The sequence below is a fragment of the Python bivittatus genome, unplaced genomic scaffold (genome assembly GCF_059951505.1).
Source record: "Python bivittatus isolate LINGU-HERP-01145 unplaced genomic scaffold, Pbiv_v1 ctg000480_np1212, whole genome shotgun sequence".
Lineage (NCBI taxonomy): Eukaryota > Metazoa > Chordata > Lepidosauria > Squamata > Pythonidae > Python > Python bivittatus.
Genome location: NW_028277075.1, coordinates 77,821,356 through 77,893,444, shown reverse-complemented (window position 1 = coordinate 77,893,444; position 72,089 = coordinate 77,821,356). Strand labels below are relative to the sequence as shown.

The 72,089-nt window shown below is 38.0% G+C and overlaps 1 long non-coding RNA gene across 2 annotated transcripts; it reads left to right on the top strand.

Annotated features, from left to right (window-relative positions):
• The first annotated feature begins 12,687 nt into the window (after positions 1 to 12,687).
• LOC148215055 (uncharacterized) lies at positions 12,688 to 57,374 on the top strand. 2 transcript variants are annotated; one of them, XR_015797170.1, is made up of 6 exons: positions 12,688 to 12,947; positions 40,325 to 40,434; positions 40,541 to 40,736; positions 43,873 to 44,009; positions 44,144 to 44,458; positions 49,634 to 57,374. It is a non-coding gene; the product is annotated as an uncharacterized LOC148215055 (long non-coding RNA). The 2 variants fall into 2 exon arrangements; XR_015797169.1 differs by lacking the exon at positions 12,688 to 12,947 and having other exon boundaries at positions 37,976 to 40,434.
• Positions 57,375 to 72,089: the final 14,715 nt, after the last annotated feature.

The window sequence follows — 72,089 nt, the reverse complement described above, 5'->3', positions numbered from 1 at the left end:
ACTGAGAACAAACAAAGACCTATCATCACCTCTTTTTATGAGTCATCCAGGTGATATTTCATGCTTTGTTTCAATGCAGTGAACCACTAAGAATCAACACCCCAATCTAATAGCAGTCATACACAGGTAGAGAAATACTAACTGCATTAGAAAGTGCATGTTGAAGTGCCTGGGTTCATACAGTACACTAAGATATAACTGGTTTAGGCTTGACTTAACATGTTGTATGAACCAAACCAGTTGGGATTGATTTGGTAAACATGGTTAAACTGGCTTAGCACAATCTGTGAATTAGATTTTTGAAACTGGACAACTACCTGCTATTAGCTTGGGGTAAACTAAAAGACCTTGATTTGCCTTACCCATGAGATGTTTCAACGTCACCCTGATATTTATTTCCCTGGAAAAAAATGCTGAAAATTATGGGAGGTTCATTTCATGGGAGATGTGTATGAAAATGTTCATCAAATGTTCTCATGATTTGGCTTAGCATAAGTCCTGGCAAATGTGACTTCCAGCTAATTAAATTAATCAATATTCTGATCCCAGGGATTATTCTGAGTCTCTCAACAAACACAACAGTTTGCAACATTTTGACTAATGTATCTCAAGTATATGATTTGATTTCCACTTGAGAGTTTCGGAGTGCTAGCCATTGGTTTCTCTTAATAAGTTACAGCTCACTGCACTGGATATTTTTCCAAGAGCAGGAAGAAAGGACACTGTGGTTATGATATTATTGTAACCTGAATATGGGGTTGGGAACACATCTTCTACAAAGCAATCTTTTCATCTTCTGCTTCAGCCAAGGACACTGTCTTTATAAAGCACTTGTCAGTGCCACAGTCCCTTCAGTAACCAGCAATGCTGTCTCTGTAGGAGCCCACCACAAAACTTTTCAGAAGATGTCTGTTTCAAGCAAGGGTGGGGATTCTTCTACCTCTTTTTCTAAAAAAGTATTTCCTGTCCTTTTGAGGAGTCTCTGAACTGTACTGATAGTTTGCTTTTGGTGAATCCGCTCCTCGCAAATTCATTTCGGACCAGAACTTTACCAATATGGGGTGTGATTTTGATCCATAATATCTGGATCAGATTCCTGGGATCACTGATCTCCTGACTTCTTGGACAGTGGGAAGGTGGGAATTAAAGTCATGAGACCTCCCAGAGCATTTTGATTTCATCCCTTCTCAGTCCTAGCAAGTATGGTCAGTGGCAAGGGCTGGTGAAAACTGTAATCCCAAATACCTGAAGATACCAAGGCCTGTTCTAGCCCCAGCTTAAACTGGTGACCCAGCAACTAGTTCTGGATTTACTTTATTGTATGCATGCCCGCTTGGCCTTCTGGGACCTAAAGTTGGCACGCATTTTATCCTTACAGCAACAGGCAAGGAAAGTTAATGCAAGCAATATTAATTAGCTACAGATCATCCAGTGTGCTCAAGGGCTGTGTTGAGTCTCCTGGGCCCAGTCCAATCTCTTAATTTCAGGGTCATTTGTTGGCAAGGAAAGGGAAAAGACATAAGAATCTCTCATATGCAAAAACTGTGGCCTCCAAAACCAGCTGGGGGAGGTAAAAAAAAGTCAAGATAGCAGCTTTGACTGCATAATCAAAGCCCTGCCTCCTTTTTATATAGATCAGACATAAAAAAGGGGCAAGGCTTTGATTATGTGGTTGCAGCTGCCATCCTGACTTTTTCGACCTTCCTGGGTCACAGCAGGAATAATTTTCATACACTAGATAAGGTCTCAACTGCTTATTTCCAATACCCTTTAGCCTTAAAAAAACCAATTGGCTATGTTCTCAGGAAGAAATTGTGCTCCAAAAGTCCTAAACTGAAATCCACAAACATTTCCTTTCCTTTTCCTCTTTCAAAACCTTCTCTCTCAACCTCATCTCTCTTTCTTTAAGGAACCTGCTGTGCCTCTGTTCTTACTTTTTTCACTGCACAAGTTCCCAACTGGGAAAACAAGATAATTTCCACAATAGTTTAAATATTTGTTTTTCATATTGCTGAAGTGCACTTATCTATCTCCTACTTCCATGCCTTCAGAGACAGATGTCTTACAGAAGTTGGCAAAGGAAGAGTTTATGAGCATGGAAAAAAGTGATGCAAAAAAAAAAAAAAGTTCTTTGCTAACATACAAAATAGCATTATTCTGGATCAGGCTATGTACTGTATGTCTCAAACTGGGCGAGAGACCAGCAGGGACTTGGGAAGATACCCCACAATTTGCTTCTAGAACTTGAGGTGACCCTGACTGAACTCAAAGCATGAAAATCATATGAAGTGCTGCACCATTAAACTATGGACCCTTTTTTGTTAAATGTCTACACTATATATCTATTATTGAATAGGTTTAGTAGAAAACTTCCGTGTACATTCTATTGTTTATTCAATCTTCAGTTTTCTGATGACCAGCTTGAATTCTGAGATCTCCTCTGTATACAGAAGAAAAGCAGGATTGTCCCTACATGGCTCAGGGAGCCAATTTCAGGGAAAGAAAAGAGAGTACATGGTGAGGAGAGAGCATAGATATACTGTAGATGGTTATCATATGTGGGCCTTTCATGAGGAGGACCACAGCATGTTTCTTACCAGGAAGCAGAAGAGCAACTGTCTGCTCTAAAAGAATGTGGGGTGCTTGGACATGTGTCTGCAATTCGCTAGGTATCAAACAAATCGTATGTGGTATTTTCTTTTTTTTTAATGAATAATGTTTTATTAAAAGAAGATTTTATAAAGATTTAAAAATTACAGAAACAGAAGAAGAAATAGAAAAAGAAAAATATTATAAAAGGGTAAAAGAAAAAGCAAATAACCAAAAAGCAAGAAAAAGAGATATCTAAAGAAGTGACTTCCGATCTTTGCAGCAGTTACAAACATAGCAAACATCTCCACCCTCCCATATTGTTTCCTTCTTCTCATAAACAAACCTTTTAAATCAATAAATCCTGAAATCAACCGTTCATTTTTATCCATGTTCAGCAAAAAGTCGATAAAGGGTTTCTAGTCTTTTATAAAAGTAATTGTAGTTCCCTCCTTGATCAAACAAGTCAATTTAGCCATTCCTGCAAACTCAGCCATCTTCACAATCCATTCCTCCATTACTGGTGTTTCTATAACCTTCCATCTTTGTGTATATAATAGCCTTGCTGCAATTACCATATATAAAACCAATTGTCCATAAGCCTGTGGTATTTTCTATTAAGCTAGAGGAGAGGAGGTTCAGTGAAGATGTCATGCATCATAAAATGGAATGGGAAATGGTTCAAGGAAGTAAAGTCCAAAAGGGAGATGCAAGATGAAAACGCTATCTTAAAAATCCCTGCACAGGACAACTGAATGGCACGCATATGAGGGAGCCACTGTAAGGAAAGTTGCCAACTTCCCCTGGAAAAGAGTGGATGGAGGTGCTTCCCTTTTCCCTGTCAGCCCATCTCCTAAACCCCTGTCTGCAGGGAGGTAGTCAAAAAAGTCAAGATGGTGGCTCAAAGCCCTGCCCGTTTTTTCATGTGCATCGCAACACATATAAAAAGGGATGTGGCTTTGATGGTAGAGTTGTGTATGCCATTTTGACTTTTTTGACTCCTCCAACCCTTGCCCTCACCCCAATATGTTTTCCTCCTTGAAAAGTATCATCTTTGCTCAGAAATGTCAGTGAGCACATCTAGGCTCTATGCATGGCTCTGATCTGATTGCTTTCAACATTATTTAAACCTTAGTATGGTTATATATATTAATTAATATTATATTAATATTATTAATATTAAACATTAATATTTTATATTATTATATGATACAATGGCATTTCTTATTGGGAACCCAGTGAAATGAAGAGCTGGTACTAAGGATTTCAAATTTCATTTTTTTTCCCTTATAAATTCTACAATGAACTTATAATGCTCACAGAAAATAAGGACAGAAATATAGAAAAAGGAAGAGTGGTTGTTTCTCTATGTGTGAATTTTGGGTGGAGCTTTACTAGTGAGAATAGCAGGTTTTGTATATTCAATATCTTTTTGCCAACTATCTTTCTTTCTGATGCACAACGACTTAGTAAACTGTACTTGGAATTCATCTCCGAGTTAGACATGAATGCCTCCTAGCTTAATTTCAAGTCAGCAGAAAGAAACTGAACCGTGAGTGGAAATGTGAATTGCATCAATTTCAGTCCATAGTGCAAGGAGAATTTAGACAGAAATGCAGTATTTTCCCAGAAGGGCAGTGATTAAAACTCCTACAAAACCTATTGCTTCTCATGAAGCTTCTTGCTTTAATGAGGAGAAAGCAAAAAGGCCTTGATCTTGCATTACAAAAGACGCTTGTTTTACTAATACTGCCAACTTATGCACATTTCCTGGACATAAGTCTCATTGAACACAGCGAGGCTTCCTTCTTCTGAGTCAATGATGTGTGTAATGCTACACTGCAGATGTTTTCATGTGACAAGATTTTTCTCTCCGTTTAACCAAACTAACAACTTAAAAAAAGGGATACACTGTAGGGTAAGTTAGTCTTTATCATAGAAACATAGATGGTCCTGCTAATGATTATATTGGGTATGTTTTAAAAGATTGTATATGTGCCATTCTATATATTAGTGTAAATCTAACCTTTCCTTTTTATTTCTGCTTGTCTGTATATATATTCCTTGATGGGGAGTTATCTTACTTTACAAAATGTGCAAAATGGTTCTCTTGACTTTTTCTTTCTTTTCAAAGCAAAATATTCCTGCACTTGCATAAGCTTTCTTCAGAAGTTTTTTCTCCTTTACAAAACTTCCTGGTTTTGATGATGTTGCCACAATGGGGGCTGTATCATACATTCTCACATGACACCTTAAGCCAAAGTAATTGGCTAACAACTGTCCATCCAGTTTATGGAAACTCAAAGTGCTGGCTATTTCAGATATTGAACATTGTGGTGACCATGGACTACTGGATATTTTCATCATGTAAATACTATCTGCCACATGATCCTGTGAAAAGATTGCAGACAAGTACTACATTGATGCTCTACAGCACTTTTTTTGCCTTCAGATCTGAAGTGTGTCCCAGATACAGTGAAGCAGATGCTTTAACACCCATTTCACCTAATGAAGAGTTCTTATCAACTCAAAAGATACTTATTTATTTATTTAACTTTAAGTTGTCCTAAAACCAGTATTGCCTTAAAGGGGATTATAAATGTCCTTTTGCTTCTGTTTCTTTTACCATTATCTTTGCTTAAAATGTTTTGCAACTTGGTGAAACAATATAAAATTTGCAAAATGCTCTATCCAAGTTATAGTTATCAAAGATGAAGATGAGTGAAATCACCATCTTTCAAATTTCCTTTAACTCTAAAGGAAACTTTTTTCACACTAAGAATGTGAATTGATGGGACTTCCAGGGGAAGTATGCCAAACTCTGCGAAAGTGGAGCCAACAACTGTGGCAAAGACCAAGGAACCAGTGAAGAGACCGGTTCCTTGGAACATCTCCAGATAAGGAGAGGGTGGGAGATTGCCAACATGTTCTCTGGATGGCTGTTTCTCACAAGGAGAAAGCAGAACAGTGGTTTTCTGCAGGTCTGAGTGCTCGGAGATGACGAGTTCAGCCATCTTGTTTGCAGCTGTGGTGGAGACTTTTAAAGGACACTAAGTTTGCACAACTCATTTTCTAATTACTTTAGGAAATTGCTCATTAATTACTTCTAAGCTATTAGAAACCTTCATACTGACAAGTTTGAAAATGCCAGGTGAGTCTGCCTTCAATCCTGAATGAAAGAAAAACTTAATAATAAGCTTAAGAATTTAAAGAATCTGAAATAAACAGTAAAAAGCTAAATAAGATCTTGATCTTACAAAATTATAAATGGACTAAGGATCCAAATAAGATTGGAATATTGAAACTTTTACAAGAAGATTTTGGAATTAATTATAAAGAACAAATGGCTTCTTGTGGGAAATAGATTCTTTTTTTGGTTTTTATAAGATAAAACAATCTATTTCATGATTTTAAAAACTAGACACTAGACTAAATTTTTTAGGTAGAGGAAAGGTTTACAAGCATGTGAAATGTTGCAAAGCATTGTAACAATGAAAATACTGAAGGAGGCTTTTGAAAAATGGAATTATTAAATAGTAGCCACAATATCAACTATATCAGTAATTATGTTTGCTTTTATGGATAGACTATGTCCAAAATATGTTATTGAACAAATGACATATATAGAATTTTATCTGACAAGATAGAGATGGTATCAAAAGTGGATTTATAACTGACAGGCCAAGAGAATGACTTAGAAAAGGATGTTTCACTGGATCTACAAAAAAAAAAAAAAAGTGGCTGAGGCTTTAACATTTAAAAGGGAAATACAAATGACAAATCAAGAGAGTGATCTACCTATTTTTTTCTTACTGGATTTACCAAAGAGGCTTGTTAAAGCCTTGAAGAACTCTGTGAGATGGGACAAAGAAGAAATGAAGAGAAATCAAATCCTACAACAATATTTGAATGAACTAAAGATTAAGACTGTTAGAAGTAAAAGAAAGGAATATAAAGCTGGTTTATTTGATCAAGGTTAAAACAAGATATGTTGTTACTTCTAGCAACCCTTTATGAACTTTCTGACACTAGGACTGAAAAGATGATGTTTTATGGATTTGTTTATAGATAAGAGATGGGATATAGGATGAAGAGATAAATGTTTACAATCTTAGAGGGGGTAAAGAGTCACTAAATTTGTTTATACTGATTGTGATGAAGGATGGAAGTCACTTCTTTATACATGTCTTTTCTCTTTATTATATTCTTACTTTTTCTTCTCTCTTCCTTTTTTCTTGCACTTTTTATTCCTTCTTTCTATTCTCTTTTCTTTCTTTAAGTATACTTTGTATTAGATTTTATATTATAATCAAAATTCTTAATAAAAATTATATCTGCTCCCCCCTGGAAAAAAAAGACCAAGAGTATGCATTGACTCCAAGATTCAGATTAATTTCGCATTTGTACTGCTCACTTTGACATGAGGCCTGATCCATGGGAAAAACATTACTGGTTGCTACTTTTATTCCAACAGAAGTTAGTAAAAACACAATAATATTGTCAGGGGATGAAGACTGTCCAATTTCAGAGAAAAGAAACAGCTCTTTGTTGATAATCCCCTTTATATTCTGGTAATTTATGTATTTAGTGTTTGATTTTTAAGAAGAATTATTGTAACTGTGTTATATTGCATTGGCAGGCACTGTTTCCCCTTCAGTATCAACCCTTCCTATAAAATTAATTGGCTCACAGTTTGAGGAACATTGATGTAAAGGGAGTCTTTACAAATTTGTGGGAAAGGATTCATTCTGCTGTGCCCCATCTCTTAGAGCTGGAAGGGACTGGCAAGCATGGGAAGGCAGTAGCAGGAGGAGAAAAGAGGATGATGATGAGGGCATAATGGGCCAAAGGGCCAATCTATGTGGAGGACACAACTCTACCTTCTGAGTGCAAAGAATTAACTAATCCCTCTGATTGCAAGGGAGACCTGTCAGATACTAGAACCCACTTCTTCCCCATTCTACCAATCCTAGCTTTTAGGGAGAAATACTGTCAACAACTGATACACAATAGTTGTCTTTCTGCAGTGCTAGGAAGTGTAGAATCGCTTATGAAATATCCTGGTTAGTTACTGAACGCTTTGTAGGAATTCTGCTTTCCCTCTCATGGCCAGGAATTTGATCCAATCACCTTGGATCTCTGAAATTCAGGGTAATTCACTCTCTCAATTGAGTGCCAAGAGAAGCTTTGCTTGAAATCCAACTCCAGTGGAGAGTGGTGGTTAATTAGATTGCACAAAAAAGGAGATAGTTCAACTCTCTTCACTGTCCATCCTGATCCGTTCCCATCAGTAGCTATTTACGCTTCTTAAAAAATGATGTAAAATTCCATACCTGGCTCTACAATAGTTTTGCAGAGATTCTCTTTGGTGTTGCAATCTGTTCTCCCAGCTTTCTGGAAAGAACCGTGGGACATTTCCAAATGGCAAGATTTTAAAAACTCTTTGATTATAGTGGATAATCAAAGTATAGTAATAATTCTTGTGAAATGTTCCCATGTTGTAATCAATTAGTTAATAGTTTGGAGATGAACATAATCATCTCTTGCTTTTCCTACAGTTGCAACATATTGGATACGTTTAGCCAACATTTGGTACACTCCCACTCTTTGCAGTTCTTAATAGAGTTATGTTTTATAATCTTTCAAGGTTTACAGCTCTGATAAACCCTTCAAGGGTAACTCTGTGCTGCTCACTGATTGTTACTTCCTGCTTTATTTTCACAGGCTGCATTCCACTTTCATTCCATTTATTTTCCCTGAGATTTTCTCATTGTAATGAGAATGCAATCCAAATTCAAGTGTGAGAAAACGCTTAGTCTTTCAAGGTTGTTTCCAAGCTGAACTCCTGTCATGATCTGACTCTAGATTTCCTTTGGAAGCTAAAACAGTCTCCTTTGTCCACGGGCTGGATGCATCCATGTTGACTTCTTCATTCTGAATTACATCTGCCACCATCCTTCATTTGGCTGTGAACAATATTTGGACGGTCATAAGTTCCCAGCTCTGTCACTTATGGGCTTATTCTGATTAAATAGGTTTAGGATTGGGCTGTGAATCCATTTATCCAGTTAACCCTGCATTTTATTACAGCCATCTGAGAATCATTCAAGGAATTCAGTCAATTGCCATGACCCATTCAGTATGTTTTATATTTAGATATTGGTAAACTACCAAGCTGGGCTGATTTGAAAGGACAGTGCCTCAAGCTATTTTTTGGGGTAGGGAATGAGGGAGAAAGAAGAGATCAGCAGTGCATTCTATGCCTACTTATGAAAAATAATTCCCACTGAATTCAGTAGGAATGCCAAGTAAACATATTGAAAAATTAGAAAAATGAACCAGCAAAACAAAATGCTAGAAAGGAATATTTTTGTGAAATGTTTTCTTCTCAAACTACGGCATAACACCCCCCCCCCCCCCCCCGGAACACAACAAGAACACAAGAACAGAAACACTCTTGGCTGATTACAGGGAATATTTTGAAGCTGTTATTTCTGTAAAGGGAGGCCTTACAAAGTACTCTCTGAAAGGGTACCCAGATTTCTGCACCTACTGTATTCATTGTTTTCTTATTTTGATTGTGTAAACAATTGCACAGAAATAATAAGTAGGCATTCACATTTGCAGAAAGATGACATGTTAAACCATGAAGAGGTTGTGTCAGATTCTGGTCAGTTAGGGATTCATTGTAATACAAACTTTGACCAGGCGGGCCTAAACTTTTGTATTCAACTGGAGCAAAATGGAGGATCTGTTTACAGAGGCAGGACTATTTTTAACTCTGCCTTGGTGCTCTGCTTTTGAGGATCCAGAATCACCTGGACTTTTATCTCATGTACAGTCCTTTCCTCTGTCATAACCTGATCCCAGATGACAGTCTTGGGGCTGAGGGACAATTAATGAAGACTGTCTTTTGATTTGTTATTGACTTCAGAATGGAGCTTAGATAAGGCTGGGAGAGAAATCACGTTTGTATTTTGATGTGAATTTATTCAATTACCTTTTCAGAACTTCCACAAATTTTACAACATAGTTCATAATTCAAAACATGTACAGTATACTAGAAAACTATGTGCATGAAATGGAAAATATATTCTGTTTGAGACCTGGACAAACCATCATGTTTCAGAAGTTCTGTCAAAGTGCTTTGAACTGACTATAGCTCAGCAGAAACAAAATCAGGAAAGTTTTGGTTTTTCCAGGTTTCTGATGAAACAAAATTCAGAGGGATCCCTGAGTGATCCTGCAGTAATTTTATGAACTGAGTGGGGCAAGACTGATGGGCACTGCTCCTTTCTCCTGTACTCCCCTTAGCATCTTTTTCCAGCATGGTATGTTGAAGTCCACTGAAGTTAGGCAGCCAATAAATTTAAATAAAAGTTTAATGATAATAAAATTTAAATAAAATTATTATTAAATAATAGTAATAATATTCCACTCACCTGCCTATTCCCCCACCTCTCTGATCTTAGTGCCATCTCTTCCCTCTATCCTCTTAGCTCCTGCCACTTATGTATTGGCTTGTGCTTCTGTTCCTTATTGCAATAGTCTATTACTCTGCTTCTCAACTTCAGGATGTGTGGACTTCAACAACCAGAATGCTGGCTTGGGAATTCTGGGAGTTGAAGTCCACACATCTTGAAGTAGCTATGGCTGAAAAATATTGATCTATTGGTATGGAACAGGCTACTGGCCTATTTGACGTCTCCCCCACCCCCAAATCTTCCAAGCACCTTCCCTTGTTCCCTTCCTTCCCCAGCCTCACCTCAGCCTTCACCACCACCAACTTTTTTTCTAACTTTCCCCCTCCTCCTCCCCACTGCTGCCTGAAACAACTATGTTTCTCTTGATATCCAGAACAAAACACATCCAAACCAACTTTTCAGTGCCTGAAATGGTGACAGTAGTGATAATGGTGCCACTAAAATAAAGCCCAGTGGAAGGAGTTCCTTCATAATACATTTCATGGGACTTAGGCTTCTTCAGGTATTCCAAAGCAAAACATGGCTGCTTGAAGTGACATCGTTCGGAGTTTTCTGTTGGTCCAAGCTCTGTGATTGGGCTGTTGTTTCTTGGCTTGTGATTGGTTTGCTTTAACCTCTCCCAGCCTTTCTAGTAACAATGGAGGGAGCAGTCTGGTTGATTTGTGGAGAGTTGGCATGCATGTGTATTGTAACTTGTCCCTGTATTGTTATTTATGCAATGAAGAAGAACCAAAACACAAAACACACACGTCAGTTTGAATGTTCTTCCATCAGAACACAGACAACTTGAAATGTTTGAGTGGGGTGTTTCCATTTTATGCACCCCGATGCTTAGCAGTAATGTGTATATAAATGTGGGGAAATATGCAAAAATAGAGACAGTAGGTAAAGCCCACTGTATGTTAGGGAAAAATACATCTAAAAATACATTACCTTTGGTGAAAAAACGTACATTAAGGGGAAAAAAAAATTAGTATGTTAGAAAAAAGGTGTTATAAAATGTATATATAAGAGGACTGTAGACTAAAATACACACAATATTTGTTTTAAAAAATTGATTGCAACAATATTTTGTGCCTTTAAAAAAACAACAACAACCCTAAAATGAGAAAACTGAGTGATACCACAACTGGCAGATTCACCCATCCTTGAGCATACATCTTCCATGCTTACATTCAACTTTGTATCCACAGGTCTCAAAGTTTTTATGAACCAAAAGCATAAAACCAATTGTTCCATGTGAATCTCAATCTCAGTTACATATTTACGTTTCTTTTCTCTCCTGTAAGAGTCCCATTTCTTAATGCTTTATTTTCTCCATATTCTTTTTAGAAACACCATGATCAAATGCTGAGACAGGCAAAATGAAGCCCCGTCAGAGGATTCTGATATTGAAATCTTCAAGATTTGCTACATCTGGCCAGCAGCAGGAAGGCAGGGAGACATTTGCATATTTGTCTCCTTTCTGGGAACTGCTTTTACAATAGTTCTTTTTCTGCCATTGCAGACAGCGCTGTGGAGGATGATTTAGAAATTATTCTATGGGTTTTAAGGAGGAAACTTGGGAGGGGGGGGGTCGGATTTTTGGACCTTCCCAGGCTGCCCCTTGCCATATCCTTGTAATTCCCCGCTTTTGGCCTTTCCAGAGCTGGAAAGAGTTAAACTTGAATGAAGCAGGCAGGCAAGCAAATCTCATGTTGGATTGTCCCTTCTGAGGATGGCATTTTTCCTTGCAGCTTGGAGGGGAAAATCTGACTAACCTTACACTCCTCGGATGCTCTTCTTGGGTGTCTTTAACATGCAGATTCTTTAAAATGCAAGTAGCCTTTGAACGCAATGGATCTTTTCTGATTATTAAAAGTGCCTACAGAGTGGAAGGGATGGAACATCAACTTTGGAAGAGAGATTTTTCTTAGCGCTGCAACAAGGAGGATAAAGTTAAATTATCTTTTTTAATACCTATTTGTTTATCGTATTTATATAGCTGCCCATCTCACACAAAGTGACTCTGGGCGGCATACAACAATTAAAAAGAATAAATACATTAAAAGAATTACAAATAAAAAACTGTAAAAGCACACAAAACAGGAGGGGATAAACTTAATAAGGGAGTCAAATGTCTATACTGGCTCTGTTAAGTTTCTCTCTCTTTTACATACACAAAGTGCCCAGTTGATGCTGTTTCCATTTGAAAAGATACCCTTTCAATGAAAGAGCCATTTATTGTCCTGCCCACTGGACCGTTAGGTACCTCTCTTAAATAGACACAGGAAGTGCTTTTCTTGCAAATGTGTATGTGCCCAGAAATACACATTTTATAGTTTACCCACTTCCAGTTAAATGAATAATATTATAGCTTCTCCTTTCCTCAGATACATGCAATGCCATTAACAATCAACTCATTTGTTCAGCCAAATTTAATGTCCTTGACTGAACAAATACTTCATTGGCTTCATCATCTAAAGTAGTATCCATAAAAGTCTTGGCAAGAGCTCTCTCTCTTTCTCTGTCCATGTTAGTGTGTGTGTGTGTGTGTGTGTGTGTGTGTGTATCACACTTCATAAACTCTTGTGGAATGAAATTTCTAAAATTAGAGACTGCAGGAGAACTTCATTTCATTGCAGGAAGAGAAGAGCAGAAGGCAGAGGATTTCAGCTTAATGGCAGGGCTTTTTAATTTCAGAACTGTCAGCTGAAGTTGATGGTACTAGACAGAGCTTGGTGTTTTATGCTCCTGAGAAAAGAACAGTACTTTGCCATCCTGGAGTATTCAGAATGTCACGTCTTGGAAGGTGAACTAACTTGTGTCTAAGAAAATTAAAACTGTTATTATTTTGCTGGCAATGCTTAGCAGATAATGGCTGATTTTGAAAAGGTAAGCAAAGTTTGAGTTTGTTAGGATGTGGATGGGAGACCAGCTGGAAATCTCAGAGCAGTAGACTAAATTGGAAAATTGAAAAAAATGTAGGAAATCACTTCCACATTGTTGCCATGAAAATCACATGCACAAGTCCACAAAGTGACCAGGAACTGAGTTCAAGCTAAAGAAGATTAAAAGTCCTTGTGAACTTTTAATTTTAAAAAAGTCAGGGGCAGATTTCTATACGCTACATATGAAGCAACAGAAGAAAAGAATGTTTTAAATAGTCCCCTCTGGAGCAGGTTGGGAACAGGTGAGTCCGGATCCATGGAATTTGCAAAACATTAATTCCTTCTGAATATAAAAAAGGGAAAGTATTCAGAGACTGACCATCTGGGTAAAATATAGTAATCTTTAAGCCTTTTTCTGGGAACCAGTGAGTAGAAAATTGGCTGCATTTCAGCAACAGGAAAGAAATGTTAAAGTCTTGAATCACTATGACACACAGAGACACAAAGACAGAGACATGCAGTGAGAGGGGAGAATTACTATCACACCGATTCATCTTTAAATTCCACGTTCTCTTATGCTGAGTTTTTTTTAAAAAAATAATTTCTCATTTCTTCTCTTAGTCTTAGGCAGTGCATTCATCTTTTATGGTAGCGTAGGCATCCTGTGCTCGCTACCTGGTTTGGGGCTTCACTTTCCACAATCCATTTTCTTGGCTTTATTGGCTTGGGGCCGTGGAAATTGTAGGTCCAGGTTGCCCCTCCTCCCTCTGAGGCTTCATAATTTTGGGGTGGGTGGGTTCTAGAACCACTTTTATACTGTTGATGTTCTAAAACAAGAAGGTGCAATGATAGGGCCAACTCCCCTTGTTCAATTTCATGTCAGTGCCAGCCCCATCAGAAAGGGAAAAGGCATTGTCAAGCTTGGTTTCAGATTGTAGAGAAGAGTGACAAGCCCTGGTTGTACTCAAGACCATCATTGAGCAAGGCACTGGAAAAGCTAACAGGGGCACCGATCCAGCAAAGTTTATACTGACAAACGAATCCCAGTATTTTCTCATTTGGCAACTGAGTGCACCATTTAGTATCTTTGAGCATTACCATCCCCAAAACTAGATTCTACGCTGCCTCTGCAGGAAACCCTTGAAACATCAAAATATCTGCATATGCACATGTGCACACACATTCCCCCCTCCTCCCTCTATACTTAGGTTGCAACCGTGACTCTTTCAGAGATTCCCCCAACAGATAAGTAGTTGTTGATGCAGACAAGGCATTTGCTGGCTGGTCGAATCCTCTCGGTCACTGAGTCTGTGTATGAGATAAGGCAGAAATGATTCCACAGGAAGAGGTGAGAGCCAGCATCCTGGAGCCCTGCAACAGAAACATTGACATTTATGAACTCAGGCATTCATAAACAAAGAGGCTTGCAACTTTGGCAGAGAAAGACAGAGAGAAAGAGAAAGAAGGAGAAAGAACAATTAAGGCCTCTCTGTGGCAGTCCTATATCAGATATTGGAATCTTAAGGCGTCCATTAAATCAAAGATGCTCTCAATTCTCTGCATCCTTATGCTGGGCTGGAGTTACACTTGGAATCAACACAGAGCCATCAAAGTAAAATGATAGTTCTTGCACTTGACCTTTAGTCCACGCACTCTGTCACCATTTTATAATATAATCCCACATGGGGGAATGAGCTCGTGGCATGAATGGAGTTTAGCAATCAACGTTTTGACTCAGACACCATTTTCTCAGCAGAGGTTTTGTGCCTTTGACAAATGAAAGTCGTCCTCCCTTGAATGTTAAAAGTTGATGAGTGTTATGTAACTATTAGAGAAAAGCAGACCAACCAGAAAGGCAAGGGGGAAGAGGGGGAAAAAGCACCAGGATTTATTTTACTTTTAGCTGTCATGGTGCCTCAGCCTCAGATTTTCAATCTATAAAAATAGGTTTACAGAATGGAGTGAAAATGTGGGAATGAGCATTATAAGAAATATCTTGGTCAAATGCTTGAAAAGACCAGAGGGAAAGCTAGGATCCTGTCCTTCTTACCTTCACCTCATCATTGCTTTCCAATCCACTTTCCATGGCAGCTGAGAATCTCTGAATCTACACTAGCAAAAAAGCATCTTTCCAGTCACACCAAATAAAAATTTATAAGGCATAGGACAAGCATCCGTTCCAATCTAAACCCAAGGATAAAGTATGGATCTTAACAAAGACTGCCAAGAAATGCATTCTCTCTCCCTCTCCAATGGTTTCTACTCTTCAATCACTAGAAAATGTTGAACAGAAGTCCAGGACAAATTAATCAAGTTAACATCCCTTTGAAATCTGTAGGAAGACCTACGGACCTACTAGCTAAATAAGAATGCAACACTTAGAGGCAAAACCAGATACCTTGGGACAAATGGCCCTGAGCGTCTCTTGTTTGTATGTCTTCCTCATACGGGAATTAGCCAGTGCTGGAAACAAAATATTAGACAAAATCACCTTTCCTTAATCCCATCAGGTTCTTCTAAGGTATTTCTAGTGACCATGGGTAGCTTGAATCATTGTTGGCAACAGGATCTAGGTGCAGTTAGTACAATGCTGAATATTTCTTCTACATTTTTTATAACTTTTTCCTTATCTTGGATAGAAGATGACCAAAGGTTGTGTGGAGTGTCTTATCCTTTACTGTATGCAATCATTTTTCTCACAATTTGCAGACTCTCTGGCTTCCCACTGTTCAATTTAAATCCCAAGGGAAGACATGATGTGGAAAATCTTTCCATAGAGTTTCTTAAATTGGGAAATTGTCCAGTAATGTTGCAGAATCATAGATGTGCAACAGAAAGCAACAACAAGACCTCCAATCAAGTCACAAGATTAAACAAAACTCAAAATCAGCACCAAAATCATCCTCCTGCTCCCCACTCCTCCTCCAGCATCTGAGAATATGATAGAAAACTAGAAGCTTCTTTCACTGTGGAAGGATACTTCTGAGAAATTTGCAAGGCAAATTTCAGCATTTTTTTTTTGTTTATGTCTAGCTTAGTGTTTCCCAACCTTGGCAACTTTCAGATGTATGGAATTGTCAGCAATAGCCATGCTGGCTGGGGAATTCTGGATACTGAAGGCTACACGTTAGGAAATTACCAACGGGAAACACTGGTCTAGCTGAGGACAGCAATAGAGAAATTCTGCAAGTCAATCTAGGACTCAGTGGAAAGATTTCTGGTTTGGGATTCAAAAAGCAGGGGACGAGGTGAGTGTCAGCCTTACCAGGTAGACCAAACAGGAAACACAGCCAGATAAGCTAATTCTACTTTATTGTAAAGCTACATTAACAGAATCTTGCAAGTCCGAAAGTACCATTCTCCTGCCTTCCCCTTTACAGTCCGAGAAATTAGGGAGGGTCCCTTCTAATGTTATTGCTTTGAATGGAGTATGAAAGGGGGTGGGGCCTTTTGTTTTGCTTTTTGACTTCCCGAATCTCAAAGTTGACTTGAGTAGGCAATCTAACCTTAAAAGTGTTCGCACTACATTAAATTAGGTCAAAGGAAAGATTCTGCATCATCTTGTTGGACTTTCACTAACAACAAAGAAATTGATTCATGGGTGTGAACTGGCCACAGCTCAAATAGCTCTGATATGTTAACAGAATCTAGGTTCCATTTTATTCTCTGTAAACGACAGAAGAAATAAAATTAATATTAGATAAAAGATATGGCAGTGTTTTTTTTCTGGAAAGGCTTTTTAAGGATGTTTGGGCCTTTGTATGAGTGACCAGTTCTTAAATGCATTTCCAAACAAAAATCCAATAAAAACTTTATAGAAAAGATGGTTGCTACGTGCAATTTGCAGCTCACTCAGCATGAATGATTATGTACAAACTCCTAATCAAGGACGATTCTGGGTGTATTTTTGTGATTCTTGCAAAATCTATCTCCATGTGTTTTCTGAACATTGTGAAGTCTACGTAGGAATCTAGAAATAGCAATGTACATTTTTAGTCAACAGTACAGGCTGCATGTATATCCAATAGAAAAGTAGTTAACTTTAAAATTCTTGGCCAGATACACATAAATCAAAGATTTGTATTGTTTCTGTGCCACTGCTTATCAGAAAGATTGTAGGGAGGTGGAAGAACGGGGAAAAGAATCCAGCTTATTTAGCTGTTTTAGTGAAATGGTGCTTAAATTACTTTACATGCCTGAAAAGAAATTAAGAATTTGCCTTGTTTTGCTAATAAAAAAGAAATCACAAGAAGATATTTTGTGCAGTCTGTTGGATCAATTTCTGTGAACTCATGAAGCCTTTGTGAGAAAAAGATTTATTAACGCCACATCTTTGTTCCCCTCCTTTGTAAGTCAGTGAGAGGGGATGAAAAGTACAATCAAGAATGAGTCTGTGTTCCAAGAGCAGCCATCATTTTTGCGGGCTGCTCTAAGACTTCATCCTTCTGCCTGCAGCATGAAGAAAGTGTTAATCCTCACTTTTATATTTGCATGATGTGGCTGACCAGTAATGGGGATTGGTTTCACCAGTGACTGGATTGTAATGTTCTCACAACCCAGTAATTCCTTACAATGCCCACTGAAGTATTTCGTGAGAGCACAGATCTTTTCAAGTGTTTTCTAAATTACTTATTTTATCATGGAGATGGAAATATGCCATATTAATCATATGTCATGGATATTACATATCCCTTCTCTTGATGGTCTCACATTCAGCACAAATACCTGCAGAGAGACATCTTTGTGCATTTAGCTGTGCATGCAAATGTTTACACTATGATCAGGATAACTGCTACTGGGATTCTGCTCCATGGAAGCCACTGCATGTACCACTATTTGCACAAAGACCTCCTTTCTGAAGATGTCCGTGCTTTACACCTAGACATCAGGGGCAGAAGCAACATGACATGAGATACAGATGGATATATTGTTTGGGACTTCCCACAGCAAGGCAAGAGGGCCATGGCTAGGAAATAGATCAATGTTGAGATCAAGGTCCAGTAGTGAAATAATTGAAGGTTGAGCACAGACAACCCACAGAAAACTCAGTAGGCGAAGACACAGTCAAAGTCTGGTTTAAAAGTGTAGACCAATAGTTCCAATATTTGAACAAAGGTTCAAAATGTCAGGCAATAAGACATTATCAGCAGTCAGCAGTGACCAAAATTTCCAGGTCGCTAGACCACAGTACAAGCACTGCATAGGCAAACTGTTGGAGATACTGTCCTAGCTTCTGAATGAGCCCAAACTTAGGCCTTTATCTCAGAAGTGTTTGGTCTCCATTCCCGGTTTACTGGGGAGCCTGTTCAGTTCTTCAAAACCAATGCATAATTCCAATAACCTAGGGAGGTCTCTAAAGGACCTACTAGTCTTTCTACCACTCCCAAACTGTTTATTCATTTTTAAATTCTTCTGCTGTTCGGCTCTATTTGTCTCTCTATATGAGGTAATATGACTGAGTGAAATGGGGGGAAAGTACAGAACTGCACAATCACTTTCTATCTGAACCAGGAATCCAATTATTTTTATTGTATAACCTAAGAACAGCTGTAAACAGATCCCCTTAAGATTGCAATATAGTTAACTTCTGTAGAAATTTTAACTCTCACAAGATGGCTCCTAATAACTTATAGTGAACAAAGTAGCTATGACTAAACTTTGCCTCCCCCCCCCAAAGTAATAAATTCCAAAGATTGCCATTCTGGGAGACTTCCTTGGCTAGGACTCTGAGCTTCCCTCAGATCTATCATCCTCCGCCCCAAAGCACTCTCTTTTACTTCAGCCCCTCTCCAGAATTTAAACTGGGAGGTGGCATCCTAAATTACCATTTTCTGAATGACAGATCTAATATCTAGTAGCCACCACCTACTTCCAAGCAGGCCACTACTCCCAATGGCAGAAATCCATACTTGGAGGCTTTTGCCCTTAATGTCTGCAACTTTACAAGCTGGAACAAAACTTCCCCTTTCAATCTTTAACAAAATGTGTGTGATCATCCTGACAATTTCTCCCCTTCCCCCATTGTTGGGTGGGCACTTAGTCATTATGCGTTTGTCCCATATACCTCATCTATTATGCCAAAACTATCCAACCTCCTCTTATAATCACTTGCATATCGTATTACTATTATGCTGGTCTATGACCATAATAAAGATTTGATTTGATCCAGTATTACTACAATGCCGTGAAGTCCAATAGAGAAAGTCAGTCTGTTAGGCTCCAGCCAATAAATATTATTCCCCCCAAAGAATCTGGCAACTAATTTGGACTAAAATGTTTCCTAGTATTTGATCAGCAGGATCAATTTCTAACACTGCTTCAGTTTCTAATTCTTTTATTTAAATTGCTCTGGCGGTAAGGAAGAATGAGAAAAAATGTTATTAAGGGCAAGGGCATTTATTGAAAGGACAAGAAAAGGCTGCATTTAGAAAAAACATCATACAAACACAAAAATATGAAAACCACAAAGATGATTCATGGTAGAGAGGATATTTGGGTTCCATTATTTTTACCAAAAAGTGTCTAAATGTGCCACTGTTTTAACCTATTTAACCTAGTAATGCAACCGACAACAATTCTAGTTTTGATCGCTGACTAGGCAGTTGCCTTTCTTCACCTCGCTCCGACCCTCTGGATGAAATTGCTCAGATACATAGCTGAATGGTGAGTGATTACTGTCCAAACCCTCACGGTCTGCTTTAATAACTTAGATACAACATCATTTCGAAGATATGCCTTGTAAAATGAAGAAGATAGCTCCCTTTGGTCATCATGAGCGAAGTGCTCGGCTCCAGAGGAGGGAGAGAGAGGAAAGCTGGATGAGTTTATGCACTCTATTGAAATCCTGGAGAGACAGGAGGGGGTTATGGCTGCCTCCTTGGATCCTGGATAGAGCAATATTAACCCCAGATGCATCACTATCTCAGCAACAAGGAATAATGAGCTGTGAATTAATGGTAAAGCTTCAGTCAGAGTCCAAACAGATGGACTGCAGATTTACAAGGCTGGAAAAGGGCATATCTAGGATCCACGAACAACTGAAAACTATGAAAGCCCAAGCTAAATTTGATAAAGGTTTGGAAGCGTCGAAGAGAGTAATTGTTATTTCCCATGAGATCAGAATTAAGACTTCAGAACACTCTCATGATAAACTCATGACAGACCTGCAAGCTGAACTACTTAAAGCTGAAGGGCAGCTCACCCCAAACAACTTCACAATAACAAATCTACCTGTGGCTGAAGAGCAGCAGAAGCCTTTGTTAATTTACCTAGAAAATGTATTCAGGAAATCTCATTGCCAACTGATTTTAAATTGGAGATACTGATGCTTACAGATTGAGAGTAAGAGGCAATCCCTCACAAAGATCTGCCCCTCTAATTGTCACATTTCTGATGTTCGGCACCAGAAACCATCTTCTACAACTTTCAGAACAAATGACTGAATTGAAACATCATGGAAGTAAAATAATGATTTATCCAGGCCTTCCTTAGCAAGTGTTAAGTTTAAGAAGAGGCTTTGATTCGCTGTGCGCTGGGTATCAGCAAGGAACAAGAATGTCAAATATTTCTTTTTGTATCCAGCAATCTTCTGCCTTTCTCTTGGAGATGCAAAGATTTAGTATTCCATCCACTGCTATGAATTTTTTAGATACTGTACTATCTGATGAGTAAGGAGCTTGCTTTTTGCTTTTTGCTTTTTTTCCACCTTTCCTTCAACACCCATTACTACTATAAGAGTATAGAAGTTTATTTTTCTATGGCTTTTATTTCGGGAGGGTGGGAGTGGGCAGTAATCCAAGACACACTGGAGGTCTAAAATTGAATTTTTTTTTGTTCCCCCTCCCCTCCCCCCCCCAAATGTTAGTAAAGTTGGGATGGGTATTTTCTTTTTCTATCACCTTTTTGTATTAGGTTTATTTTATTTATTTATTTAAGTTTAGATCCATATTCATTGTTTAAATGTTCTTAAATGTTCTTTTTGTGTATTTGCTACTTATTAAACTTATTACAGTATGAGATGTCTGCGATGTTCAGAAATCAACCTTGAGGCATATTTTATCTGCCTCAAGGCATGGTACTTAAAGTAATCAGCTGGAATGCAAATAGACTCAGATCAAAAAAAAAGAAAGGACAAATTTGTAACAAGCTGGAAGAATTAAAGCCACATATAATTATATATGCAAGAAATCCATTCAAGAAAACATTTCACTTTTCTTGAGTCCTAGAACTGGATTGGAACAGCCTAGGTTAGTAGATGCAAAGCACATGGGGTAGCTATTATGTAAAATAACAACTCTAAAATTGGAATATGAGCACTGTCACACTGAATGATACTTTATTATTATTATTTTACTGTTAAGATAGTGAATGTCACTATTGCTCTGATTAACTTCTGGCCTCACTAAGCACTCTCCTGAAATATTCCATAGATTTTTTTTTTCCCAAAACAACATTTTGCAAACCGTGTGTCAATAGTTCTTGCTCATGCTTTCAACCTAAACCAAGATCCTCAGCTAGACAGAACTGCCTCATACTTCCATGAATGTATATTGGAATTTAATAAATATTTGGCATTTTCTAAATCTAAAATGAGAGAATACATTTTATTTTCCCATGCACATCAAAACTGATTTAGATTAGATTATTATTATTTTATTTTTCCTGCTTTGATAGATCAAGTTGTGAATTCCTCAATTGACTCAATTTCAGTCACAAACCATGTTTTAGTGACTCTCATTTTGGAATTTAAAAATTGTAAATTAGCTAATCCCACATGGTATCTGAATACTTCCCTCAGAGGGGACTTTTCATTTGTGGAATATAATAAGAAGCAACTTGCTTTTTTTTGTAAAAATTAAAAAAAAAGTGTGTGTGTGTGTGTGTGGGGTTTCTACCAAAACCATAAACTTTTATTAAAGCATTTATTCATGGATCTGCTATTCCCACTGCTTCAGTAGAAAAAAAGACTTTGAGATTTTAATCTTGTGCAGCTGGAAAAGATGGTTAAAGACTCACTTTTGCCATATGCTGAAAACCCCACAGATGAATTGCTGCAAGTATTTTTAGCAGCTAAAGTTAAATTGGGGCTACTACCTGAATATTCTTTGAAATGTAGTAATCAAAACTACTGGGAATCAGGAAAGAAAGCTGCAACTTATTGACTGAATGGGTGGTCAAAAACAACAACAACAAAAAAGGAAATTCAAGGAAATATCTGGAACTCAGGCTAATAATGGTCAGTTATACTTAGAATTAATATTAATATATTAATTATGAAATATTTTATTTCTATACACAGTTATACAAATTGAAGACATTTGTAACTGAACAACAAATCATTAATGCGGGGGAAATACTGAAATCAAACATTTCTCTCAATAAGATAAAGAACCAGATTATTATTATTACCAGAAATTACAGAGATAATTCACTTTATGATATTGGGGAAAGCCCGATGGATTTCTAGCTGAATGTTATAGAACATTTATAGACTTACTGGGTTATAAGAAATTATCTAATCTTCCTATAGTCCCTCCATTTTTTAATGAAGCCTTTTTTACAGAAATATTAAAGCCTGAGAAAGATGCTACTAGATGTGCAAGTTACAGACTACTAACTTTGCTTAATGTGGATATTAAAATATTAACTGCAGCGTTATCCAGGAGGTTACAGAATGTAACCATCCATAACTCATCCATCTCAGCCTGGTTAAAAAAAAATAGACACGCATCTGAAAATAATTGATACCACAACTGACATTTTGAACATCATTGCAGATAAAGTAGAACCAGCTGATATAATCTCATTAGACATTGAAAGGGCTTTTGATGTTTCAGACTGAATTTGTCGAAGTATGCTGTAAGAAATATGGGTTTCCATCATCTTTTGTTTATTGGAGTACAAGTTGGTATTTTTACCAATGGCAGTGTTTCAGCATGCTGGCAGGGGAATTCTGGGAGTTGGAGTCCACCCATCTTAAAGTTGCCAAGGTTGAGAAACACTGCCCTATGGCCAGCGTCATTATGAATCCATTCTCAATCCATTAAGTCATACTGAGGCACGCACCAAGGATTCTGCTTGTCTCCTTTAATTTTTAATCTGGCTCTTGACCTTTTAGCTTCACTCATTAGATAATTCCAAGATATTAAGGGAGTGGTGGCAGTTGATATTGAAAACAAATTGTTTTTATATGCTGACGATATTATGGCTCTTTTGGATAATTATTCAGTATGGATTATTTAGTATCATTACCAAAGCTCATTAATGTTGTACCACAATATAGTTTATACTGTGGTTGGAATTCAATTTCAGTTGGAAAAAAATCTAATTTGCTATCTTTGCAATCTATAATATCTGATGACTACTGCAAGACACTGGGATTTACAGACTCTATAAAATACTTGAGTTTATATTTTCTTAAAATATATCACAATGTGTTGAACTAAATATTTCTAAATCTATAGTTTTGATTTTGGTAGATATAACTTAATGATTAAAACTTCCACTGAATCTCAGGCAAGTTTAATGCAATTAAAATGAATGTTACATTGAGACTAATGTATATTTTAAAAGGAATTTCAGTATTATTCCCTATTAGATACTTTACACAGTTAGACAAACTACAGGTTAGTCCTTGCTTAGTGACCGTAATTGGGACCAGCAACTCTGGTGCTAAGCACTGTGGTCGTTAAGGAGAAAATCACATGCCATGATGCACTTACGATGTCACTTCCCATTTGATCGTTAAATGAGTCACCATGGTCATTAAGTGAAACATCACATGACCATGACTTATGATTTTACTTCCACATTCTCCATTAACTCTGCTTGTCTCAAGCCGGTTGGGAAGCACGCAAATGGCGATCATGTGACTGTGGGTTGCTGTGATGGTCATAAATACAAGGATTGGTCATAAAGCTGTTTTTTTTACACCATTGTAACTTTGAATGGTCACTAAATGAGGCAGTCAATAAACAAGAACTACCTGTAATGAGAATTTTTTTATGGCAGGAAAACTGCTTGAATATCTTTGGCCAAGGAGGCTGCCTTATGATTGAAGGTGGCGTTAACCTACCAGATTTACTATGTTATCACTGGGGTTTTATTTTAACATCTATATTCTTATGGAATGAGAACTTTCAGGGCGTTTATTTATTTATGAACTAAATTTATAAAGCCACCCAACTCAAACAACAAACAACCCCCCCCGTAACATTAAAGCATATACAATATATCCATATAAAATACAAAGTATAAAAATGGCAACCAAGCACCATACACAAAACAATCAAAAAGGGAATCAATCCAACTAGCTCCTCATGCCAAAGGGAAGAGCCCAGTCTTAAGGGCTTTCCTAAAGGCAACCCGAGTTGGGGCCTGTTGTATATTGGGGATGTGGGGGGAGATTGTTCCAGAGTAACAGGTGTAATCACAGAAAAGGCATACTTCTGAGGTCCCATAAAGTGGCAGGATTTAAAAGAAGGAAGGTGGAGCATGCCCTCCCTGAGGGAACATGTGGGGTAGGCAGATGTTCTTGGGAGAAGGCAGTCCCTCAAGGAACCTGGCCCTATGCCATGTAGAGCTTTAAAGGTGATAACTAGCACCTTGGATTGCACCTGGAAGCCTACTGGAAGCCAGTGGAGCTTGCTGAGGAGCAGTGCTAGAGCGGCCTAGTGAGATGTACCCATAACTACCCACACTGCTAATTCTGGACCAATTAAAGTTTCCAGGTGGTCTCCAAGAGCAGCCCCATATAGGGCGTGTTGCGGTAGTCTAATTGGGAGGTGACTAAGGTGTGAGTGACCACGAACAAGTGTGTATTATGTTACTTAGGGTGCCAATGTATAACCCTTTCTGAAACTTTTAGGGTCCAAATATAGTAAATAGGAATCTTTGTTTCCAGCCTTTCACCACCTATCTATTAAGCAGTTAAGAATCACATGAGAAATTGATGGTGTAGAATAATCCAAATGTGAAGACAGGGATAGGTGGGGAAAGATGTTCCACTGGACTGCCTGGGTCAACCAAGGGATAAATACCTTAAATCAGCTGATTTATAATGGTTGAGAGATTATGTCCTACAACATCTGCTGGTCATATATACAACTGAAACATGTACTGACAAAACAGTATGGCCCAGATATTTTAGCAGCCTCAGAGCTACCTGGATCCTTAAGAAATGCAGCACTTGAAGTGAAATCAACAATTCAATTTTATATTGAATTAAAACATAGAATAAAAATTGGCATTAATTTCATACCTGAAGTGCAGAACAAAAAAGGGGAATATCCAGTCTTGAAAAATCAACAGATTCAAGTTTTTAAGAAACGTAAAACATACTTCTTATGATTTAAAAATGAAATTAATTCATCAGAAAATATTATTTTGTGTCTATTGGACCCCTCAAAGAATGTTTTAAAAAGTTCGACATCAGATTTTTGTGCTGCCGTTGTAAGAAATTTGAGGACTCTAACTCATATGATTTGGTCTTGTTCAGCCAGAGCTGAAGAACCACCTCCTTCAGGGGAAGGGGGAAGGTGTAACCTCATCCAGATGATTACTAGAACAGATGTCATTTTTGCCACAATGTCTATTGATGATAAGCAATTCTATCTTGGTAGAATTTTAATCTGAGCTTGTTTTGCCTCGTCCAGATCCTCACAGTCCAGACTGAGACCAAGATGTCTGACAGTCCCACCTCCTGGGTCCAGGCCAGTGGCAACTGATATAGAAGAAGGGACCTGCAGGTTCCTCCTGAAATGGCTGCCCAATGTTCCTTGCTATACCTTCCCCTGCCCATCATAATCTCAATGTGGAACCCATTATATCATCCTTGGGGATCAATCCTATCTACATACTCATGTATTTTCCAGCATGTTTCAGTTCAGCATTCATTAGACCAGCATTAGTGGCCACATGCAGAGAGAGCCTTTCTGTGGATTCAGCCAATGACATTCACTCACAGCACTTGATTACGCTAACTATCTGATCTTTCCTAGCTAAGCTCTGAATTAGTTGCCTCCCTCCTGCAAGGACTCTGGTGGGTGATGGCACCTGCATGACTTATCTTGGCTTCTGATCCCCTCGTGCTCCAAGGACAGGAATCTTTCTCAAACAGCTCCCAGACATAAGGGAGGGCAGGTCTCCAACAGGTTCTTCAGGGCTCCAACATGCAAATCATTCCAATCACCACTTTTCTTTGATACCAATCTCAAGAACAATGCCCTCTAAACAATCTCTCTGTTGTGGCTGTCATCTCTACCACATTTAGCTACACTGACCTCTCACTTTCTCTTTCCTATCCTTCCTTTTCATTTTCTTGAACATTTTATTTGGCAACTTCTTCCACACTAATTAACACTTGCTCTTCTGTCAGTCACACTAACAATCCCCTAACCTCCAAAGCAAAATCGGCTCTACCATTTTATAAACTAATCCTGGAGCTAACAAATTTACAATCAAACCTAGGTGCCATCTTCATATAGAGGCTTTTAATTTTAAAAGAATTAAAAAGACTGTATACATATTTGTGTTCTGATCTTCCACTTACATTGATTGGATATTAAGGCATTGTACCTGCCTGAGAAATTCTCCGTGTTCATGTTCTAATAATCCCAGGATAATTAATTTTTCTACTGAAGATACTTCTAAGAGTGAACAACTATAATAATTTCAAATAAAATGCTGTGTATGTGCGAAGGCCCCTTCTGTAGTTCTTCTTTGGTTCAGAGGCAGATGGTAAATTTAGGCAGAGCCTTTTCATAGGCAAAATCACACTTTAGAATGATTTCCCAAGGAAGGCTCATCTTGTGCCAGTGTTGATGTATTTCTGGTGCCAGATGAAAATTTGTATTTGCTGTCTTTGCATTATACGTTGTAGGGAAGAGGTGGACAACAGCTTAATGTTAAAAGGGCTGTAGCACACCTTATCAGTGTTCTTCTCAACTTTGTGGAGAAGGGATTCCATAGCCAAGACAGATTCCTGGTGCATAATTCATTCAGTGACCCAAGGAGAGTATCTGTGAGAAAGACTCTCTTTGTGTTCACGAGGTCTAGAGGTTGAAATAATTTTCATAGTTATCCACTGCTGCTAATTCTGAAGGTCAGACTGAGTAACAGCTATGCATAATGTTGTTTTGAAAATAACGTTTTCTAAACTTTAGATACATTCAGTATATTACTTCTGAGAATTAAAGAAAGGAGGATTTGGTTTGTTTTGCAAAGTGATTAATGAGAAACTGTATTTTTTTCCTGAGCTAATCGGTCATGGTGGCCAATTTGGAATTTGCTTATTATTATTTCTTTCAAAAACCTTTAAAATCCCCTCTGCTTTAATGGATCACAGGGTACAAGCCAGGAAAACAAACTGAAAACAATAATAAAATATTTAAAAGGGAAAGCCACCTAAACACAAGGCTCTACAATCAAGTATAAACAGAAGATGAATTAAGACCAAACTATGGATACTAAGATTCCCAAACTTAGAACTGAAATGTTGGTACTAGTCTGGTTTCTATGGGGAGGAATTCCAGAACTGGGGATGCTATTTAACTAAGTAGTTTAATTATTTAGATATGGCCCCTAAGGGACTAAGTAATTCCTTGAGTTTATTTCAGTTTCCATTTTGTTTGTTAGTAATTGTTAGTTATGTCTAGGAAGAGGCCCAATGAAGCTTGTCTTGCATCTCATAAACTTTCACCTCCCTTTCTACTAGATGTTTGTTGAACTATTCCAGAGAAGATTGTGGTAATGTGAAGCACCAGACCACACAAGATTTAAAACCAGGTCTCTGAAACCACTAGGGGATTGAGTCTCTGCAGACTCTGCTGGCTGTGTACCCACTTAATGCCCTATCTACAGCTGGATGCACTGACCAGTTAGGAGTTTGGTTAGCTAAGAAGACGGAGCCCAGTTATATACAGATATATAGATCTGATAGCTGTAGATCTTGGTTACTTGGAGTGTTGGAAAGAAGCTAAGGGAAGACACTACTCTGTCTGGAAGTCCTGCTCAAGGGCGTTATTGTTTTGGTGATGCTATTTTATAGGAAATAAGAGATTTATTGGAAACATGAGATTTTATTTTCCTTTTCAGTTCTTCCCCACTCCTTTGGGACTCCATCTAGGTTCGGATTTGACTCTTTAGAAGTTGATGAGACAATTGTCTCACTCTGAGTATTTTGTTTTGAAGGTCCTAGCCCTGAGTGTTAAAATCAACTTGTGTAAATCATTGTTGTAATAAATTGAGGCCTTCCACAGCTCAAATTCTATTGGAACTGAACACACATAGATGATTAAAAACATGTACTGTATGCATTCAGGAAGTCTAATCTGAAATTATAGTTCTCAAATACATTTTTTAAAATAATATATGAGGCTGATGGCATGCAAACAATAAATTTCTTAGCATTCAATAATTACAATCAGCAGGTTGCATACTAACATAGAGATCTTAAGCAGTTAACAGTCTATGGGAAATTTAATAATTCAGATCAATGAAAGAAAGATGAAGAGTGAGGTCAGAGAAAGGCAAGGGAAATGGGGATTTAACATCAAGGCTTCTTGCTGCAGCAAATAAGGCCAGAAGTTTAAAGATATAACACATATAAAGGTGTGAATACATGGACTTGAGGCTGTCACCTCTTCTACTTCTCCAGCCTGTTTTGATATAAATGTAACCAAAATGGGTAGGATGAGGATATAAACTATTATCTGCCTATGTTTGAATGAATGACTATTACATGTAAGTGGCCTGAGTGGGTGATGAGAAAGCAAGAAGGATTTGAGAATGTATTTCCAGTCAACACCCCCTGGAAGCCCTTTTTAATTTTTTTATTTTTAATCTGCTCAATTGTGTCCAGTTCTTGAAGACTGCCTGGCCAAGTCCCTGCCATTTTCTTGGCAAGGTTTTTCAGAAGTGGTTTGCCATTGCCTCCTTCCTAGGGCTGAGAGAGAGTGACTGGCCCAAGGTAACCAACTGACTCGTGCCTAAGACAGGACTAGAACTCATGGTCTTCTGGTTTCTAGCCTGACACCTTAACCATTACACCAAGCTGACTCTCCTGCAAGCTCTACTATCACAAAATTCCCTGGATGTGGAGAAGAGAAACCTGGTTGACAGCTTTTTTTCCCTACTGAGAAAAAGAGCTCTTATGGAAGAGTTCTCCCAACCCCATTTCCCAGGATAGCTGAGCAAAAATCCAGATTTTCCATTCTGAGGAGAAGGTGACCTAGAGTTGTTAATATAAGAAGCAAGGGCCACTTTGAACATTCCAAGGTCTGATGGTTATACTTTTTTTGTCCTAAGAGGATGTTTACCACATCAGTTTTATGTGAGGAAGCTTTAATTTGAATAGGGCCTGGCTGTATTCACCTTAAATATTTTCCATATGACTGTTCTGGCAAAACCACATGCTGTTTTTCTCACAGTAAAAATATTACTGTCATTCAGCCTAATTCTTCTGTGGTACTGTACATGCAGAATTTTTAACTGAAATTTGGAGTGGGAGAGAAACCTTCTGTTATTTCCTGTTATTAAGATGTTAGGGTCTCCAGGAAAAGTCCTCAGGTTCATCTGTCTTTAGCCTGATTCCCTTTTCTTCTAAGTCTTGTGCCCTAGGACTTCATGGTAGTGCCCTCAAAAAAATCTGTAGGGCCACAGCAGGGGGCAACTTGCTCCAAGGTCATCCTTGAGGAGCCTTTACTGAAGATAAAGAGCAATTGTGGGAACAGAATTGCTGTTACACTACTAGAAAGGAAGGATAATGGGCCCCAAACACCCATCAAAGTCTTCAAGTGATTGGTTGAGGAGAGTGTGATCAGTTAAACTGCTGTTGCTACTAAAAAGGAATCCTAGTGAGGTTCCCATACTTCTAGGGAAAAGTGTACAGGCTCTAAGCTAGTCTTTACATTGCTCAGCGATAGATCATGAAGCCAACAAAGATTTTTAGCTACTTATAATAAGGTAGAGACTCTACCATTTGTTTCTGCAACCAGCCTACAGATAGTGGCTAAGGTCAGAAAACTGCTAGAGTCTCCACTGGACATAGGATGCTCACTCAGTTTGATTAAAGAATGTCATGCTTCTGGTTGTATGTTTCCTGATGAAACAGTTAAGGTACTGGGGATTGAAGGAAGTTCCAGGCCACATAGATCAGTGAAGGTGCCTTTAGAGATTAGAGGTAAAGGGCACACCTTTATGGGAGAGGTGAACACCACTTTTCTCTACAACCTCATTTTGGGTCTAGACATTCTGATTCTTGCAGAACTCCTGGCAGATAACCTTGCGATGCAGTACTTTAAATGTTAAAGCCAGCATTTTGAATTGGGTCCAGAAGCTAATTGGTAACCAATATGATGACATCAACATTGTTGTAATGTTGTTGAACTGCCTCCTCCCATAGCAATTAGGCTGCTGAATTTTAAACCAACTACAACTTCCAAGTCATCTTCAAGACTAGCTCTACATAAAACACTTGGTGTAGTCTAACTGCAAGGTGATGAGGACATAGGTCACCATTACAAGGTTGTTCTGATCCCCCAAAGCCCACAACTAGCACAGCAGTCAACACTAGGTAAAGGCTGTCCTGGACACTCTTGTTATTTCAGTAGGAGCTGGAAGTCTAGGAGAAGCACTAGGTGTCATAGACCTCTCAGAAGGAGTAAAACCTATCTAGAACCAATTTAGGGATCAGGGTCAAGCCAGATTAATTATCTACAAATAGCAAATTTATCTTGTGAGATTCAGACTGAGCTTGTTTGAACTGCCCAACTCTTTACAGCCTCCACATACAGGATCAGAACCTCTATAGCATTTTCTGGCCTCACTTGGGTGCTGTTGTATAATTTACTACAAATTGGCAGATGACCTCTTCCAGCAGTTTCATGGAAATATTAAAAAACCTGAGCAAAACAACCAAGCACTGTGGCACCTCACACTGGACAAGAAAAGGACTCAACTGTTCTACTTCCATGCATACTGACTGTACTTGATAGGATATGCAGCACCACAGAACGGTGCCATCTATCCCTAACTCTCACAGACAGTCCAACAGAATACCATAGTTGATGGTATCAAATGCTGCTGAGTGGTCCAAGAGGAGTGGTGTGTGTGTGTGTGTACTTTCCATCCAGATCTTAACATAATTCATCAACCAGGAAAACCAATTCTATTTCCAACCTATATCCACACCTAAATCCTGATTTAAATAGGTTTAGATAATCCATTTCCTCTAGGATTTTCTGTAAATCAAATCTTCTTCAAAATGGAAGATTGGAGATTGGGAAGAAGTTGTCCAATAAGTCTGGACCCCCTCTTCCTGCAATGGCCAGCCCAACACTGCCCATCATACCTGACACCTCCCATTGCCCACTACTGTAGAAATATGCTCCCCCACATCCTCATGTTCCATAATTCCTCCACTACAACAATTTGAATGGAGCAATCTTCAATAATCAAATGACTCACTCATGTCATTAGCAAGGGGCAGTGCCAGTATGGAATCTCTTGCAATAACAGAGACTCTAGCACTTTCTTTGTTGGCACACTGTTTTTGTTGCAGCCCAAAACAATCCAGCCATAGACTCTCTTTCAATGTTGTCTGATCAGTCTGATATTTTTCCTGTTCTTTCTGTCATTTTACTAGTCTTCAAATATTGTCTCACACCATTCATCTTTTTCTTATGGCATCCCACTTCAGTCTACTTCATCCTCCCTTTGAAAACTAAGTCTCTTTCAACCTCTCTCCCATGCAGATAATTCACCATCATCTCAAAACCATACACAATCTTTTCACTCCAGAAAAATAATTTCTCCAATACAAAATCTCATATGACATACTTCAGGTGGATCTTCCAGATACGCCAGAAAACCTTGTATGACAAGTGCACCAAACTATGGGAGCTTCAACCTGGGCAAAGAGATACTACTAATTCCCTCATCCTATTCCTTCATCCTAGCTCAGTGCAGGGACCATTTAATCTCCTGCACTGCACTGGGCCAGTTAACTATGAGCAAACATCAGAACAATAACAGCCCAGACAGATATGGCACAAAAATCTTCTCAAGGAATGGAAGAAGCCAAAATATAATCCACAATCTGATATGATGGTCCACCAAGTACTTGTATCACAAGATGAGGAAGCTGAGATGTGGCCTATCCCTAGGTTTTGATACTATAGAAAACTCACAGCAGCAACAGTAGCTGGGTGCTAAAATTCTGATAATGTTTATCAATAAACTTGGAAATGTTTGTCACCCACAGAATCAATTTAAGGATTGCACCCCAATCCAGTCACCTCAATACCAAATCCCTGCAAATTCATGGAAGGTGGTGGAGGAAGATACAACACGTACAGTAGTCCAGGAGGGAATCACTGAGACTTCAAGCAGAAAATAATCCAACTGCTTTGTATTAGTGAGTAAGAAGATGATGGGGTAAGAGTCTGTGTAGCTGTACAGAGTAAGGAAGATAACCTCAGCATGAATGATATGCTTTATTTCCCTCTTGGCCAGAAGGCAGGGGATGTATGGCACACCCTAATTGTAGTGAGCGACCTTTGTTGTGGTTGTTCTCCAGAACTGAAGTGTAATCCCAATAATCTAGGGATATTTCTAAGGGTCGTATTGGTTTTGCTGCCATCATAGTTAGTCTGGCACAAAATGTTTGTGACAAATCCATGCCAGTTCCTGTTAAGTGAAAGCGTACCCTTCATTTCACAGAATGTGCACCAGTTAAAAATAGAACGTTTTTCTGTTTTGTATTTCATATACTGTAATTAAGAAGGTGACAATACAAAATCCCAGGGACTAAAAACAATAATTTAACAGCAGATTGGTTCTCCATTTGCTAATTTTACCTGATTTTGCATGTCTGATCTGCAACGTTAAAGGAAGCTACTATTAAGCTACAAAGCCTTCTTCCAGGATGTAATTGACGGGCTATCATATATTAGAGATCAGTAGTGCAAGCTTACATCTAAAATCATCTACATAATTTTAACTAGGCTTGTACACCCACCCACAAGAATTTGAGAATATATTCTTGTTCTTAGGGGAAACAATTCAAAAGCAATTTCTTTTCTATTAAACTGAAGAACTACGTATAAGGAAAAAAGTGCAGAAAAAAAAAGTCAGCATACGGCTATTTCTGAAAGCATCCTGATGCCTGTTAAATACACCAGGCCATCAGAAGGATTAAGAGCTTTTCCTCCTTTATTCTAACTGCAACAGATTCGGTCACTAACAGGGCGTATGTACAATGGTTTCTATTTTATTTGGGCTCTGAATAAAATTGAGATTATACAAGCTCAGATTGTGTGAGTTCAGAAGGTTGCTACTTTGCAAACAAACTATTGACCCAATGGAAGATATTATTTCATCAATTGTGCAGTTGCTCTTTCACAGCAGGTTAAGCACTGAGACATGCTTTATCTTCTCTGTTACAGTGTTACTTTTGGTCACAGTCCATAAAAAGGGAGGGTGGTTTGCCATATCAGCAGGCTGGCATTTTGAACACAGCCCAAAGTTCTGCTGGAACGGAATGTTTGTGTCTTAATGTGAAGATATTGGTTCATTTATGAAACCAAAAGGGTTCTAGAGTTTTCCTTCTAAAATATTTTATTTTATTTTATCTGGTTATTTATTTATGTCTACTGTAGTATCTGTGTTCAGGCTAAAATGATAATAGTGAGAGAAGGAGAATTGCTGCCTGGAATCACACCATATTAATAAGCCAGCCCAAGATGTGTCATTACCTGAGGCAGATAAACCCATGATGATATAAATATTGTTATAAGATTAGCATTTGTGGAGCTAGAAGGAGAGTGCCTTAATGGCCCTACAAGATGGACAAATATTGACTTTGGAAATGACAGATTAATAGTCCAGTGAGATAAGTGCAACAATAGAATACTAATAAATTGTTAATGATTGGCAAATGGATGCTTTTGTCATCTCATGCTTGTACCTGAATCATGCTGTTCACCTCTCAAATGGTAGGGCTGACTTTGGGCTCCACAATAGGTGCAATCTTTAGATATTATCTTTTTATTCTGCCTTTTAAGAATTGTATAAATCGGTATAAATCTTTAGAAAAGCTGAAAAAGCAGCAGATAGCTCATTATGTCTCATAAAGAAATGGGACCTCTTTGGTGAATAATAGTGGAATTGGTCTCCTGGGTGCCATGCGCTTTCAAATCTAAATGTCCATGTTTAGAACAGCTTTCCTCATCCGGATGTCCTCTAAATGTATTGGGTAGCCATTCCCAAAATTTAGAGTCACCATTGGTTGAGAATTCTAGGAGTTGAAGTCCAACACATTCAGAAGTTACCAGGTTTGGAGAGGATATTTTAGTTGTTTTTTAAAAAGCAGCTGGTATTAGTTGAGTAATAGTCATGTTCTATTTTTTAAAATCTTTATAATTGGATTTGTGGGTTTGTTTTGCAAATGAGAAAGTTCTGTGCTTGCTAGGAAACAGATACCAATGTGTGTGGGCTCATCTGGACAGCGTATGATTTGCACGAAACATAATGAAATTCACGTAGAAAATATCAACCAGTCACCTTGTATAGAAGTAAATTTGTACTGGCCCCTCTCAAGAAATTTTAGAAAGTGTTCAACCACAATCTGCAAGGCAGTTATGAAGCATGGTGGTGAAGCAATTCATTGTTCGTTGAATTAAAACAAAAACAACCAAATGACTGGATAACTGTATATGAAATTCCAGAATGACTTCAAAATAGCTACTCCATACTTATCCTTTTGAAGCTGGCTTTTTTAGAATACTGTTTAGAACGCTGAATTCTTTAATGATACAGAATACATTTTAAAATGTAAAATTAATTAACTCGGAACCTGGTATAGTACAAAATTAGGCACCAGGTTCCAATATTAAATTCCAAGAGTGTCTCTGGTCCTATATGGACCCTAGATGTATTTTTAGAAAATAACAGTGGTGTGGTATGTTCAGCTTAGTTTGGAAGATGAGGTGGGAAATAGAAGGCTTGCCCTGAAGGTTTGCAGGATGTCCTCATCACTTTGCCTGCTGGGAGTGAATATTTGGTGCCCGTGGTATGTGAAAATGCTAATGACATGTTCTGCCCATCTGGTAAGAACATTTCAAGAAGTCTACTAAGAATTCTGTATCACTACCACCACCCATCAGAGGTCAGGGAACACAGGCCAAGCAGCAGGCTTTTTCTGTTGTGTCCTTCACAGTTTGGACCTCCCTACCACCAGAGGTTTTCATAGCCCCCATTCTCATGGCATTTCAAAAAGCCACCAAAACAGTCTTATTTTGCCTATTTTAATTTTAGTCAATTGCTAGAGGCATCCATCTTGTGGGAAGTATGTAAAATTCATGTACTGTTTTGTGTGAGTGTGTATGTACTATATGTGTGTGTCTATCAAAATCAAACCAACCAAAACAGATTTGAACTGTAACTAGAGGGAAGATGTCAAGACAATGTCATTGTTTCTTAAACCATTGACATGACTCCAGTATAAACATCTAGCCAGGTCTGGTGGAAATTGCTGAAAGTGTTTCTCAAGTCTTATCAAAGGCAGCTGCAGGACCAGCCCAAAACATTTTTCTGCCAAAAACAAGCAATATGATGTCTTCCTCCTATCCCACATGTAGCAACTAACTGAACCTTTCTTTGACATGACATGGTGACAGGACAGCTTTTTCACTGCAGCTAAGGGCAACAGGCTAACCCAGGAGACTCTGGATAAATGGACAGGATTTGCTATCCTTCCCCAAGCACCTGACACCTGACACAGCTGCTTCATTTGACTTAGAGGATGGCCTTTGGCATCTCTAGGGGATAAATCAGAAGCCAGAAGAGGAGCCATACAATTAGGAATGAGTCTAAGATGAAGTTGATCTAGTATCACCCTCAGGGACCCTACATAAAAACAAAGGTTCCTAGTTCTTCCCACAGAAACTTTGACAGCCATCACAAATGCAATCCGTAGCATCAATCAGAGTCTATATAAAATCAATAATTCATAGTCTCTGGTTGTGAGAGACTGTAGGAAAAAGTGTTTCAAAGAGAAGATTCTGTTTTTACCCTAGACTAGCATTAACAATACCTTCCTGAAATCTGTTTGATTTTTGCTTCCTTGGTTTTTCAGATGCATGGGATTTGACACTATTTCAAGGTAGTGTGAGCTTAAGACTCCACTTTAAAACTCACTGCTTTCACAACCTACATATCAAAATATGGTATAAAGTTGATCCCTTTTAGAAAGTTGTAACTTCACACCCAGACTTTGCTTTATCAAATCCCACTCAAGTAAATCAGCAGGAGATATATTATAGTCCACTACCATTTTTAGTAGAGCTTGGGTTTGGGCTATCTACGGGCTACAAAAATCTGAAAAACCACTAGGCTACATGGCAGTAAAGAGTTAATGCTTTTCTATTTGCTACTATCTAGTGGTCATCCAGATTTTTGCAGCTCAGGGTATGGACAGCTGTAATTTTTAGGCATCTAAAATTTATACACACCATTCAATTTTTGTACAGTGAAGTTATATGGGATCCTACAACTTCAAATCAAGAAATCAACAAATTAATACTATATATTTTATTAGTGCTGGAATTCATAAAAACAATGAACTCTTAACTCCTAAATCTTTGGAGAAAAAAACCCCAATTCATTGCAAAGATGCATGGCTGAGGGATTCTGTATTATGCCGTATGAGTTCAGGATCCTCTTTATTTCTTCTCTTATATATTCCACAGCCATCAGCAGGATGGATTTCTTTGTGATAAGAATGATAAGAAAAACGCTGGCTGCATTGGCTTGTAGAGGTCATCTTGATAACTTGGCCAACATGAGGAAGTAGTAAAGTTAGCTCTCCCAGATAAAAATAGGACTGAACTCCTTATCCTCATTTATTGCTGATGTCTTTCCTTTTCCTCTGATGTAATCTAGTCAATATTGCATGAACTGTCTAAAAATAAAATTCCTATTTATCTAAAATCAAGTGTGATGCTCATGGTCCCTTAGCAACCTGGAAGAGGCTGCCAGAAACTCAGATTAACAACTCTGCTTCAATGAAATAGGAATTTCAAGCTATAAACAACTCAGCAAATGAAGATGTAATTAATTAGTATGACTGTGTGGGAGCTCTGAATGGGTAATTTAAATCAAAGTTCAAACTAAATGTTGAAATGGATTTGATACCCTGAATCACAAGCCTTCAAATTTTGTAGAGTTTTGTAGGTAATGTCGATGGTTTGTTAAATTCTAAGCAATGTTTCGGTTACATATGTGGACAAAGCTGGAAGGGGGCAAGTTGAGTGTGTAAGTGCCCTCTGATACTGACATAATGATATTGACAAATCCATAGTCAATGGATTTTATCACCTTTGTAAGCCCTGCCCATCAGAATAGTTGGAGGAGTATTGCTCTGCTGTCTGTGTATCTCATTCTGCTTAAATGTGTTCAGGCAGGTTTGTTTGTGGAGGGGAGGGAGAAAGAGGGACTCAGATCAATATATTGAATAAGTGGATCTGCAGTAGTGTACATTATACAAACTACTTATTTCTGTCATAGTGTATTATAAATACAATGGTGATGAGCAATTTGGGGGAAGAAATGACAGAGCCGATGACCGTGGTAGAATGAAGAGCTGGTGAGTAGACTGGCTCTTTGTAATTTCTATCTGGACAAGAAGAGGACTTGAGATCACCTACAAGTGCTCCAGACAGTTGCTCCTTGCAAGGAGACTGCAAGACAGTGGTCGACTGCAGGTTTGGAGATGAGGGAATAGCCATCTTGCTCAAACCATGGTTGGCACCTTCGAAAGGACACTGGGTTTGTATACTTTCTTTTCTAATCATTTTTGGAAATGGTTTGTTAAGTGCTTTTCAGCTATTTGGAACCTTTGGATTGACAAGTCTGAAAACACTGGGTGAGTTTCCTTCAATCCTTAGTGAAAAAAGTTTTAAATGCAAGTTTAAGGACTTACATTTTGGGGGGAGAGGGTGGGAATAAACAGCAAAAGGGTGATTAGAACTTTGATTTTAGAAAGTTACAAACAGACTAAGGGTTCAGATGGATTTGAAATAAGATTTTGGAATTAATTATAAGAATCCTACCCATGGAAAAATACTTTTGTTTTGAATCCTTTTTTAAAAAAAAAGCATGATAGGATGGGACTTTGAAGGTTGGACACTAGAGAGAACTAGAAGGAACTAAAGATTACAATTAAAGGAGGAGAAAATTGACTTACTAATTCAGAATGGAGCAAAACATTTTAACACTGGATACATTGAAGGATTTTTTTGAACAATGGACCCAGAAGTTAATTTTAAAAGTGTCTGCCTCTATAGATAGACTGCATTTAAAAGATGTTATGGAAGAAGAACAAGTTTTACTGGACAAGACTGGCACTAATCTGAAAGTGTATTTAAAATTGACAGGCTACTAGAATGATATGGAAAAAAATGCTATACTGGACATACAAGAGAAACTGGCTGGTGTCTTAATAATTAAAAGGGATATACAAATAACAAACCAAGAGAGTGCCCTGGATAATTTTCCTATACTGGATTTACAAAAGAGGCTTGTTAAAGCTTTGAAGAATTTTGTGAGAAGGGACAAAAAAAAAATGAAAAGAAATCAAGTTCTAGGACATTATTTGAAGGGACTAAAGATCAGGATTGTTAAAAGTAAAATGAAGGAGTATCAAGTTGGTTTATTTGATCAAACTTAAAATGGATATGTTATTTCTGGTAACTCTTAATGGACTTTCGTTGATCAGGACTGAAATGACGAGGACTTTTTGTTTACTAAATTCTTATATTTTTCTTTCTTTTTTCTTTTTCTATTTTCTTTTTCTTTTCTGCATCTTCTATTTTTTTCCTTTTAAAAATTTGTATTAGTCTTTTATCATTGCATTTGTAATTTTTAAATAAAATTACTATTAAAAAATAAATGCAATGGTGATGGTGAAAACATACTGTTCTCAGATTATTAAACTGTTTTATGAACTATATATTACATGCCTTCCCCAGAGGAGGCTAACCTTATAAGTGAGTCATCCTGACAAGCCTTCTAGGCAAAAAAGCAAGTGGTTAGAGCAGTGCTTCTTAAACTGTTTGACCCAATTATCCCTTTTTCCAGTCTTGAATCATGCCATTACCCCCCACCCCAAAAACCCAGACTCTGCTGTTTTACACAAGTGTCTCAGCAGTAGCTGTCCCAAACTGGATTCTCTACTCACAAACAGTGGCAAATGGCTCCATTATCCCAAGGATATGCCCAGATTATCCCCTTGTGAGTAATTACCCCCAGTTTAAAAAACACTGGGTTAGAGCATGAGGAACTCTGATCTTTAGTGTAAGATCAAATAATAGAATATATACATATACATATATACATATATATATATATACATACATACCTATACATAAGATAGATGTTGAAGCAGAAAACATTCTGCATTAGTTCAGCTCAACTTTTCCACATTTTGTTAGAGAATTCAGAGGCTGTTGTAGTGTCCTTTCCTTATCACTGATATCTGTGCCTTTAAAAAGCTGAGGGAGAATATTTCAAAAACATACTGCAGTGAAACCTTTGAAGACATTTAGCTGAAACTTAGTAGGGCTAATATACTTTGAAGAGTGTACCATTTGTGCTGTTTTCATCCCATTTTGCCACAACCTGAAGCAGTTGCAGATGTTTTGATACTTCTCTGCTATAGACAACGGCCAAAATCTTTTATTGAACTGAATCTCAGTTCAGTTTGAATTGAATCTGGTTGCTTTCAAATCTCCAATCACAGATCCAGATAGAATCACACAGTTCAAATTTGAATCAGACCTTGGCTGATTTGCTCACCCTTTTAATTAGCAATCCTTCTTCCTGGCTATTTGCTGTTTATAATAAGTACATGAGTTAATTCATTTAAATAAATGTGCATGCTTTTCTAACCCCAAATATGAATGCTGTCTTGAGAAGTCAAAGGAAATGTGAGTTACTTTAATGAATAGATGCTTTCACTTATTATGACAAAGAACGGCCATTTAAAATACTTTATTTCATTCCATATTACAGTAATACTTCGGATCTAAACTAAAGAAGTAAGGGCTTGCGCTCCTTACCAATTAAAATAGCAACCTCTACTTGGTTAATCTACAGATTATGTCTACAGTTCTGAGGACACACTATCTGAAAGTTAGTCTCTTTATACATAGTGGAGCCTGTTCTTCAGACTGAGCTGTAGAATGTAGTCAAAGCCGATCAGCTCTGTGGCACCGTGAACGATGGGCTTGTGCTGCTTCATGCACCGTGATGACAGAAAGCAAAGCTGCACTGGCCTTGGAATAATCCTGCACTCTTATGTGATTTTTGTTTTCCTCTCTGCAGAGCTTTAGATCAAGATTTATTTTGAAAGAACCCTGGAGATTTTCCAATCTGGTTTTCTTGCTTTGACCAGCAGATTGAACTATAGATGGCCTACAAGTTCCCTCTGGTCTGTGAGTAATCTTGCATGTTGGTTGAATATTTTCAGCTATACCACATACTTTAATTTATATAAACGGCTTCTCCACCTTTTCTCTGCATTCTCCTTTATCTTCACAGATAAACAACAACCCCTTGAAGCCCATTCAGCTGATAAGCTGTCTTCAGATTTTCTGCAGGCCATGAGAGACAGAGAAGCATATAAGGGTGACAGGGCTGAGCATGCTGGGCCCAGGCTTTCTGTGTGCCTAGCCCACCCTTCCATCCCTGACCTCTAACGGGTCTGAAGATGAATTGTACTTGCATTTTCTTAAAAGTGAGTTTATTTATTTTATTTATAAATCAAATTTATATCACTGCCCAACTCCCCCACAAGGAGGGACTCTGGGCGGTTCACAACCAAGTAGTTAAAACCAATAAAAACATAAATAGTACAGCATAAATACAATTATTAAATATGATAAAATCCAAGTGATGGTGGTATTGTTGCAGCCTGGGAGCAGATAATATTGGTCAGGTAGGACTAGGGAACCAGCCATCCCCAAAACTGACCATTCCCATCCCCACCCCATGCATAATAACAAAACCAGGTCTTCAGTTTTTTTCTGAAGTCTAAGAGGGAGGGGGCCAACCTCACTTCTGGGGGAAGGGTGTTCCAAAGGGCAGGGGCTGCTGTAGAGAAGGCTCGCCTCCTGGACCCCATCAGATGAAATTCTTTTGCAGACAGGGTCCGCAGCATGCCCTCTCTGCATGACCGGGTGGGATGGGTTGATGTGATGGGGATGGGACAATGGCCAACCAGAAGCCTTTGGGGAGTTCTCAAGTAGGAACAGGCACTGGGTGGCATTCAGTACAAGTAACATGGAATCCTTAATAGCCCCTGATAGAGCTCTCCTTCATCAATGTATTCAGTTCCCTTTTAAAGCTATCCAGGGTGGTGTTTACATAAATAGACCATCATGTAGCTATAATGCAACACAGTTCATTATTCAAAACATGCACAGTATACATTCCTCCTGCATGGTCATCTTTTTTTTCTTCCTCACCACAAAAGAAAATGGGGATGGACCAGTGCTAGTGGAACACCAGTAAGTCTGCTCCCTCACTGGTCAAGTGGATGGACTGTCTTCCCTCTCTTTTCTGATCCACTGAAGCCCCAAAGAGTAGCCGTGAGAATCCTCACCCAGCAGTACCAAAGCGCAGCTGCATCTAAGAGGAGCAAGCCCAATGGCAGAGAAGTGCCCTTATGCTTTGAATGCTATGGAGGGATCTGCATTCCAAAAAGTGGGTGTTTCCTTTAAATTTAATTAAAATGAATTTAAGTTGCAGACAATAAATATCATAACTCCCCCTATCTTTAAAAATTTCCCCCCTTCTGTCTCATTCTGTCAGTAAAGTGGCCAATGAACTGATCAGATTTGGCCTGAGTCATGCAGGTTTAAATCTTGGCTTAGTTTTTAAAAAAGGAAGGGACAAAGGCAATAGAAGGACCGGAGATGCTGCACTGCAACGTTCTTGACAGGAAAAATGAATTAAGACATTCAATGAGCAGTATACAGTGGGATGAGTTATGGAACAGGTGAGTGATTGGAGATCTCTCTCCCCCCCTTTAATATTCAAGAAAAGAAAAGAAGAAAAAGAAAGGAAATGGACAAATACATATTTAAAAAGTTCATTTTTAAAACCCAGCATTAAACCTTGACTGTACCGAATATAGTAATATTGATCAGTTTTTCCATTTTGTCAGAAAGAACCAGTTCATAACTGAGAATGAATTCATTGATCTAAGATTGTAAATCAGGAATGGTACTTTTTTTTAATTATAGAAGAGGTTTATTTTTGGTACACACTTTGCTCAATAAACCCACAGTTCTTCATATAAAGATAGCTTCCAAATGTTGGCTATATTTCCCAATCACATTCACATCTTACAACTATATCACTGTCCCCAAAACCCTATTAATAAACTATGGATATTAAATCATAGTGGGAAGATAATGGTGCAAGCTTACATCATATATGTGTCACTTCCAACATCTTATAGTTCCAGCATAATGAAGCATTTTAAAGATTTCCTGAAGTTCCAATAAACTTGTTCTGGTAAATCAGTCTTAAGATTAAAAGAAACATACCAAATACTATTTAAGACTCTTACCTGTTGCTTTGCTAATATAAATTCTCCCAACTTTTTGTTCCTACGTTCTTGCACATACTATAGCTAACTACAGTTTCCTTTGTCTATTAAAAATATTCTAGATTGGAGATGTCCAGAACAGACTGTAATTCTGACAGTAATTTAGAAGTTTTAGATGCTGATATGCATTTGGACCAAAGTCTGAAATCAGAAAAAGTGAAATTGAATTGAAATTTCAGAGTTTTATACAATTTAAATTCCTCAAATGATCTAAGAATTTGATGAATAATGTAAAATACTAATATTCTTTTTAATCCCTATATTCTTATCTACCCACCCCCAAGGAAAAAATAAAAAAACAGCAATTCTCAGAGTATAGTACAACCATCCCAAACTAAATGTTTATTAGGGGAATAAAGATCTAAATTATACTGCTGTCCCAACATTTTCCAAATGCGCCTAGCAGTCTTTAATGCTAGAAATACTATAGCACAGAGTGAGAAAGAGGAAGTAATTCTCTGCCATGATACCAGAGGGGTTACATGCTAAATTTTTAATTGTGCCAATATTGCTGTTTGGACTTGATCCCTTCGATTCCACAGAGAAACATAAGTCCAAATGTATGCTCAATGATTAAGCTAAAAATTAAGAAAATTAAAACCTCAATCACCATATAGAGTAATGTATGATATGGCTAAAGAAAATCTAGGCATTTGCCCTCATAAAAATCTTAATAATTTATCAATTTACAGGTGTGAACATGGAAATTCCTCTGAGTACATATCTTAATCTTGAAGTTATACTTATTTTAATATTTTTCTTTTCCTATAAATTTATTTGGATTTCTAATAATCTACACACATCTAAAATGTTTACCTCTACAAATATTTTTCCTCCTTGGGATAATTATTCCAAGATACTTGAAACAAGAAAATTGACCACTAAATAAAACTGTAATTTTTAACAGATTTCCATAGATACATTAGAGCCTATAGGAAGTCTAGAATATTTTCTCCAATTAATTTGGGTAATATATAACATGCAGCATGGACTATCACACCACTTACTCTTGGGGCACTGAGCTGAAAATCAAGGGAGTAAACAATTCTCCCTGCATTCCCATTGTTCCTTGTGGGTGGAATATTTAAAATGCTTTGAATTTCTTCTGACAGAACACTTAAGCTGCTTTGAGTTTCATTCCATTGGAAGGCAGACTACTTGAAATATTTTGATGCAAAGTTTTGTGTGGGCTGGTTTGTTCTGAGCTTAGAAGAAAACATGTTTTGTTTTTTGTTTTTTGTTTCATTCACACCTCTAGTGCCAAAGGATGCTTGCATTGTATGATCATCTCTTCAGTGGTCTACAACCTCCCTGGCTTTCCACACTTCAATCATTCAATTTCCAGGCAGATGTTCTTAGAACCCGTTGCGACTATGTCTTCTGTGAAATGTGCAGGTGAGGTAATTTTGTCTGCAGATCACAGCCACACATACACACACACAAAAGATAGGAAGTATGTGTCTCCAAAGTAGGCTGAATTATTTCTGAGGGCACTTCTTAGCTGCACTGTTTGTCTTCACTTTTTGTAGAAGCAGAGCATGAGATGATCATTATGACATAGCACTTCAGAGGGATAGTCACTTAGATGTCATAATGGCTGGCCTGTGGACACAAGGAATTTTCAAGGCAACATTGAGGCAGATTGACACCACCAACCAAGCCAGGTATTTGGCTCCATCTGGAGTAGAAATCTACCACACCTATGTAAGATAAAGACATGTCAAGATTCCGTCGATATCACAGACATCGTAGCCAAAAATGTGGCCGTCGTAAAGGGAAAAGAGGTGGGAAAAAGAAAAGCCGAAAAAAAAGAAGTGGACTCCGGTGTACAAAAAGACAACAAGGTGATGATTTAATAATAATGTTACCTTTTCACTAACTAGAGGTATATGGTATCCTTCTAGAAAGCAAACACATGTAAATGAATTGAGGTTAAACGCTACACAGTCCCTTGCAATACAGCATTTTTTTTTTACTGAGTCCTGGAAATAACTTCTACTGCATTGATAAATAGAACATAAGTTCAAACACACGCAGTGTATCCTGACTGTGGTCTTCATAAAATCCTTGACTTTCAGGCAGCTAATGCATGATTCAGCCAGAGTGTTTGAGTTAAAAGCCCCATTGTTCTTTTCAGAATGATCCTTTAGAATGCTACGTTCTATGACGTAATCATAGATCTCCTCTGGATACTGATGCTATCACTTCATGAACTATTGCACCCATTAGGAGAAGAATCAGCAAGCAGGAAGACATACTGAAAGTTGTATTGTTGTTTATTTCCAAAGGCCTTGGAACTTTCTAACACATCAGGGATGGATGAAGCTTAAACTGTTGCACATTCTCTCTTTTTCTGTTTGAGAGAGAGAGAGAGAGAGAGTAGATGGCCATTCTGGTTATGAAGTCTGGAAGCTGAAATTTATACATCTGGGGGACATCCAGGTTGGAGAAGGCTGGACTAGATAGATGGATGGCAGAAAGGAAGGAAAGAAAGAAAAATAGATATGAATGTGTGTTTGCGTGTGTCCATATGCACATCTGTGAATAGATGGGTGGTTGATGAAGAAAGAGAGAGAGAGAAGCAGAGGCTGAACAAGAGAGAGATGTGTTCCTTGCTAGGATTATAAAACAAAGTCCTCACAGATTTCAACGGAGCAAAATGGTATGATCTATCCAACTACTCAGAGTCACTGAGTATCAACTACCCAGAGCTACTTCCTCGGGAGATGGACAGTGTCTAAATTCGAAATATAAATAAATAAATACTCACTCTATAGTGGCATAGATAGGCTGCAAGGGAATCCACAATCACTCTCTTCAAAAATTCATACAAATAAATATATACTTGGAAAAATGTGCCCGAATCTCTGTTTTTCAAAGAGAGTTGCATGCCAACTATGTATATATAGAAAAACTTGTGAACTGCAATGAATATAGATTTTGCAGCATTTTTAAAAAATCACACAAAATCAGAATATAAATGAGCCGCCCAGAGTCCCCCATTGGGGGGAGATGGGCAGGGGACACATTTAATACATAAATAAAAAACCTCTGGTGCTGTTTGGACTGGATTAAGACTTGTCAAGGTTTGCTTGGTTAAAGCAGGAATCCGTCCACTATGTCCTTAGGTCCTAGTTGAAGAAAGTACTCAGACACAATAATTAGTTTTCAGTGTCTATTTACATACATACAGCAACATACAGAAGTCCTCTGACGAACAGCATACAGCAGTTCCACAGCAGTCCAGTCAGTCAATATAATAGTATCCAATCCAAGTTCAATGTAGAATAGCGAGTGTGAGAGAAATCGAGAGAAAGTATACAGATACTGTACAAATGTACATTTATACATCCAATGACCAACAGGAATGTACATTGCATCATCCTAGTATACATATTTCATCATGTTCTTTCATCAGCTTCCTTCCATTCTTACATCAGCTTCCTTTCAGATATAATGACACAGCATTATTTCTGCTGATTAATGTTCTGTATTGTAAATTCTGATGTGTATTTCTACAAACATCAACCACAAATACTTAGTTCCTGCCTACTTCATTCTTTGGTTTCATCTTCTTTTGGATTTACCCTTCCCTACCACTAGTTAGTAGATTTTAACCATTTTCTCATGAAGGAATGTAACTTTAGACTTTGAGTGTGAACAAAAGAGAGTATTTTGAGCTGTCTATATTGCCTCAAAGTATTAGAATTAATTTCATGAAAACAAAGAATAGATGCTGCCATTCCATATTCACTGCCATTTTACTGAATAAAATTGGCTGCCATATACCTGCTATCTTGAAACCGAGTGACCCTTTCTTCACATTGGCGCACGTTTACCTTGATTTGGGCCAAATATACTTCATCATCATATTTATATCAGTCATTGACCAATAAAATACATACAATAAAACAGACAACAGTATTACCCTTTTCATCAATAACTATTAGCAACCATTTGCGGGCGAAGCTTACACATTATGTAGCAAAATTTTGCAACTTTTAAGGAAATAGATTTATCTTGATTATTTAGCAAATAGTGCAAATAAAAATTATCAGAGTGCCCGGGGAATTTAAATAAAAGAGGGGTAATCAGCTGAAAGCAGATGTCCCTATAAAACTGACAATACAAAAGAACATGGACTGTGGTTTCAGTGGCACCCGTGCCACAGGGGCACTATCAAATATCATAAGGGATTTTCCTGTATCTTCCTTCTAGAACGGCTATAGGGAGAGTGTTAAATCAGGCTAAGGATAAGGCTCTCCTGAATTTTGGAACTGTAATGTGGTATAAGTATGAAACTGGTTTGTTCACTAGAATTTGGTTGTTTGCAATTATATTATGGGTAAAAACAGCAGTTTCTGCTTGGCCTTCTATATCTAAGATCCTTTGCCTTAATAGTGACCTGGCTTGATCAAACTCTAAAGTCAGAATGGCATCGTTGGAAAAACTATAGAGACTCAGTTTCTTTTGGTTAGCTGTTTTCCAGGTCGTCTCAAAGTTATCTGCCAGTATTAGATGGGTCAGTCCACTGGGGTTATGGTGTAATTTTAGCCAGTAAGTAAAGATGTTAATCCAAAGTTTGGTTTCAAGTGTGCTGACTCCTGCTTCCTGTCAGAGTACTGCATTTGGGACACAGCTGGGTACCTGGAAGATATTTCTTAGAAATTTTGTTTGAACTCTTTCCAAGGTAATCATGTTGTTCTATGGTCCTAATTGGGCCCCATATAACAGTTGTGCTCGAGCTTTAGCTGCGAACAACTTAATTGCAGCGGGAATAAACTGCGTTCCTCTGGAAAAGTAATAGGTTAGGATGGCTAAGGCAGACCTCTGTGCGTTATGGGTTACATAGTCCAAATGGGCGTTTCTATTTCCTGGGGCTTGAAAAACTCACTCTAGATATTTAAAGATCTTAACCTGCTCAATGGACTGTCCGCCCAAATTTCAACTTCTTTGTTTGGGGCGTTTAGAAAAAGTAGGGATCTTAGTGTTAGTATAATTTATTATTAATTCCCCCTCGATACAGTAATCTATAAGTGAATTCAAAGCTCTCTTAAGGCCAATAGAGGTTAATGATAGAATTACTGCATCATCAGCATACAATAATAAGTTAATATGTCTTTGGGCTAATTTAGTGTTAGGGTTATAAGAATACTTATCATATTCTTGTACTGGTATACTGGTGTACATCAGACGCATCTATGCTATATACCATAAGAGTTGCAATTGTATTTTATTTTCTACTTGCCTAGTTTGAGAAGTGCTTGATATTAGAGGCACAGCCACTGGCAGCAGGAGCAGAACCAGGAGCTGTAGCCACAGGTTGAGATGCTTCTGGATTCTAGAGCTTTTTCTTGGACATGTAGAGTTTCCAAATCATAGGCTGCCATTTTGAAACCCAACAGTAGAACTGGATAGAAAATGAGAAGCAGTTTTAAATCTCTGCTAATCATTCAAAACAAAAACCTGTTGCTAAGCAAAAGTTTTAAAAAGATCTTGCAATAAAGATTAAATGCATGAGGTTACATAAGAAAAAATATTAAAGGTAAATGATCTGTTAAAATCATGATGTGGTAAATTTTGGACTACCAGATGTGAGCTTGTAAAGACTGGGACAACCATGAGGTAGCGGCTAAGGGAGAGAGAAAAGTTTCTCTGAGGCTGTTGAGTACTTATCTTGATTTTTACAGCACAAATCTAGTAGCTCTACTAAATTTGAAACCTCTCAAATGCTTTTATCTAGCTATCTGATTTAGGCCCTCAAAACTTAAGGACCAATTCTGTGCTGTCTTGGAAAGGCAGCTGTGGGCCATTCCATTTTGTAGAAAGTTTGCTTCTTATTGTAATCATCTCTATCCTTCTCAGATCCAGAACAAACTTATAATTTGAAGTTTAAAAAATGTCTTTTCTCTTTCTCACCCTCACTATATAAATATAATAACAGAATGGAGAATAATAAAAGAAAATAGTCATAAAAAGATGAAAAGATGTCAAGAAGTACGGCAAATGAAAATGTTCCAAAAAATGAATACAGGAGGCTTTCTTAAAACTTCTATACCATTATTACCACCCAACTGTGCCTTAAAAAAGACTTGAATTGGCCCTGGCTTGACTATGTTGCTATTCACTGTGATAAAACTATTTGCAGTTCTTCATATGTGCCACTAAAGTAATGAGTACATGTAATATATAAACTGGGCAATTCTATGCCAATATTAGAACATGTTGAAATACAGTATCTGATGCTCCAATGTATTTGTGTGCATGCATAAGGGTGTCTGTGTGTTAAAAAAGATTTTGTTTCCAATAGATGATCTAAATTGTTACTGCAACTGGGACTTGTAGTGGAAGTCCAGAAGTGCTTAAATTCCTCCAGATAGCCAGAGTATCTGGGGAGGAAGTCAAAAAAGTCAAGATGGTGGCTACAATTGTATGATTGAAGCATCATCCCTTTTTTGCATGCATTGCACATGCAAGACACATAAAAATGTGTGGGACTTTGATTGTGCAGTCATGGCCACCATCTTGAACTTGTTGACCCCCACCCTATGAATGCTCCTGTACCCAATATTTCCTAATGATACTCAGTACTCAGTACTCATCTTGATTCTGTATCTCTGTTGAGGTCTTCCCACTGTTAGAAAAAACACCTTTGAAGATTGGCTAGCTGGTAGGGCATGCTTTTCAATATTTAATTCTACTTCTACTGTTTGGAGCAATCCCTCTAACTCCCTCTATTTCTACGGCCCCTCAGTGTTGTTATGGGTCCAAAATTCATCTACTTTCTTTGGTAGAGGAATATGTATTTTTATTTCTTCACTGGATGTTATAAAAATAATTAGTAACAATGAAAAAGAGGAAGACAGAGCAGGCAGGCAAGATGTATAATGGTGTCTAAGATTTCTTAGGCATAATAATCCCTCCCTCCCTGCCTCCCTCCCTTCCTTTGAAATTTAGCAGAAAATTAGATGAGGAAGACTACTAATGCATCAATGTGATTCATTTTCCTCTTCTTCAAGGTCGTCACCACTACAGGAGGTGTGTGCTGTACTAATCTGGAATTGCGAAGACCTGGTGAGAAGCAATTATTGCGTGATCCAAACTGACATTTTCTCCAGATATGCGATCAACATAAAAAATCAGGAAACGATGTAGGTCATTTCCAGATAAAGCCTCTTTGGAATGTTTGTGTCATCTTTGCTATCTTATTGTTATCTTCCACGTTTATTATTATTAGAGTCCCCCATTGGGGAGAGATGGGCGGGGGAGAAATTCAATAAATAAATAAATAAATAAAACTTAATACTAGATGGGGGAAAGGGATATAATTTATTTTAACAGTGTTAGTAACCCCTAGCCCAGTAGAAGGAGGCAGAGAGAAGGTTGGTGATGGAATGCAAGAGCATTAACTTCCAAAGAGACTGTAAATGAAATCCCAGCCCTCGAACAGTAGTAAGTATAAGAAACGGACTTAAAGTAACTCTGCCTTGATTCTGCATGGTGTCAGAGAGGGCAGAGAGAAATTCTGGCAGGCTTTGAAAACTGATGTCAACCCTTCAGGGTAGGCCTGGTGAGGAAATAGACTTTGTGAGGACTACTGAAACTCTACTTTATTGTTTTAGGGTATACTAACAGCCCTTTGAAAGCCTGCCAGAATCAAGGTGGGGTTATTTAAAGTCTATTATGTTTACTACTTTCTCAGGCTGAGACTTTATTTATTGTCCCTTTTATCTGTTAATGGTCTTGCCTTTCTCTACCATTATCTCTGCCCCTCTGCAACACCCCTTCCCAACTTTATCATGCAGTAATTAAAGTTAAAATTTCTAAGTTAATAATCCTGAAAAAGTCTGAGTATCTATTTGATTCAAGCTGTATTCATACAGCCCATGGCAAAACCTTCCAAGAATCGTATGATTTCTCAGACCTCCCCTTTGAAGCCAAAAAGAAGCTCCTTCATCTGAGGGAACGATTTAATTTGCCAATCTGTGCAGAAGCAACCACAGAGTTTTCTTCTTTGGCTTTGGAATTCCAACATCGGGAGAAGAAAAAGGGGGACAATCACTGGTACTGCATGGATAGACTGAAAAATGCTGAAGATTCACAGAATCCAGTGATCTCATATTCTTCAACTATGTTAGCAAGGTGAGCAGAAAAGAGAGGAACATATATACCATGCAATATGAGTTAAAACAAGATTTTTGTTGCTTGCAGTGAGAGGGAGTAAAGACAGGAGTAGACAGCAGCCCCTTCTTCATTTCCATCTTGGCAACAGGAGGCTGGTATGATGGAACTCTAAAAGGGGTTAAATCTGAAAAGGGAGGTAGGATTGTTCTGCTACAGACAGATCCTTTAAGCTGACACAATGACAAGATTATGCAATAGGTGGCCATGAGTTGGGCTATTTGATTTTCGGTCACAGTTAGCACAATGGTTTTAAAGAGACACTGGATTTTATTATCATCTATGGAGTACTGCTATCCATACTGGGACACTTTTGTGTTTGATCTATTAATATATACCATTTGCATTTATGTAAAGCACATTGTATTTATAATGGGGTCATATTATGATTAGCCATAACAGAATGACACTGAAAATAATGAATTTACCAGAGAATCTGCTCCTTCTATCCAGCCTCAACAGGTTCTCATGGGGGATGGAATTATAACTGGCTGGCCTTGGAGACCCTGGGCAGTTAAGACATCAAGGTACTATGAGTGCTTCTTCAGATATTGTCTGGAGGTAGGCTAGAATAGGTTATATGAATCTTTGTCTCTAGTTAGATCTCTAGTTTGCATCTTAGATGCTTACTGTTCAAAGGTTGCAGAGCAGGATTAGGGCTGTTCTTTGTCAACAAGACTGGTGCAGAATGATGCACTGCTTTTGTGAATGTTATCTGCCTATTTCACATCATCTTTTAGTGAGCACATCCTGGTGCCAGCTAAGCAATTTTATAAGCTATCTATGAAAATAATACAGACAGGTAAGAACATAGGCTTGTACTTTGCACCACCATTCCTAAGAATTGCCAGAGAGGGTGAGGGATCTAAGGAATAGTGTAAGCAACTATTCACAACCAACTTGTTGTGGTATCTGTGCATCAGGATTAGGTTTGATTCTGGAAGTCTTCCCCCAATACCTAAAGAAGGTTGGCTATATGAAGGAAGTGCTAGGTTTACTCTAGTTTCAATCTTTTCTATTAAAATAATAAATATTTTAAATGGTAGGCTATCTTGAGGGTTCAATCTGGGCTGAAAGAAAGGATTTAAATAAAATCACAACCTCATTAGACTTTCCTTAGTTTAAAGCAAAGTTAAACAAGGCTACTCCCTACAATACTAGGATCTTGTTGCAGATCTTGTTATGATAAAGCTGTGCCACTAGATAACTCAATTTCAAATGTTCTATGATTGAACTCCTATTGGTTTTTTTATTCACAACTAATGTTAGATAAATCGGGTATCCTGTCCTAGTTGGAACATTTCCTTGTTTTATTGCTCTTACTATCTCCTTAAATAGGTAACAACTAGTAACCTTCCCATAATTTCCCCAACACAATGGTCAGGTTGTTTGGACAACTGTTTCACGACTTCTTTCATCTTTGTTAGAGTGTTTTCTTTATCAGTGCTTTTTATCTTCTGCTTGTTTGCTTTGTTAGCCTGATTTTGAAAGCATATATCTATACATAGAGCTTCACAAAAGAAACCCATGTGTATGTGTGTCTGTGGATGAGCATAGTATAGCATTTTCCTAGTGAATATCTCAGAAATAGTGTGAAATGGGACGCTGATTTCATATCAGTATCAAGCAACATCTGAAGTATAATGTTTAACTATGACTTGATACCCCACCAAAAGGAACTGTTTATACCCAGAGACACTAAAGACTAAGTTCTCTTAAAGAAGATATGTGTGAGAGAGAGACTGCCTAGAGCACAGCATTTCCCTTAATTCTCATCAGGTATTAAAAAAGAGCATATCAACAAATATGCCAATCTATGTGATAGTATCTCACTAGCCTTTGCTGAACTCAAAAAGCTAATTAGGTCTGACCAAATTAGGTCTTGGATGGGAGACCTTCCAGGTCCATAGGCTAAAAACTTCCCAGAAGATGGTCATGCCAATTTGATGTGGAAATTCAATCAGGCTCATCTCTTCTAAACTTCAGGAAAACTTTGAAGACCCATTTCAACTTGTACAGGAGAAAGGTGCTATTTGATTGGAAGGTGGGGTTGCAGGCATATCATATTGGTTGATATTTATTTATTTATTTATTTATTTATTTAGTCTGTATGTGACAGCCAATTTAGTCTAGTGGTTAAGGTGCTAGACTAGGAGTGGGGAGACTGAGTTCCAGTGCGGCCTTAGGCATGGATGCCAGCTGGGTGACTTTGGACCAGTCACTTTCTTTCAGCCCTAGGAAGAAGGCAAGGCCAAGTCACTTTTGAAAAGGTTGCCTAAAAAACTGCAGGAACTTTCCAAGTAATTACTAGGAATCAAGACTGACTCAAAGACAAACAAATGAACAAAAAGTCTATATGTATTCAGGGTTTTCTGAGCTATTTTATATGTTTACATTGTTTGCCACCTAGAGCCTGTAGGAATGGACAGTATATGAGAAATACAAAACAAATAACAAACCAACCAACCTGCATGGGTGTACCTATGAAATCACCAGAGACAAGAGTAAAACTTGATCTGAGACTTTAATTTTACTGGCAAATAACATAATTTATGAATTAATCTTGAATGTTTTTGATGTTTCAAGCTTTTATGAAAATTGCTTCAGTACTTAATTCTCATTCTTTCTCCTCCCTCATCCAGTCTGAAACATTGCTTTTTGCTACACAACAGTAGTGGTGCTAGTAGTAGCAGTAATTAGTATGTGCTTATAACTAAGAACAGTCCAAGTAAATAAAAAAATGCAATATAAACCAATATCATGATAAAACAATATAATAATTAATATAAGACATTTCATTAATGTAGAAAGTATAATTTTGTAGGAAGATGTACAAAAAGAAGCCCTTTAAAGGCCTTTTTAAACTTTGGGAGATCATACTTCAGGTGTAACTCAAGGGGGAATCAGTGCCAGAGAGGAAGAACTGAATGGGAAAAAGCCCTGAGGATAAACTAATTAACTTTGATTACATAATTCAGCCAAGCACACAGGAACATGGACTGTAATCAAATTATTCAAATAACTGAGTGTTCCTGTACACACAGCCAAGAATTTAATCTGATAACATTCCCAAAGACCCAACCAAATGTAGGGACTGACAAAAAGAGGAGTTTGAGCCATATTGGGAAAGATTTCTGGATATAAATATGAATTTTCCATAGTTTTAGTGTTGGACATGGATGAGGATTCCTTTTTAAAGATAATTTTTCAGAAACTGCAGCCAGAAGATCTAATGTAGCTTAAGTAGCAAAATCAGAGTCAGTAGTCAACACCTCAGAAGATCTGATTTCAGATGAGGTCAGTTAAGAAGTAAGAACCAGATTGTATCAGAGTAGTAGACTACAGTAGTATTAGATATAGAATGGATCAGTCTAGTCAGAAACTTTTGTTGAGTTAGAGTTGGAAGAACATAGCTTGTAGGCGGAAAAAAAATGGTTGGATTGAGTTCCTTTAAATCAATCGGATACAGGCTGCAAATCCTTTAATCAAATTAAATTGAGGATATTACCATGACAATGAGTAGGGGAGCTCTCTAACAACTTTAGGTGAAAAGAAATTAGCAACGCATAAACATCCTTTGTAATATTGGAAAACCTAACAGAGATATTAAAATTCCCCAAGCAACAGTACCTAGCTCCAATGAAGTTTAGGGCTGTGAGGAAATTTCCTTGACAAATTTACTATCAGAGCCAGGTGGTTAATATATGACTGCAACACATTGGAAATTTCAGCTCAACAACTAGAAATTCAGAAGAATTATTGGTTGCTTCTAAAGATGAGTAGGAAAATTTGCAAGCTCAGTAAGACCAAACTATCAACCCATCCCAAAACTCTAGGAGCCTGTCCTAGTTGGGTGTTCACCTTGGGAAAGACCTGTAACAGACACAGTTTCTTCAGTATATTTTGGGAAACCATTGTCCTTATAAATTATGTTAATCCATCTTTCCTTGATGAAAAAACTTGATCTTTGTGACATGGATCACATCATTACAATTGTTGGAAGATTACTTGAATGCAATAAACAGAATTACTATAAATACTGCATTTATAGCCATCTTCCAAGAAGTGAGCCTCATTAGACTCAACAGATCTTACTTAATTAATATATACAGTATATGCATTAGATTTCATTGCATGTGTATAAGCCCAAAGCATGCCTTTGCTAGATTTTAAGAAACAACACTTCTCAACAGATGGATTTTGCCTGTATGACTACCTTCATAGAATATCTGAAGCTTCCCCAGACAAATCAAATGTACAATTAATTATTTTATGTTATTCTTGTCTCTCTCTACCTCCCTACCAAGCATAAGGTATAGACCCATTCTCCCTCCAACTTCTTCTCTTCACTTCATCACCCCCTTGAATATTTCTCCAGGTCTTCCTGTTTGTCAGATTTCTGGAATCAGGTTTACAAAATGTTTCCTTTCATAAGTTCCCTCTCAGATTAGTCCCAGTGGACCAGTTCTCTGAAATGTTCCATTACCTTCCTGTCATGAAGTTCAACAAGTGATTTTGTAGATGAGAGTTTGATTCCCTTGGCTCAAACTGCCAAGCCATTTTGAGTAGGAAAAACAAAATAAAAAAACCCAAATCAGGAAATAACTTTTCTAATTGCAGCACCATTTCCTTAAGGCAGTTGACATTGGATTCATAGTATTTTCAAGTTGTTACTTTTTTTTCCCCAAGTCATTATCAATGAATAAATGTAGAATTTGCTTGATCTGTATTTCAACTAAAATGAAGTGAGGATTTCCTTGCTCTATTGGACATTACTTACTTCATTTCTGGATATGAATAAACCAATACTTCTTGTAGCAATAATTGTTAGCAGCCAAGCCATTTCCTTTCTCTGTGGTGCTTGTGTATGCAATAGCTGAAAATCCTTCAGTGCTGAGCTTTTAAATATTTAAACAAATTAAATTTAGAAAAGAAATTCTGAAGTTAACCATGTTAGTTTTGAAGAATCTTGTAATAGCTTAAGGACCAACTAATTTTACACCACAGAAACTACCATGGATAACAGATTCCCACATCAAAATAATTCTCTCTCTTTCACCATTCCCCCCAATCATTACATGCAAGTAAAATGATCAGCTCTAAGACCATATTCCATAAATCTGATGCAATGCATAAAATCACAAATTGTACCTTTGCAAGGCAGCACAACAAAATACTACTGTGGCTGGAGCAACACTCATACTGTAAGTAAGAGGAAAGACCTCTGTGTAACAATATGGAAACTCTTCTCAGGCAGACTGAAGTAGACCAGCATTTCTTAAAGTACGGTCTGAGGACCCCACCCAAAGACCCTCTCAGCAGTCTGCAAAATCAAAATTATTTGCCAGATATTAAAGATATTTGCAAAAATTTAAAACCAAGTCACTCTTCTCTTTTTGTATTTGTCAAAAATAGTTTTTTTCATGAAAAATATTATATTTGTTAATATCAAATGAGTTTAATATTATTATTTTTACAGGGTTCAATAAATAAATATTTGATGAATGTGTCAATTTTAATTTTTAATACAGTAAATATCAATAAATATAACCCATGCAAATAAAAACTCATTTGGGGTCCTCCATAATGTTTAAAAGTAGGAAGGGATCCTGAAAGCAAAAAGTTTAAGAAGCACTGAAGTATATACTGGCTTCATATATTCAGTCATAGAAGGGGTATAGATTTCCTTTTGACCTCCACAAAATGATTTCTGGGGAGTTGGGAAACTAGAATATTGTGATAATCTATGTTCAGCTTCTGGAATCTAAGCCTGTTGCAAGACAAATGAAATGTAGACCTTCTAAGTCCATTATCATTCATGTACAAGAACAGTCAAAGTCAATGCTTCGGAAGAGAATTAGTGAATGGGAATAAGAACCAGCTTCACTGCAATGAGCAAAATCACAGAAGCCTAAAGTATTAACCAAGTAGCTGTATTCTCGTGGCTGACAGAAAGAATGACTCCTAATGAATCTGGGAGGTTCATTTCTACTGTTTTAAATCCAGAGACTGTTGTAAGCTTTCCCCCATGGTATGAAGTAAAGTTACTGTCCTCCAAGGGAATATATGAAAAGGCAGAATGAAAGTTATTGAATGTTACATGTGGGTAACATGGCCTCACAGCTGGGAATTGTTTCCACAGATTTAGGTAAGGGATGCAGCTCTTACTGTCAAACAATACTACAGCATATATTCCTCTTTTCTAGAAAAATAAAAAAATCATGGTGTTCCTAGTAACAACTGTGCAATGTATCTGAGAGTTGTGTTACCTAATTTGGACTGGTGAGTGTGTGTCAAATGACCTTATCCCCTTTTGGTTGCCTCTGTATAATTCTGTAAATATTACTAGGCTGGACAAAAGGTGACCTTCATTTTGTTTTCAGATTGTATGCCAGTTTTCTACCCTTCATTTTGTTTTCAGATTGTAAGTCAGTTTTCTACTTTCCTCAGTCAACTTTAACTTCTCTTCTCTTGGCTCATTTGTCTTCTCATTACAGGTATGCATGAAAAAGAAAGGAAAGAAAAGGCCATAAATGAAAATATTAATCACATATTAAGCAAACTTAGCCTTTCATCTAAAGTGGTACAGTGAAGTTATTCATAGTTAGAGCAGTTCAAAAAGAAAATTAAGCATATAATTGTATGCAAACTTCTATGTAGTTTCCAAACAAAACTCTTGGTGGTAGAATGTATGTTCCAGAATAAAAAGAAAGGTAAGATTTTCACACAGTTGTATCATTGATGGAGAATGAACATCCTTTAAGCCTTGTAATATTAGTCTCAAAATCTTTTAAGTGTAAAATTCAAGAGATTAGCTACTGAGCAATTAACAGCCTTAGGTCTATATAGCCCAGAGAAACATTTCTATCCAGTGCGAGGTACTTATTTACAGCAAACTCGGTAAATTGCCAATTAAAAAGCCTGTTTTCAATTATAGCAACATAATACTGAAATACTGTGACACAACAGATTGGGAAATTCCAAAAATAGAAGCCAATTAAAATAGAAGATGAACAGGGCAAATGGAATGCTTGGGAAAATGGAAGCTTCTCTGCAGTTTCCAGAAGGTGGTTAATAGGGAAATGAGACAGGACTCCCTTGAGGGGAGTTTCCAAGCCACATCACAACTATCAAAAAGTCCCTCTTTCAAGCTCCAACTGGACACATCTCCAGAACATATAGGGATAATCTTCCCATGCATGGGAGTGACCATCAGTTGGAGAGAGGAAGCCGTGAGGAAATTTCGTAAAGACTAAGACTAGCTTACATTATACATTTAAACTGAGTTTTAATTTAAAAGCCAAGGATCTGCTGGTTTGCAAAGATGCAGAGGGTCCTGTTATGCATCTGTTCAAACCACCTTTTCCAGAACTCTTCTGAACAAGCCATAACAGTTACCTCAGCTTTAAATTTGTTTATGTTTGAACTGTATGTGTTTATGGTGTCTGAAACCTACTGTGAGCACCCCTTATGGTCTACAAAAATTGCTTTTAGGACCATCCACATTGGAATCTGTAATGGTAAACTGAAGACAGTTCCAAGACAGCAGTTGGTACCTGGCAGTTTGGAAAAATTAATGGCAAAAAATGTTTGGAAATTTGGGATAGGTTGATCTGTAGTTGTGGTCTTCTGAAATGCCAGATGGCATCAGAAAATAATAGTAATAGTATTTGTACTACCATAGTACTACCACTAATTACCATAGTAATTAGTGTACTAGAATTTGAAAAGTTGTCAGGTGAGTCCGCTAATGGTCCCCAATAGGTAATAGTACCTGCGCACCCACCAACCCATACTACATTTCTATAAAATCAAAGGTCATTCTGATTTGCTGGTTCTAGAAAATAACAGTCAAATCATCTGCATCTAGGAATCTCAATGTTCTAAAATATAATTGACAAAACTAGCATCTCCAGATATCTGCACAAAGCTTCAGCTCTCTTTTTGCTTCAGCCTTTAATCTGAGTTATAAATTTGTCAATATGCAGTTTTTACCTTGGGATGCACTATGCCAGAAAGAGAAAAGCCAGATCTAAGTATACTCTTTTCTAATATCCAAATAGAGTCATTTCCTACTGTTCCTTTTGTTTCTGATTTTGTTCACTGCACTCATCTTCTGATTCAGAAACACATTTCCATGCATTTTCAGAGTGTGTGAAGACATGTATGCTATGATAAATCCTTCAGAATCTGACATGAGACGTGAACTGAGCAGCGTGGAAGGTACTCGCCACATCACTAAGAACTCTGTACTGGGAACTTGTATCAGATTGCAGACATTTAAAAAAAAATAATAATAATGTATTCCTTCTGACAATGGCTAATATGAAAATGCAGCAGTATGAAAGGTGGTTATTACAGAAGAGTGGAGAAATCTATCCTGTTCTCAGATAGTGGGAGATCATTGAACCAGATTCTGATTGAAAAAGTTCACAAGGCTAGAAAATTGCTATCTGTAATTTTTCCTTTATATTTCCTGTCTGGTACAGAGATTATCATTATGATCATTACCAGAGTAATGTTATAGTTTCAGAAGTTGTAATAATATATATTTGGAATAATTTTTCAACCGATAAATGACAACCAAATTATCCTGCTAGAATGAAGAATAGGCTGTTAATTTCATTCCAATTCATTACTGTTGCATGTCTCTAGTATCTTAAACCACTTATAATAACTTTCAGTGATGCATATTTTTACTCTCAAACTTTTCCTGAACAGCTGTATGTTTATGCAGAAAACAGGCAGGCTAAACTGTTACATAATTCTACTTCTTCCTTCCTTCCTTCTGCTGCTGAACTAAATCTGTTGTTATATGTTTATATTCTACAAAGAAGAATAAGGAATAAGCATCAGTTTTAGTAACAAGTTATGGAACTTCATCTGTTTTTTAAAAAAAATAGTGAATTCAACAACAAAATAAGAGTCAAAAAAGGAGAAATATATTTTAATAGGAATAATTTAAAACCTTAAAAGCACTTAAAGTGTTAATTTATTTTGATCATTTAGGTGCTTACTTCACATATATTTCGTTCAGAGATTCTCTCACTCCTTAGCTTTTGATTCTACCACCTATTCTTTTTTGAGGAGTCTCAAAAAAGAGAATTTATTTTTATGTATTCACCTGGTGCCTTCCCTCTTAAACCCAGAATGTGGGACAGAGAGAGATCATACAACTTGAGCACCTTATTGGCAAATAATAGAGAAGCAATATTAATAACAATAATGGAAAACAAACTCTCTAGCACCAACACTTGTAGCCTTTGGGTATGTCTAGGAAAATTAGACCCCTTCTTTTGTGGTTTGGATGAAAAGCATGATCTATAATTCAAAATCAGCCTAATGAAAAATAAGAAAAAGAAAATATAAAACTCCCTTTTAACCTTAATGTAGTCACATGCAGAAACAATTCTTGGTAGAGGAGATAAAGTTGAGCCAGTGTAACATAGGATTTAAGCTGATGGACTGGCCCTGGAAGCACTTGGTTCTAGTCTACTCTCAGCCACGCAAGCTGACCATGGATGTTTTTGGGCCAGTGACTCTCTCTCAGCCAAAGCTACTGTACAGGGTTGTTATGGTGAAAATAGGAAGAGAAAGCTCTATGTATGCCACCTTGAGCTCCTGAATGAATGGCAGAATATAAATTTAATAAATAGATAATCAAAATACAGAACTGCTATAAAAAGATAACTGGTCCAAAGGATCTCTTATATAGAGGTAACCAGGAAAATATAACATCCTGGGCAGATCTCAAGATGGTCTAGATCTGTAAGAAACTTAGGTAACCCTGCTGTACCAACTTCCCAAGTTGATCACCCAAAGCTTGCATAGAGACAGTGGATTCCAGAGTCCATAAAATGAATTAAAAGGTAACCTTAGTACAATGCTAACTAGAAATTTACCTATGTCTACTCAAGTTGCAATTTCTGGAACCAGAAATTGGCAATTAATTAAGATAAAGTATTGGTAGCCCTATTTGCCTATCCATTCCCACCCCCACAAAAACATACTTGCAGTGACCAAACTGGGATTATCCCATGTGAATGAGGGTCAAAATTATGCTTACACCACCACATCTTCCAAATATTCCTTGCAGTTTTCTGTACTGGAAATATAGTAGGTTTTTGATCAAAGAGGAATCATGCCCCTGCAAGTTGTCAAAATGGACACATAAGAATTGTGCTCATTATGCTTCCTTTTTTTTTAATTTGGTGACATGGATATTTACTTTGTATAGATTTTTATTTTTATTTTTCCATGAAACATATGCAAAAATATGGGCCTTAAAAGGATTCCAAACAACCAGTAAATTTGCAGAATGCCTGTTTATAGAAAGAATATCATTGTTCCTTATTCCCAATCTGATGTTGCATTTTATTTTTATGCAAAGTTTAAATGAATGGTGATCATTTGAATTTAAAGGGTTTACCCCCCAACAATGAGAAAATACACATTAGGATCGTAATCAGAATGGTAATAAAGTCAATAATCTTAATAGAAGGAATGTCTAGATCGGTTGGATTCCCAAAGTATTTAAAAGTCATCTCAAACTCCGTCACTGAGGAGGTCAGATGGATCATCTGGATGATTGTACTTTAGATCAGATGGTCTGAGGTTTAAGTTATCAACCTTTTCCTGCGTAAGTTTAAGTTATCCTTTGCCCCTTACTTGGGTCTTCCCTTCAAGTTGTATGATTGTGTGGGTCACCAAATATCACTGAGCCACCAGCACCTAGGAAGTTATTCTCATGACAGCAGAAGCAACTTCCAAGGGGCAAGGCCTCCCGGAACTATCAAATCAATATGGAGCCACAGCACTAAGTCAGAATGTTGAGCGTGTCTGTTTGCTTTTGCAGACAAGGGACATTTGAACAGCTGCCGGATTCAGCCTATCTTGGCTTCTGTAAACACAGAGGGTGAGGGGAGAAAAAAAAGAATCTTTTTGACAGTAGGACAATTAGGCACAAAAAGAATGTCTTAAGGGTGCTAACTTGCAGGATAAATAATGAAAACTCCTCAGCCCATGTTTGAAAAACTGTAACTATTCCAAGGGCAACAGTGTAGAATCTGAAAGCTTGACAATCAGTGTTAAAGTGAACCCATCTACAGCAGACTTTCACACATATCCAGCCATGAGTGCCTGAGCACCACTAACATGACTGGACAGTGAAGAAAAGAGGAATAGGTAAATTAAATAAATAAGCATCCCTAAAAAAAAATAAGGCTAAAAAGTCTTCCACAATAGGAGAATCAAAACAAAGATCAAAGCACAGACACTCGGGGTTCCTGATCATGCAAAGCAATGCAAATGTATTTATCATAATAGTTACACGTTTGCTATTGACCTTCACTATCAATACAGATAAACTGATAAATCTTCTCCTAGTCAGCATCCTAGAAAAAATGAGCTAACGCCTAAATGTGAGGGAGAATGTTGTTTAAAAAATATATAATGTGATCCGAATCCTCCAGTTCATTCACTGGGGCCTCTATTTAGCAGCTGTGTGTGAATATAACCAACCCTGTTATGCCTATCTAAGGTACGGTGACCATATTATCTTGGAAAAAATAAAGGACAAACCTGAAAAAGGAGCAAATGTGAAAGAAGTTCATAGGGATAAAAAAAATTATGTTTGTAACTTTGCTTTACAAAGGAAAATTCACAGGCAAAACCAAGAAAACTCTACAAAAACACATATTCTAATAAAAGTATCTAAAATCAAACAGTATGTATATGTAAATTTATTTTAAAAAAGACAATTCAATTTCCATATTTTTCACATGAATGTGAAAGACTGTGCATTAAATGGTACCATTTGTATGGTAAAAGTTAAATGCATGGGGCCAGGCTACCTGAAGGACCACCTCGCCCCCACGATCTCTACCCATCCCACGTGATCTCACAGAGAGGGCATGCTTCGGATTCCCGCGGTAAAAGAACTCCGATTAGCGGGGTCCAGAAGGCGGGCCTTCTCTGCTGTGGCCCCCGCCCTTTGGAACATCTTGCCCCCGGAGGTGAGACAGGCCCCCTTACTCCAGGCCTTTCGGAGGGACTTAAAGACATGGCTCTGCCATCTGGCCTGGGGCAGGGAGGGAAGAAATCAGAATTGGGGTTGGCTGGCCCCTTAGTGGTATGCTGTGGCCCCAGCGGCCTCTTGGATTTCTTAGCTTTTTTATTTTTTAATGTTTGGTTTTATAACTTTTAACTGTATTCATGTTTTTTAGTATGTTGTAAGCCGCCCAGAGTCCCCCATTGTGGGGAGATGGGCGGGGACAAATTAAAAATAATAATAATAATAATAATAATAATAATAATAATAATAATAATGGACAAAAGTGAGTTTTTGAAAAATAAATAAATCTAAAGGACAGCTTTCTGAAACAAAGGACTATAATAAAGGACGTACAGTCACTGTAATTTAAAAACAGATTTAAGGTCCAAAAGGATAGTTCATTAAGGAAGCTATATGCCCCAATAGAGAACTTGCATTTCTGAGGGTTTTTTTTTTTTTTATCATCATGGTGAGGAAAAGGTGAAAGAAGTATTCTGCTCTTCCTGTAGGATAGCTTCCTGAGGATAGCTTAAGAGTACCAGTGTTTTCCAATCAAGGGAAGCAGAGGAGTGACAAAGAAAGGAGCAAAGATGCAAGGCCTTGCTTGGTATCTCTACTCCACATTTCCCTAGTGTTGAGTAGGCTAAAGAGTACAAAGGGTCTTCCCTCCTTCAGTGCTCTCCAGCCATCCTTGAGTCAGCAGAAACTCTGGCTGCATAAAATTTGCTGCCCCATTGCCAATCCCTATCCTGGCTCTATTGCGTCTGCTCCCTATCACTGCCAGTCACGTGTCTTCCCTCAAAGATAATGGGTGACAAAGCCTCATAGATTTTATACATCTGGAGGCTGCCCTTGAAACATGTTAGGTTAAGCGAAAAAACTCTAACCAGTGTTAGCACTGGTACAGTTAAGGATGTTTTAGGGAGGAGCAGCTGGCCCTTTAAATCACAAGCCAGCCTTATGTGCCCAGAAGGAGTGACCCAACCCCGAGAGACAATAAAGGAAAAGAAGGGGGTTCTGTCAGGTTTGGGGTGGGAAGAGTTTTGGTGTCTTTTGTGAGGGAGCTGGCTGGAGTCCTGGATGAGAGGGTGATCTTGGGCAAGGTGAGAACTTGAGTAGTTTGAGTAGTTTAGTTAGAATATGGCTCCAGTAATATAGTGGAAGGGAACCTGTGTTGTCTCCTGTGGATTATGGAGTTCTAGCAGTGTTGGAGACTAATGTGAACTGGGAGACCAATGAAATAGAATGAGCAGCCAAATGGCAGGAAAACAAAAAAGGATAGGCACTGTCAATATCCTCAGCACAAACATCAGTGTAGTTCAACAAAATAAAACAAAACTGTGTATAATAAGGAGTGCGTGTATGTGTGTATGTGTGCCTTTAAGTCAGTATTGATTCCTGGTGAGTCCCTGGACCAGTCCCTGCAGTTTTCCTGGCAAGAATTCAGAAGTGGATTGCCCTTGCCTGCTTCCTAGGGCTGAGAGGGAGTGACTGGCCCAAAGTCACCCAGCTGGCTTTGTGCCTATAGCAGATCTAGAACTCACCATCTCCCGGTTTCTAGCCTGGTGCCTTAACCCCTACACCAAACTGGCTCTCATATAATAATAATAAGGATTATAATGCAGGAAAAAAGCTGGGGAGGATGATAAAATGATATCTTAATTACTCACCAGAGGCTTGGTGCTAGGGAACAGGCTAGGCTGAAGCAAGTTCTGAGTGAGCCAGTGATCAGTAAAAAATGGGAATCCTATCATACCAAACCCAGCCTCAGTTAAACAACCAACTGCAAAGCAAAGGCAGGAAATTCTGCGATCCCAACGGTCTGCCTGCCATTATAACTGCTTGCCACCCCTCCATGGCTTAGTCTGTTCCACTGCACAGTATAAAGCATCTTATCTCGGGTTGGAATCTTGGCGGCTTTGCTTATGGAAGACGCAGCCTGTTTATTGGAACTGATCTGGCGGGAGAATTTGGGAAAGTGGGAGAATTGGTGAATTGCTTTTTCTTTTGGTATCTCCACCAGCTCTATTTGTCATAGGGCTTTTGTCTTATACTAGCCAGCAGTAACTGACCTCTTTTCTCACTCCCATCCCCACCTCCCACCCTGAGTTCAGGCCTGCTGTGAGGGCTGGAGAGGTGGGGTGTCATCTTTCCCAGAAGCTTGCCAAAATGATTCCAAGAAGTTGCTGGTGCAACTTTGTAACTGAATCCCCTGGGAATGGTTCCCATTAGATATTGTCCTCTCCCATATCCTTGACCTATTCAGAACCCTCTTTTTTAACAAGATCAAAACTTGTTTTGAGGGGGGCAGTCATAACAGGATTTGTAATGTGTGTTGTTGGCAAACTCATCTGAGAGAACAATTCAAACTCCTCCTGCTTATTTCTTTATCAGGGTGAACTTTTCCCTGCACGTTCCCATGCTTTGCAATGCCAGCAGTGTCTAAAAAAATTTTGCCACCTTCTTAACAAGTAGTTGAACTGAGATTCATGCATTGATATTCTAAACTCAGAGCTAGCTTGGCAGGCTCTGGCACAGGCTTTCTTTCCTCCATATGCGCCTAGAAACCTTATTTAGATTAGTGCTTGCCTTTTTCCTTGAATTCTTTTATGCTTAAGGCCTCCTGATTGCTTCTATATATTGTTTCACATCCGTAAATCTGTGGCCGTGTTTGTTTAATAGCAGCAACAGATTTTGGCCTGAATTAAAACTCCATCTTAGCCACTTCAGTTCTTGTATTTAAGCCATGTTGTTGTTCCCAGGGTTTCAAACTGCTTAGATTTGTAGCTATTCAGATAACATGTTTTATTTCGAGTACATCCATTTACCTCAATCAATAGGTGTTCCAGACATCTTTATAAAAGATGTGCATTTATAAAAAACTATGCAACTTGTGTCCAACCAATCCAAATTTAGTTTATGAACCATCTATTGCGATGTATCAGTTGCCTGACACTCCTTTCATTTCTATTGTCTCAGGGAGGCAGAAGAAATGTGACAGCCATAGAGACCTACGAGCTATATTCACTTTTGTGGGTCCCAATTTATGCAGGCCTGCTTTTTTGAGGATCACTGCTTTATAATCTTCCAGAAGAGGAACTGAGTTTGTCTCTTTGCGCAACTGCAGAGAAAATATACTTCCCCAGCGTGTACACACAGATTGTGTCATTCATGGAACTATTAAAAGCCATTTCCAGAGGTGGCAGACATTTGGGTTCCGTTGGTCCTCAGCAACAGTCAGTAAAATATTGTTTTGCATACCAAGGCAGAATAAAGGAGGATAAACCAATAACTTTCCTTTTCAGGTGCTTCTCAACATGCTGTAAAAAAGCCAGGTGTACAATGCGTCTAGGTTTGCCATGTGTCTAGTATCTTAAAGCCTAACAAAGGCAGAGTTCAGAAATATAAAGGGATTGTCAGGAAAAATAAATCCTTAATTAAGGGAGAGTGGATTTTCCTCAATTTGCCTGTAATAATTTAAAAAATATAACAATGACATAAATTTTGAAAAAAAAACCTTTTATTGTTTTAAAAAATGTTTTAAATGACATTGTACAGTCAATTATTCTGCTACAAAAGCTCTAGACCTAAATTTTAAGAGTAGTGCTAGCAGCAATAGCACTGCTACAACATTTGCTAAGTCACCTTCTCCCAATCTGGTGCCCTTTAGATACGTCAGGACTACAACTCGCAGAATACTTCAACTGCATGGTTGACTGATGGTTGGTATTCCGGGAATAACTTATCTGAAAGGTTCAAGACTGGGAAAAGTTGGTGTAGATTAGAAAACCTGACTGTACAATGACTCTTTTTGCATAACATGCTTAATCCGGTGAGTTAAAGACCTACAATGCATATATACAAACATATACAAGTATCACATGGACATAGTTTGGAGGGAAAATAGATCTCCATAATGGGTTTCAGTAAGAGTTAGTAATGCTAGTTTATGAGGTAGGAAACCTGGGCAGTATACAGGATCCTATAATATTTTGTACTTCTAAACACTAGGCAGGTGGAGAGAGGTTGCCATCTTCTTTTGAGTAAATACCATAGAAATGCAGTACAATTCAGTGTTATCTTCTTTTAAGTAAATATACTATCTTCACTGTCCACATAATATGCATCTTGCTTCCCTTCTATCTTACTCCCGTTTACTCACTTTTTTCCCTAAATCAAGCTCTTTTAGTTCTTGTAAAGTTCCATCTGAGGGAATTGCTCCTAGTTCTCTTTTGCACAGCAGTCATACCCTGGGAAAATATTTCCTTGGATTCTCCACAACAGCCCTTGGATTCATTTACTGGTCATTCTCAGAAGTGTAAATACAGTAAGTATTCTTGATTCAATAAACAGAGGTCGGGTAAACTGCGTTCAAGCTCTGAACCAAACAAAATTCTGCCTTTAATTTTATTTTTAATAATGCATGCTCTATTTTTAGCTTTATAATGCTTAACATATTCTTTTCATAATGCTGAGCCTTGTCAAGATAAAGCTGTATATTTATTTACTTGGCTTTCCAAATTTGGCTGTAGCCTAATTATGGGGATGAAATTGAGATGTCCCGCACCATTTCCATGCTAAGCAGAGCCACAAGAACGGTACATCTTCAAGACTGCTTTTGAACCATCTAAATGCCTCTAAAGGATCACTGGCTAAGATTTAGTTTCCTTTGCTCTAAAAAGTGCAGCATGCGTTTATGTGGTCTTTCCACACAGCCATTGTTTGAATCCTGAAAACTTCACCAGTCCGTTCACAGCACCTACAATTCTCCTCAATGTCACTGCTTTCACAATGCCGTAAACCATTTGCTCCCTCCAGTGCAATGCAGATGAGTGATTTCAATATCACCTTGCAAGTCCTAGATGGGTGGAGAGGAAGAGTCTGTTGTTGGGGAAGGTTTATGCTGCAATAAAGCATTTTGTACAGATTTGCTACACTGTGGTGTGTCCAGTCCTCGGAAAGCAAAGAACCCTCACACCTGCTCACACAAGCTGCTCTCTGGACTTGTGGCATTGGTGGCTCTTAGGATGGAGAGGCCCCAGCAGTTTATATAGTCAGTAATTTCTGCTTGCTGCTTCACCTCTATCTGTCAGCCCTTTGAGGTAGACTAGACTAAGAAACCAAAGTTATGAATGCTAATACTACTTTTATTATAAGGTTATAGTAACAGAATCTTGCAAATCTGAATGCTCTTCCCCCCCCCCTCCCTTTAGCTTTGTGAGAACCTAAGGAGGGTCTTGTCTGAGACGCTTTCTCAGGTTACAGTTCTGCCTTGGACTCAAGTTTCTTTTATTTGTCCATTGTCTTGGTTACAGCTCCTCTTCCTATTCCTCAAGGTTATTCCTACTGTCCATTACACCACTCAATGTGCCTTCAGGTAAATTAAATTTCCCTAGGGATGTGTGTGGCTGCCCTGCATGACTAGCTGAAAGACTGAAGGCTTTCCCAGCCAAGCCCCTTATGTGTACAGGACCCGGGATGGCGACTCCCCTGCCTTTACTAAATGAACCCCACTGAATGACACCAACTTGGATGTCTTCAAATAGAGATTCAATAAATTAATTAAGGAAATAGTTATCACTGGCTACTAGTCTATATATTACCTCCAATGTCAGAATGAATTTGTATCTGAATATTAATTGCTGGGGAGCACGAGCAGCAGAATACTATTGAAGTGTGAGGCCTGCTGAATGATTCCTAGCTGCTCACTGTTGGAAAACAATGCTTTGTTAGTTTAGATTTTTAAAATGTGCATTAGAAGTATCTTAAAGTAGTATGACTGTTGTCAAAGGACAAACAGGAATTTATGTGGCAGCTTTAGTGGATGAAGCCTATACTTAGTTTGATTACTCAACACTGTCAAGGGAAATTTCAGTAATGCCAGAACTGGAGATATGGCTAGGTTCATATATTTTGTTTGGCTCTAGTTTACCATGTGGTGTGAACTCAGCTGCTGTGGTTTGTAAACTTTGGCTTAGTGTGTTGTATGGACCATGCCATTGTTACTTATTCAGTAATGCCTGATTAAACAAACTATAGCTTAGCACAATGTGTAAACGTAATCATTGTGGGATGGACTATCAGTATTGACAGCTTTTCCCAGACTGGTGCACTTCAGAAGTGTTGGGCCAGGAAACAGAATTCCTAGCCAAGTGAAAAGGCTGGTGTAGAGTTATACTTCTACTAAACAGGATGTATTGGAGTGTTGGGATATAAAGTCATGGCTGGTGATATGAATTCTGGTCTATTCCTTATAGCTTGGCAACTTTTCAAGTTTAAACTTTTCAAATCCCAACTTAAAATTAGCGTGTAATAAAAATATCTTCATGATATAAAGAAATAATCAAGATGTTTTCTCTGCTGCTATTTAACTATGTATTTTGTCTTGTGGTTATGTATTATGCATGCATTTTTGTTACTGTAACTTTTATGATTTGCTTCTTTGTCATACAACATATTGAATACTAATCTGTCGTTGTGATAATAATTATTTTAAGGTTGCTTGATCAGTGTCAGATGATATCCTTCCTGAAATGTTCTGCATTGCAAATCAGTACATTAAAAAAAGGGGGGCATACATACAAACATACATGACAACTCTTCCTTGGCTTCCTGGAAAACTCACTGCATTTTGGGATGAAGAATAAGATTGGACTTCCTCATCTCTTGCATCTAGCTCTCCAGCCATGCTCAGTAGGACTTCATCTATTACTTCTAATGTACAGATTTGGAGAATCAGTTTATAGTTCTTACTACTAACCCAAATCCCAGACCAGTGCCATTCTCTATAGCTCCTTTAAGTGTTTTTCATCTTGGGAACCCAAAAAGTTGTTTTGCAAAACCAGAGAGCATTGCATGTCTTGTAAATATCTAAGTTCCATGGTTTAGTTTCTTTTTGCTTGTTTAACTATCCTGAAAAAAATTAACAGAGGCATCTAATTGCACTATTTCACAATGTTGGGGTATTTAATTATCATTCTTTATTAGTCTGTTTTTCAGCAGTTAAAAGATAAACCACAGGTTCCAAGTTAAGACATTGTAGTGGAAATTATTTGAATGGTGCCTCTGATCTACATTTTCTCAAGGGAAGAGAGTCTTTAATTTGACACTTTGAGCATCCTCCGTGACTTTAAAAGGAAAATAATAACAATAGATTGGCATGCATCATAGCTTTCAGCAAAACGGTAGAAAAATAGCTTTATGCAAAGCTAACAAGCTTGCATAACCTGGCTTGAGTAGAATAAAAAGGACAGCAAGACTCATTTGTGCAGTTCTCCAAACCTTTTTGTAATTTCCTGTAAGTTTGAGGCTTCAGTAAACTGCAGGGGTTGCAGATTCTGTCTCCTGTGTGACTTGAAATAACAAGGGTTACTCTCATTTCAAGCTAAGGTGAGAATTAAGACACAGTAAAATTGTGGGGAATGGCACTAGATCTCAAGATGTTGTCTAGTTGACTTATATTTTATTTCCAGAACCATTACTAAAATTAGAATTTGCATTCCTGTTATCCACATCTGAAGTTAGATCAGGGTAAATACTGTAAGGGTGGACATGGTTGAGGAGAGTGGAATCCTCTCTGGTCTTACTTTTTTATAAGCTATTTCTGAGCCCATGGGTTTCTTGTCAGTTGGCAGAAGAAACTATTACATTATGATGGCTGAGGACTGGACCCCAGACAGAATATGGTATATGTGTAATGGCTATAAGTTTCATTGGCATTTTATACCCCATCACTGAGTTTTTGAGATAACATATTTAATTTATGGTCTAATTAACAGTCCTGTATCCCATTTTTGCCCCATATTGTGTCTGTGGTATGCTGCAGTCCATAAATCTTGGGGAATGAGCCTGTAGCATCTCCTAATAATGGAAGAGGCAGAAAGTGTAGAGACTAGAGTTGACATGGATTCCCCTTTACTTATTCCATTTGGCCCTTAGAGAGCGTAACAAGAGTCAAACTGATTCATGTCCCTGTGCCAATTCTTTAGCTCCCTTTGAAGATTTAAAAGATCTGAATTTAGCCTTCAGTATCCTGGGGTCATTGCGGTTCGCTGGCGCAACACCAACACAATTATTAGGAAGGCATAATGTCCCGTTTTGACCTCTCTCACACACACTTCTCCCTGCAGGGAGACCAGCCAGGACAATGTCAAGTCATAAACTTTGTAAGCACAACTTGCTTCATGCCTGTGGCTGGGTAGCATTGTAAAAGGATCCAGTTACCAAGCAACCAGGGTCAGAATGTCACTGGGTCAAATGTAAACGAAACCTTAGGATCTTGTCTAGGTCTATTAATGTATTGCCAGCCAACAGTGCTGAGGTGACTGTTTCAGGCACAAGAGTAATTAGACAAGCAAGTATGGGTGACTGCCCACTCAGAACACCATCTTGCCCATTCTTCTTCTTCTTCTTCTTCTTCTTCTTTTTTTACAATGGTAGCATTGTAAAAGGATCTGGTTACCAAGCAACCAGGGTCAGAATGTCATTGGGTTAAATGTAAATGAAACCTTAGGATCTTGTCTAGGTCTATTAATATATTGTTATCCAACTGTGCTGGGTGGCCGTTTCAGGCATTTGAATAATTAGATGGGCAAGCACGGATGCCTTCTCACTCAGAAAAACGACTTGCCCATTTTAGGGAGCATCTTGTTGGTAGAGGGCATTTTGCTTATCTTGATTGCTGACTTGAACTTAAGGATGGTTTAGCATCATAGGATTGGACAACTGTTTTGTGACTAAGGCCCCACTGACAAATGCCACAGTAAGGTCATGTTTTGTGAAGGTACTATTTGGTACATTTTGCCTCCATTTTAGGTAGTCAGGATGGGTTTCTTGAGGGATTGCCAGCATTCTAGCAAAAAACACTAAGAGCACAATCCTATAAATGTGTGTAGGATATAAGGCCCATTGAGAACATCAGAACTTAAGGCCCACTGAGTTAAGCTACTCCCAAGTGAGATTGAGGTCAGGGATGTATCTGTGAAAGGCTCATATCGCTCTCTCAGAAGCTACTATCAGATGTTGGGAGCCAATGGTGGCATCACTGTATTTTGCTGCAGATGCCACAGTAAACTGCTTAAAAGAGAGAAGGAGAAGTTTGGATGAACTGGAAGAGAAGAGAACTGGAAAGAAATGTCTCCATTTCTTCCTAGGAAGTAGTATCACAAATCAAGATTGTAGGAAACATCTTCTTCCCCTGGCTATTGTATAAGGTTTCCTCAAGTAGCAAGGAATAGACACAT